The 72,089-nt window shown below is 35.5% G+C and overlaps 2 protein-coding genes across 8 annotated transcripts; both read right to left on the reverse strand.

The window, feature by feature from the left end:
* Nucleotides 1–26,730: 26,730 nt before the first annotated feature.
* LOC131155418 (pectin acetylesterase 8-like) lies at nt 26,731–36,582 on the reverse strand. The gene is made up of 13 exons (XM_058108540.1): nt 36,446–36,582; nt 35,534–35,664; nt 35,276–35,358; nt 34,201–34,327; nt 34,002–34,081; nt 33,817–33,903; nt 33,292–33,416; nt 33,069–33,129; nt 28,746–28,799; nt 28,588–28,665; nt 28,111–28,216; nt 27,717–27,865; nt 26,731–27,111 (listed from the first exon to the last, which is right to left on the reverse strand). Exons 2-13 carry the CDS (start codon nt 35,652–35,654, stop codon nt 26,959–26,961), a joined length of 1,224 nt encoding a protein of 407 aa, XP_057964523.1. The 5' UTR covers nt 35,655–35,664; nt 36,446–36,582; the 3' UTR covers nt 26,731–26,958.
* An 11,571-nt stretch (nt 36,583–48,153) lies between these two features.
* On the reverse strand, nt 48,154–53,127 carry LOC131154898 (pectin acetylesterase 8-like). 7 transcript variants are annotated; one of them, XR_009136688.1, is made up of 14 exons: nt 52,735–52,983; nt 51,835–51,959; nt 51,577–51,659; nt 51,142–51,271; nt 50,956–51,035; nt 50,777–50,863; nt 50,574–50,698; nt 50,407–50,467; nt 50,188–50,241; nt 50,030–50,107; nt 49,410–49,515; nt 48,978–49,123; nt 48,654–48,861; nt 48,154–48,459 (listed from the first exon to the last, which is right to left on the reverse strand). XR_009136688.1 is itself a non-coding variant. In XM_058107712.1 (13 exons), the coding sequence occupies exons 2-13, from the start codon at nt 51,956–51,958 to the stop codon at nt 48,724–48,726; spliced, it is 1,212 nt and encodes a 403-aa protein (XP_057963695.1). In that variant the 5' UTR covers nt 51,959; nt 52,735–53,127; the 3' UTR covers nt 48,154–48,723. The 7 variants fall into 7 exon arrangements, 3 of the variants coding, with proteins under 3 accessions (XP_057963695.1, XP_057963696.1, XP_057963693.1); XR_009136689.1 differs by having other exon boundaries at nt 48,154–48,471; XR_009136686.1 differs by having other exon boundaries at nt 51,835–51,967.
* Between the last annotated feature and the right edge of the window lie 18,962 nt (nt 53,128–72,089).

The following is a 72,089-nucleotide window of genomic DNA, read 5'->3' on the forward strand; positions in this document are numbered from 1 at the left end:
AAGGCGAGACCTCGTCAACGAATGTCGGGCTGCAAGATTCATTAAATGCAGCAGAACGACTAGTTTTGCTCTTGTTTTACATCAATAAATGCCCAATGGCTCTCCAGCACCCAGCTCGCCTATTTGGTGTTTAAATAAGGGTTTTGCATTTACTTCAAACCAAAAAAATCTTATTTAGTTATTGAAATCATTTATTGTGCGTTCACTCTCTCGGGTTTCTTTGTGCAACTCATTTGCCCTCTTGCTCTTGTTCTTGCTTTTGTTTTACTCCATTGAAAAGAGGATATAGTGTGAGGATTTTGTTGTGATACTTAGCTCAAGAGGAGCATTTGTGTATTGGCTTCTCCGCCCGAAGGAGGATTGTATAGTGATTTTGGGAATCCTTGAGTTGGTCTCAAGGCGTGGACGTAGGCGGGGTGCCGAACCACGTTAATACCGGTGTGTTAAGCTTCTATTCTCTCTTCTCTCTTTTATATTGCTCATTCATTGCCATTTGCTTCACTTTTATATTGTGATATAGTTCTTGGGAATATTTTTTTGTTTTACAGAAAATTTCCATATCTGTGAGAAACGTCTATTCACCCCCCCTTTAGACGCTAAACCGGGCCAACAAGTGGTATCAGAGCGCCAGTTGTTAGATATTCGGAGTAACTCCCAGGCGAAAAGATCAATATAGAGGATATGATTGCCCCAAGGTCAATCCGTGGACCGTCCCCCCAAATTTTGTGGAGCTAACTACTCGGCATGGAAAGATCAAATGTTAATTTCATCCAAGCCTATGACTACCGAATGTGGAACGTCATCACTAAAGGAGACTACACCTTCAAGAATGAAGAAGGCGATGACATACCTATTATAAAACTTCCCGAGGCGGATGCAAAGCTAGAACAACTGAACTTCAAGACCAAGAACTTCCTCTATTGCGCTATCAATAATGAAGAGTACAACCGAATATGTGGATGCAACATGACTAAGGAAATGTGGGAAAAGCTTCAGGTGACATACAAAGGTACAACCAGGTAAAAAGGTTAAAAATTTTATATGTTGGTGAAAGAATATGAGATGTTTAAAATGGAAGAAGAAAAGACAATTACTACCATGTTTACTTGTTTCACACACATCACAAATGGACTAAAAGCTCTCGGTAGAGAGTACTCTATGGAAGACAATGTGCAGAAAATCCTTCACTCATTACCGGCATCTTGGCACGCCAAGTCCACAACAATTGAAGAAGCAAAGGACCTTTCAAAGGCCACCTTTGATGAGTTGATCGGGTCTCTCATAACCTATGAGATCAAGAAGAAAAATGTTGCTGCAGAAGCTGAAGCACCCAAGAAGGCTACTGGAATTGCTCTAAAAACCGGAAGGCAAAAAGAGCTTGTAGAAGAGGAAGAAAATGATGATGATTATGATGAAGTCGCTCTCCTTACAAGAAGATTCAGGAATTTTTTTGATGAACAAACAAGGTGGCAAACAAAAGAAGAAAGGAGAATCGAGCATAAGATGCTACAATTGCAAAAAGATCGGGCACCGCATGGCTGACTATCCTCTCTTCAAAAACAAAGGCAACAATCAACAGGGAGACAAAAAGAAGTTCAAAGCAATGAACACTACCGAATGGGAGGAACTGGATGGAACCTCAACAGGCAAAGAAATTGAGGAAGAAGTTGCCAATTTCCGCCTTATGGAGGACGAACAAAGTGAGGTAAACTTTGATGATCAATATCTCCCTTCTTATGAAAAACTAGAAGAAAACTATAGAAAACTCTATATTGAATTAATAGAATCTAAAAAAAACACAAACTTTTAGTAGAAAATCATGCAAGATGCAAACAAAAACAAATTTTGCTCATGTGACACTTTGAAAGAAGAAAATGAAAAGCTCACTAAGGAATACATAAATTGCAAAGAGTCTTCTCAAAAAGAAGTTGGAAGCTTAAAAAAACAAATAATCAAAATTCTTCAAGAAAATTCTAAATTGAAAAAGAAGGTGGAAGATCAAAATAATACAATCTATAAATTTACAAATGGTAAAGAAAATTTGATACGCTACTTGGAGCTCAAAGATTTGGAATTTTCAAAGAAGGATTAGGATACAGCCTATCGTCATTATAATCAATAGGATTTGGAAATATTAATGCTAAAAGAAGCTCCGCATCAAGGAAAAACTCTGCACCTAAACCAAACCCCTCAGATGCTAATAAAGTTTGCCTATATTGTGAAAGAAAAGGTCATGTACGATTTACTTGCCCCTTCAGGGGAAATAGAGGAAAGAACATGAATTACAAATGGGTGATTAAGCACATTAACCCCATAGGACCCAAGAAAATGTGGGTACCAAAAAAAGTCACTTAATGTTGTGTGCAGGTATGCTTGAAGACCAACTCCACAAGAAACAAATGATTTCTCGATAGTGGATGCTCAAGACATGTGATGGGAGATGCAAGAAAATTCCTCTCTCTCACCTACAAAAAGGAAGGATTGGTCACATTTGAAGACAATGCCAAAGGAAGAATCATTGGTAAAGGTAAAATAGGTAATTCATCCTTGGCTATTGAAAATGTTGCTCTTGTAGATACTCTTAAACACAACTTGTTGAGTGCTAGTCAGTTATGTGATAAATGGTTAAACATTACCTTTCGATCCACCCAATGTTTAATAAATGATTTGAATGGAAAAAACATCCTCGTAGGAAAACGTGAATCCAACATATACACAATTGAATTTGATGACATTAAAACTTGTGACGTTAGATGTTTAGCAGTTACCAATGAAATTTGATGGTTATGACATAGAAAACTAGGTCATGTTAGCATGGATCTACTTCATAGACTATCATCTAAAGAACTAGTAAATGGCCTACCAAAAGATAATTATGTAAATTACAAAATTTGTGATGCATGTCAATATGGAAAACAAGTTAAAACTTCTTTTAAAACCAAGAAAATGATATCCACCGCAAGATATTTAGAGTTAATTCATCTAGATTTATTTGGTCCTAATGACATAGCTAGTATTAGTGGAAAGTTGTATGCCTTTGTTACAGTTGATGACTTCTCTAGGTTTTCATGGGTAATTTTTCTTGCAAACAAAAGTGACACTTGTAATGCATTCATCCATTTTTGTGGAAAAATCCAAAATGAAAAGGGAATGTCAATTGTTCACATTAGGAGTGATAGAGGAAGAGAATTTAGAAACAAAGAACTAGAAGACTTCTGTAATGAAAATGGCTATTCACACAACTTCTCCGCACAAAAAAATCTACAACAAAATGGAGTAGTTGAAAGAAAAAATTAAACACTCCAGCAAATGGCTAGGACAATGCTCAACGAACATAACTTGCCAAAATATTTCTAGGCAGAAGCCGTTAGCATAGCCTACTATGTTAGTAACCGTGTTATCATTAGATCCAAGTTAGGAAAAACCCTATACGAGATATGGAAGGGTAGGAAGCCTAACATTTCACACTTTAAGGTATTTGGATGTAAATGTTTCATATTGAATGATAGGGATCATTTAGATAAATTTGATTCAAAATTCGATGAGAGAATCTTTATAGGATATGCCATGAACAGAAAGGCATATAGGGTATTCAACAAAAGAACTCAAACTATTCAAGAATCAACCCATGTTGTGTTTGATGAAACAGACCCTCACACATCCAAAACACCTACTAAGATAGATGAAGATAGTTAAGTCACCACCTTTAGAATTGAAAAAGAGCTTGAGCAACTTAAGTTAAATAATGATCAAGATGAAAATTGTCAAAATACGAACATTGATCATCAAGAATCATCTTCTCAAAAGCCTAATGAACTAGAAGAAGAGAATTATGAACTACCTAGAGCTTGGAAATTTGTAAAAAAATCACCCAACTAATCTTATCATAGACAGTCCATCCCAAGGAGTTAGCACTAGATCTCACCTAAGAAGTGGATGTAATTATATTGCTTTCGTATCTCATCTAGAACCAAAAAACTTCGAGGAAGTTGAAAATGATGAAAACGGGATAAATGCCATGCTAGAAAAACTAGACCAATTTGAAAGAAACAAAGTATGACACTTAGTTCCTAAACTCAAAAATACTACAATAATTGGCACCAAAAGGGTGTTTAGGAATAAGAAAGATGAAGATGGGAACATTGTTAGAAACAAAGCTAGATTGGTGGCCCAAGGGTATAATCAACAGGAGGGTATTGACTACGATGAAACTTATGCCCCTGTGGCGAGACTAGAAGCTATTAGAATGCTACTTGCCTTTGCGTGCTACAAAAACTTTGAGTTATTTCAAATGGATGTAAAAAGTGTATTTTTAAATGAATACATAAATGAAGAAGTCTATGTCAAGCAACCTCTAGGATTTGAGAGCCACACTCATCCTGATTATGTATACAAACTCTCAAAAGCTCTTTACGGACTCAAGCAAGCACCAAGAGCATGGTATGAGCGTTTAAGTAAATTTATCCTAGATAATGGGTTCACAAGAGGTAAATTTGACACTACTCTATTCTTAAAACATAAAGAAAATGATATTCTAATTATACAGATTTACGTAGATGATATCATTTTCGGTGCCACTAATGAAAACTTTGTGTCAAGATTTTGCTCAAACCATGCAAGAAACATTTGAGATGAGTATGATGGGGGAACTAACCTTCTTCCTAGGATTACAAATTAAACAAATGAAACATGCAATCTTTATAAATCAAGCCAAATGCGTTAAGGACATGCTAAAGAAATTCGGTCTTGAAATGGGTAAGTCTAAAGTAACCCCTATGAGCATCACAACAAAGCATGACGCCGATGAAAAAGGGAAATATGTTGACCAAAAACTTTATCGTGGAATGATTGGTAGTTTATTGTACCTCACTTCTAGTAGGCCCAATATAATGTTCAGTGTTTGTCTATGTGCTAGATTCTAATCATGTCCCAAAGAATCTCATCTTCATGCAGTCAAATGAATCTTTAGATATGTAGGAGGCACACATGACTTTGGACTCTTTTACCCTAAGAATGCTCCCTTTGATCTAACCTACTACTCGGATGCCGACTACGGTGGTTGCAAAACCAATAGAAAAAGCACTAGTGGAACATGTCATTTCCTAGGACACTCACTTGTGTCCTGGTTTTGCAAAAAGCAAACTTCCGTAGCTCTCTCCACCACCGAGGTTGAATATATTGCAGCTAGTAGTTGTTGTGCTCAAGCCTTATATATGAAGCAACAGCTTGATGACTTCCAAATCTTAGTTAAGGGTACTCCAATCCATTGTGACAATACTAGTACCATCAACATTTCAAAAAATCCGTGCCTCCATTCTAGAACCAAGCATATTGAAATTAGGCACCACTTTATTCGAGACCATGTCCAAAAGGGAGACGTTGAGTTGGTTTATGTGCCTACTAAAGATCAACTAGCTGACATCTTGACTAAGCCTCTCAATGAAGAAAGATTCAATAAAATCCGGCATGCCCTAGGCATGTGTACTCCCTCAGATCTATCCTAGGATCTTCGTATTGTTTCTTCCTCCATTCTTTAGCTCATCCTAAACTTTACTTAATTTTTCTTCCTGCCCTCGTCGACTAACGCAGGGTATTCGTCGCCGAGAAATCTGTCAAATTCGTTGACGAACATAGGGGTCTCGTCGTCGAATTTGCCTTAATTTCATTGACGAAAACAAGGCCTCGTCAATGAAATATGTCGAGGTACTTCATATTTCCGCTCGCACATCCCCTTCTTTTTGCAAACCCTAGCCACCCTTTCTTGATTCCTTTCCTTCCTCTTGACCCTCTGTCTTTCTCTCTCAAATCCTTCTCCCTTACCTAGCCTAATCCCTTTTTTCCCTCCTTCTCTCGGCCCACACTGTTGCTTCAGCTCTGGAGTTCTGTGTCGGCAACGACCCCGCTGACCTTCCAGCCTCTTTCCCGCACCACCACTCGTTCCATCTTCATCTCCATCTTCATCTCCAAGTCTCCCATCTTCTTGCCCCACTTTTGGTCACTGCGGCTGCACCAGCCTTCACTCCCATCCCCAAGCCCTCTTCCCACTCCCACGCCTCCCTCAAACCCTCCATGGCTCAAAGACCTAAGCGTCGAAACCTTCAAACTGAGGCCGGCGAAGGCTCGTCCCACCATCCTCTCGCTGTTCCTCCTCAGCCAAACCCTGCCAACTCTGATCCCCATTTCATCTCTTCAGAGGATGCTTATCGTTACCAACACGACATTCTCAAACGACACATTGTTCACGGAAAAATTATACCCTCCGAATTCCTCCAGCTTCACTTTGCTACTCTACTCTCCAAGATTAAGGCAGTTGGATGGGATGCTCTCTTCGACCTAGGAGAGCTCGTCTATGAGGACTTGGTGCATGAATTCTACACTAATTTTGTTCCCTCACATCGTGGAATTGCCGCCTACTCCACTGTTCGCCGGACCATCATTCGACTCTCCAAGGATACATTCTCTACCGTGCTTGGTTATACTATCTATCCACTCTGAGGCCTCCCCAAAGCCTCCTGGCCCACTCGTTTTGAATGGTTCGACTCACACACTGCACTAAAGATCATTACTGGTAACCCTTGAATCCCTTCCATTGCCTGCCCCAAATCGAAGGACCTCAACGTTGAATTTAGGGTCCTCCACCACATGATCACATATAATCTCTGCCCTCGAACTGGTAGACTGGATTGGGTCACATTGGGTGATATTTTCAGTATGTACTATCTATGGGTTGGGTGTTCGATTTACTTGCCCTCTATCATCGTTCAAAATATGGAAGAGAGCCTCAAACGGCAGCGGGGTTGCCTTCCCTACGGTCGTCTTCTTACGACCTTTTTTGATCATTTCGAGCTTCTCCGTGCTAGCATGCCCTGCATTCGTCCTACGCCCCAAGATACATACACTGAGGCGACCCTTCGTTGCATGCATTTCGAAAAATACAATGCAACCAACACGTGGGTCAAAGCCCACGAGCAGGGTCAAGCTTCAGTCGATGAAGTTGAGGCCGCTATGGAAGGAGAAGAAGAAAAAGATGAGGATACCTCCTATGGCCATATCTTGGCGCACCTGGACAGCCTTCAACATGCCATGATGTAGTCAGAAATGCGTCACCGTGCACGTTTTGACTCTCTCAATGCGTCCCTTGCCCGTCAGGATAACACCAATCGAGCTCGTTTTGATACCCTTGACGCTTCCTTTGCTGCCCTCTTCGATCGCCTTGGTCGCTCACGAGAGTAACCCTTCGTCGCTACTTTCCCCCAATTTTGATAATGGCAAAGGGGGAGAGATACCTGATAGGAATTTTGTTCGGATGTAATAGCTTTGTAGTCCCTGAGATTAATGTACTAGTTTAGTATTTCCCTGAAATTATTGTACTTGGTAATATAGTAGTCTAGTATTTCATTGAAATTATTGTACTTGGAACCTATTGTAATTGTTGAACATGAATGAACTAACGTTGTATCGACATGCTTGAAAAATACAATGATTGATATACTGGACTGTTACATATTGGTTTTATACAGGATTACACAACTTGGAAAATGTCTTACTATTAGACGACATGCTGCCGAAAATTTAAATAAAATATCCATTCAAATAATGCAAATATTAAGGGGGAGGATTTATTTCTAAACATATACATTTAGTAAGGGGGAGCATATTTTTCAAAAAGAACACTAATGGACAACCATCATCAAAAAGGGGGAGAATGTTAGACCAAGTGGTTAAGGGTCTTTCATTCCAACTACGTTTTGATGACAACAACCCATTAGTAGTTCTTTAAGGCTACTAACCTCTTTCTCTAGTCCTGTTCAGTTGCACAGAATGACACCAAAGCAAGCAAGTTTCAAATCAGCCAAAAGCAACTCGTGACATGACCAAAAGCTCTGCCACTCAAAGCAAGAAATGGGCATAGTATGCAAGTGTTCTGAAGATTGAGTGTGAGAGTTAGATAAATTATCTTTGTAAATCCCTTGTATATAGAGTAACTCAAAGCAAGAAATGGGCATATCACACACACATTCCCACATACACACAACAAGACAAGTAAAACCACTTAAGATGTCTAAAAACCCTCAAACATGTTTTACTAAATTTAAGGCATCTTACAATGAATCAGGGATCATTCATCATGAATATATATATAAGGACCTTTTTACTTAGAACTTAAAAGGATTTTTTAAAAGTAGAAAGAGGAGCCTCATCGACGAACACAGGGCTTCGTCGATGAGTATAGCACATGTCCTTGTCAACGAACATAGGGTTCTCGTCGACGAGAATATACCAAGAGTGCCTAAAAGTTTAGAGCACCCCTTGTCGAAGAATATAGGGGACTCGGTGACAAGCTATGTGCAAACTTCATCGACGAACACAGGGTTCTCATCGACTAAAAGAAATCGAGACTTGTCTGAATTCGGAACCAGCAACTCGTCAACGAACACAGGGCTTCGTCGACGAATGTACTTAAGAGATCGTCGATGAAGGCGAGACCTCATCGATGAATGTTGGGCTACAAGCTTCATTAAATGTAGCAGAAAGTCTAGTTTTGCTCTTGTCTTACATCAATAAATGCCCAACGGCTCTCCAGCGCCCAACTTGTCCATTTGGTGTTTAAATAAGGGTTTTGCATTTACTTCAAACCAAGAAAGCTTATTTAGTTATTGAAATCATTTATTGTGCATTCACTCTCTAGGGTTTATTTGTGCAGCTCACTTGCCCTCTTGCTCTTGCTCTTGCTTTTGTTTTACTCCATTGAAAAGAGGATATAGTGTGAGGATTTTGTTGTGATACTCAACTCAAAAGGAGCATTTAACATTGTATCCACATCTCATCAACAACTTGTATAGAAAGGCCCTTTGTGAGCCATTGTAGGGTATCTCTAAGTGTGTACCTTGTTAAAGCTCTTTGCGAGCAGTTGTGTGTATTGGCTTCTCCACTCGAAGGAGGATCGTATATAGGAATCCTTGAGTTGGTCTCAAGGCGTGGACGTAGGCGGGGTGCGGAACCACGTTATTACCGTCGTGTTAAGCTTCTCTTCTCTTTTCTCTCTTTTATTTTGCTCATTCATTGTCATTCGTTTCACTTTTATATTATGATATAATACACTTGTTCTTGGCAAAATTTTTGTGTTTTATAGAAAATTTCCATATTTGCGAGAAATATCCATTCACCCCACCTCTAGACGCTTAACCGGGCCAACAAAGAACATAATAAGCTACCAACCCTAACACTATCTTAATATAAGTGTGTCAGACCACAGGTGAAAAGATTTCATCATAGTCTATTCCCTTCTTTAGTGAATACCTTTTTTTCCACTAATCGTGCCTTGAAATTTTCTCCTTCCTTTCTGAAATTGCTTCCTTCTTCCTATATACCCATTTGCAACCTATCAATCTCTTTCCATCTAGATGCTCCACCAAATCCCAAGTTTAATTCTTATATAGTGATTCCACCTCCTCAATCATTGTACCCATCCACCTACCTTTCTCCTAGTCATGCACTACCTCTTGAAATGTAGTTGGATCGTTGCAATTGGTAAGAAAAGCATAAGACACGAACTTTTCAAATCCATACCTTGGTAGTGGTCTGATAGTGCAGCTGGATCTCCGTATAGGAACATTGTTGACCTACTGGCTTTCCGAGCTAGAACTCCTTGCAACCAAAGGACTATGATCATTGTCGTTGCCTTGAGCTTCCAACTCTACCTACACAACATGTTCATCTCTGCCCCAATTTTTTGAATTATGCTTCTGTTCATCACAATTTTGAGTATGCTTCACCATAACCTTTTCATCAAAGACTACATTTCTACTGATCACCACCTTGTTTGCCTCTGGATCTCACAACTTGTACCCCTTCACACCCTTTTGATGTCCTAGAAAGAAGCAATGTCTATATTTTGGGTTAAGCTTCGATCTCTCCTTACTAGACACATGAACATAGGCTGGACACTTGAATGCCATCAATTTGGAGTAGTCTATTGCATTTCCTATCCACACCTCTTCTGCCGCTTTACCCTCTAGTGATGCCCTTAGTGATCGGTTTATCAGAAAACAAGCCATACAAACTGCCTCAACCCAGAAGTTCTTTGGTAGCCCTACATTAAACTTGAGACACCAAGCTTTTTTAGTCAGAGTTCTATTCATCCTTCCAGCCATACCATTTTGCTGAGGTGTTCAGAAAATAGTGAAGTGTCTCACAAAACTCCATGAACCTAGAATCAATGTATTCGGTCCCATTGTCTGACCTTAAACATTTGATTCACCTTCCCGTCTAGTTTTCCACTTTAGCTTTCCACAACTTGAACCTAGCAAATGTATCAAACTCATGTCGCATGAAGTATACCCAGACTTTCCATGAGTAGTCGTCAACAAAACTTACATGGTAAACATGTCCGCCTACTAATGCTACTCTGACCGAGCCCCAAACATCGGAATGCACATAATCAAGAATACCTTTTATCTTGTGAATAGCTGATTTGAATTTTGTCCTTTTTTATTTTCCAAGAACACAAATCTTGCAAAAATCCAGCTTACATGTTTTTATACCTTTCAAAAGTTTCCTTTTGTTTAGTTCTTTCATACCATGTTCCTTCATATGCCCGAGACGCATATGCCACAAAACAGTTTCATCAAATTCAGTATCTATGATTGCAGCTCCACCTACAATAGTAGTTCTCTACAGTGTGTAAATATTCCCATATAGCTTTTGCCCTTTCATCACCGTCAAATTACATTTCAATACTTTCATAACCCCACCTTCAGATTGGTAATTGAAACCATTACAATCCAAGGTGCCAAGTGAAATAAGACTCTTCCATAACTTCGGTATGTGTCTTACATTACTCAAGGTTCTCACAACACTATCAAACATTTTTATTTTAACATTTCCTATGCCAATGATCTTATAAGAAATATCATTACCCATAAGAACTAAAACTAAATTTACCAACCTGTAGATGCTGAACCACTCCTTGTTTGGAGTTATATGGTAAGAACATGCCGAGTCGAGTATCCATGAGTTCGTAAGGTGATCTGGCCCCGATAAAATGGAAAGAAAACCACCATCATTGCAAACTAAATCTCCTTCTTGAACCACATTCACATATTTTGAAGTCCCTTCATGCTTTTCAGTATTTCCTTTCTTCCAATCCGGATACTCCGGTTTAACATGCCCCTTTTTACCACATTTATAACACTAGATATCCTTTTTCTTCTTGGATTGAGAACGAGATTTTTGACTTGCCACGCTCATTGTTATCGTTCACAAGTCCTTCTCTTGCATCACATATTTTCAAATTTTGATGAAAATTTAGCAAGACACTTGTCACTTCTTCTAAATAAGAGTCTTTTTTCCCCATGTAAGGGTAGTAACTAAATTTTCATAAGTATGAGTTGCTAGCAAAAAAATTAGTAACATCAAAACCTTATGATCTCCATCAAACTTAAGATAAACCAGCATCAAATCACTTATGATTTGATTAAAGGAATTGATATGTTGATTTAAGTTCGAACCATCAACCATCTTAAGCCAATAAAGACACTGTTTAAGAAATAGTTTATTACAAAGTTATTTGGACATGTACTGACTTTCTAACTTTTGCCACACAGCCATTGGAGAGTCCTCCTTGTTGACCTTAGGGGTTATATCTTGTTTTGATTATGACAAATACTTTGGTATTTAATGTTTGCCAAATTTGTGTTTAGGATTATATTGGCGAAATCATATGGCGGCACATATTGACTTGAAGAAAAAGAAGACCCAAAGTGTTTAATTTCTTTGTATGTTTAATTCGGTTCTATAATATATTTAAATTCCAACAGCCTGTAATAATTAATGCATATCATGCATGTAGAAACCTATAAGCTCAAGACCATAGATGTACCTTAGGGATTGGTCAACCGATACTGAATTTTTGGGTCTAGGTAAAAAGAACTTAGAAAGACCCTAGGACCTTGCACATACACTTAGAATAAGTCTCCACTATCATCTATGTAATCAGGAGTCCAAATTTAACTAAGGTCCTAAAATGATAAAGGATTCGGGCGACTAAACCTTGGCATTGAAAACGCCTCGGTCGACCGAACTGTTGGAAAGTCAAAATATTGACTTGACTTTGGGCGACCGAACTAAAAAGAACGTAATGTTCTTGGTTGACCGAATAAATTATTTTGACTTTTCCAACAACTCGGGAACCTGAACTCCATGGTCATTTTGACCTCGGGTGACCGAACATGCAAGTTTGGGCGACTGAATCTCAGACATTTTGAAAATCGCCTAGTTCAGCCACTCGAACCATTTTTCAGTTACCCAAATTTCAAAAATTACTTTTCTTCATAATTATGTTCGGGCGACTGAACCTATGACTCGGTCGACCGAAACTCTCGGGTTAGCCAATGTTTATCGCTAATAGTAAGGATAAATTAGGGTTATTTTTCTTAAACATGTTTAAAACAATTTTAATGATTACCCTTGCATCCCAGCTGTAATATTTTTGAGTAAGCCTCTATATATATATATATATATATATATATATATATATATATATATATATATATATTCATTTGCACAAATTAAGCAATGATTAGGGATTTAATTAGCAAATTTTTCCCTAAATTTTTTTAGAACCATTCTTCATACTCCTAGCCAAAATACTCCTCCTTTACTTATTCCTTTGCAAAATCTTGTTGAGTGAGATTATCTTGAGAGTACCTACAATCACTTACACAAGCTATACTCTCTTTGTTTTAATTGAGTGTTGATTTTCTTGTGAGAGTAATTTATAAATTTTTCCCATTGATTTTAATTCATAAATTCATTTTTTGGGGAAAATTTTGAGAGCTTGTGAGTCTTTGCATTGTGTTCTTGTAGAAAACATTTTTGCAAGCTTGGACTGCTGATATGTAATGACCTGCTATTTAAATTGGTTTTTTTTATTTTATATATACTATAATATTTAACATGCTCTGATACCATACTGGATTAAACCCAACCATCAACCTAAGCATCAAGAAGCAGAAATCAAATAAACATAACCATAGGTAATTATATATAATACTAGTGTGCTAAATTGTTTTCCAATACATACATATATGACTGTTCCCCAAAATACCCATGACTGGCTAGGGTTATACAACAGTACTCCCAAAAATACTCACTCTAATATCAGGGCAAAACCGAGGCCCCTTTATCTGTGAGCCTGATCTGCTCACCTACTTGGATCACCTGAAAAATGTTAAAGTAATTTGGATGAGCCAACGCTCAGTAAGACGAAATATGCTATTACTAGTGTGTGGCAAATGAGTTACAATATTATGAAAATCTGTTGCTATATAATCATGTATAATTGAATCTGTAAATGCAGTACAAGTAATAGAAATCATCCCCTTTTACCATGTTGCTTAACATATTAGTAATTTAAGTTACTAGTCAAAATACTTTTAATGTACATAAGTATATTTTCTGTCTCTGTAAATTTGTACATACATAATAATAACTGAAAACTTTCCCTGTGGATAACTGTGTGTCATGGTTTAACCCCTCATAATAGGGTTGTGCGGCCCGTAGGCGGGATCTACCCTGGCTGACCGACCAGGGTAAACCACTATACTCCCTCGGTCTGATCTGACCTCCTCAACCCATATCTGATGGGGAGTCTGTCCACGTCTAGGGCACTATATGATCGACCTACTACCCAGTATTATCTGAATAGGTGGTTACACTCTGTAAACTGTATGTAGCTACGGTACCGTGCTCTGTAACTGTATGGTCCAATAGGGTCTGATACTATATAATACATCTCTATATACAATTATCTGATTTACCATGATTCTAAAATAACTGTAATAACCATAACACTGAAATGAACTGTAACTGTGTCAACTGTATTTCTGAACTGAATTGTAATCTATAAATCATGGTACTGGAAACTGTATAATCATGGTACTGTGAACTGTATAATCATGGTACTATAAAATGTATAATCATGGTACTAAAAACTGTATAATCATGGTACTATAATTACTATAAAACATAACCACTGATTGTATATTTTGTAAATCATATCCTGAAAATTCTGTAAAACACATTTCTTTACTATACCCATATTCTCAAGCCACACAAGGATTTTAAACATATTATACATAAATGATAAATTGTATAAATTTCTATTGTGAATAATCATCTGATAAAAATGTATAGTTTATACTGAAACATAATAAAATTGCCTAGCATAGCATATTTCCCTTACCTGATTCTTGCTAAAATCCTCCTATTAAGACGGGTCCTACACCCGCAAGGTTCTCCACTCAACACCCTGAGAACCATAAATCCCAGAACAAAACATCAATATTTCTTTGTTTACATCATTTCCTACAACTGTCAGAAGGCCAAAAACTGAATAAAAGACCTTACCCTGGATTTGGGATGATGTCCAACTTCGTTCCACCGACGATTCGCTCTGGCAGATTTGTAGAGAACTTCACCAGGAGCGTCGTGGTGGCCTCATATCGTCGATTCGACGACTGACAGGGCCAGAATCAAGGAGAGAAGAGGGAGAGGCCGTAGGAGAGAGAGAGGAGAGGATTTGCGGCCAAAATTCTGGGATTAAAATCAGTTTAGGGCTATTTATACTGTGGGATTCGTTGACAAGCCACATCATCTCGTCGACGAGTCCTTAAGTAATTTCATTGACAAACCTTACCCTTCGTCGACGAAATTCAGAGTAGCCCAAATTCTTCTCTCGGTATTTTCTCGTCGACGAACCCCTGTACTCGTCAACGAGGCTTGGAAATTCTTGGAATTATTATTATTACCTCTAAAATGCAATGTTGTCGCGTTCGTCGATGAAGTCTATTGCCTCCTTCTGTTCCTGTTTCTATTTTCCTCCCTCTTTATTATTAAAATATTATTATTCTTAGGGTCATTACATAATATCTCTTGTGGTTATATTTTGAGAATATCATTTTGAGATATTTAATCACATTATTCAAAACATTTGAAACCCTATCTTTAGTTGATATATATTGGTGTATTGTTTCAAGGATAGATTGACAATACACTCTTGCACTTGATTGCTTAGTGACATTACATTGAGTGGTATTGCACATATTTGCAATGAGCCTATAGTTCGTATCTAATTGATGTGCATTGATTATACTCTACTAAATCGGTATATAGTCTGCTTTGTTGAAAGACATTTGAATTGTACGTAACATTTCATATTCATTGATTGTATTCTAGGCGTGCCCTGAGGGGGTTTGATCTAGTCTGAAAGGATCAGTTGTTAGGGCTTTCTCCGCCTCGTAAGGAGATTGTGTAACGATTGAGGTCAACCCTGTGAATTTGACCCTGTTGTAAACAATGTCGTTCATTCCGTTAAGTGAGCAATAGTGGTAATCATCAGGCTTGTGAGCTGAGGCGGGCCAAACCCCAATAACATATCGTGTGTGCACTTTACATTTCAACACTTTATATTTACTGCACATGTGTGTTATTCTCACTTATCTGTGAATGATGTGCATGATTTAATTTCCACACCTTATATTTGTCTGCGCATTTTAAATTGCATAGACAAATCTTAGGTTGTGTATATACTGCTGCTGGATAGTTCAACCTAAGAGATAAATTTTTAAATTTCCAATTCACCCCCCTCTTGGATTACACCAAGTCCAACACTCCCTCATCACATGATAGAGAACTTCATCAACCAAACACAAACGTATTGTATAAACGGCCTATGCTTCCAATTCTCTCCAATTCGCCTCATTCATTCCATTTGGTTGAATACCATGTAGAGCCTTCACCATCCCTTGTTGTACAAGTATATCCTCTCATTACCACAAATTGAAATCTCTGGTTTCATTGAATTTGACAACATCAAATCTTGCAAAAGAAGATCCTGATGCCATGACAATAACACTCTAATACCAATTTGTTGTAGAAATCGAGTGTAAGATGTACAACAGAATATGTAAATTGCAGCAAATGATGAAGCACCAAGACATAATTGACGCACAACCAATTTATATGAAATCAAATAAAGAAAACAGCACAGGAATATACGTGGTTCGGTAAAGCCAACATCCAATAGAGCAATCGGCACAAAAATTTCACTATGAAAATGAAAATACACACTATACTTGATACAATGATCTCAAATTTGTCAAAATATGCCCAGAAAAACATATATAACAACCCCTCAGAGGCTTCCCTCCAAATACCCAACTGTCCCAACATTCCTATTCAAAATTTGAATTCTTTCTCACAGCCCACTCATCGGCAAGTAGGGAACTCGTCAACTAATGAGACTCACTCGTCGACGAGTCTTTTAATTTTTGATTTTTCTGCTTTTAGTATCTTAGAACTTCTGCTTTTTTCGGGCTCTCGGTATCTACTCGTCAACAAATGAGGCACATTCATCGACGAGTCACTGCTACATTGCACAAGACTTCAACACATATTCTTTTCATCTTTTGTCTATGAGCCCCACTAAGTATAAGAGCCACACATAAATACAACAACGTCTTTTTAAAAAAATATAATAATATAATATAATATATGATAATATAGTAGCATCCATATTATAGGATAAAATTCAAAAACACTTTTAAGTTCATTAGATATGATATTGTACATTCTTCGAGTTTCAAACCATTATGAATAAATCCCCCCACATTATTATTAACAAAAGCAATCTTTTATTAGCCAATGATAAAAATAGTTTGCATCATTATTAAATTACTTTTTACCCTTTCATTTAATTAGAAATATATATATATATATATATTATATCACATAATAAATTCTGTACCACAGTGCAACGATGAGCGTCAACAAATATTTTTAAAGAATATTACTCATAAAATAATTTGTTTTTTTTTTCTAAAGAAGAGTAATTATTGTCTAAAGATATTTTAATAGGTGAAAGCTACATATATAGAGAAATATAGAGGGTACATGTGTACCTCATAAAAGTATACTCTAAACATTACTTTTTTTTTTTTTGCTAGTTTATAAGAACAATTTGAATATGTTAGAGGTAAGTTTCTCACTTGATCTTCATTTTATAAAGTTTTTATTTCTAATTAATTTCAATTATTTTTATCGTAGGAATGAAGTTAAGATGATTTAGAAGTCCATCCTTAGTATAAATGAAGAAGACTAACCACTTAGATTGGAGGAAAGAATACTGGATATGATAGAATCCCACTTTGGAAGAGTCTCCACCCACGATTTAGTATTTTTATCATAATTATCTCATCCAATATTGGTTTTGGGCGATTCACATTGCGTTGAAAACCTTACATAATGGGCTACAGTTTATCCTGAAATAGTCTTTTTCTAATTCGGACTTTTATTAGATAAAAAATGTGTCACAATCCGGTCCCAAAATCCTGAAGTTATTTATTCTGAATTTTTTTATTATTTCGTTTTTAAGGTTTTGTAGGGAGGACTACATAGGGTCAACGGTCAGTTCGGTCAGATTCAGTTAATTAACCGAACTAATCGAAATTTTTGGTTAATGAGAACTGTTAACCGAACCGACCGAATAGAGGGGCCTCACCGAATCGAACCTGATTCGGGTAATTCGGTTAACCGAATTTAACCAAATTAACTTGAAATTAATTAATAAAAACATAATATAATTGTAGATTTTTTACCAAATACTAATTAAAATATTAGCAAATTAACATATACTAATTAACATATTAACAAATCAACATATGCTAATTTATATCTAAATTTTAATTAATTATTAGATCGATTATTTCAGTTAACTGAATTAACATTCCTCTAAACTGAATCGTTTGACCAATTAATCAAACTTTGTAAAACCATAACCAAACTGACCGATCCTTTGTTCTTAACCGAACCGAACCGACCAATTTCGTTCGGTTAATTTGATTATTTCGGGTTTTCCCGAATTATGTTCACCCCTAGAACTATATATATATATATATATATATATATATATATATATATATATATATATATATATAAACTCTTATTTTGAGTGGCCATCTTGGTTTTGTTAAGGTTTTCGTTAGAGTGTATTTTTCTTTCATTCTGTTATGAGGAACTAATTCCCTAGCCTTGGCTAGGGATGAACTTGATCAAACAAGGGTATTTCAATTTATTATTATTCCATATTGTTGTTCTTCAATGTTTTTATATTTTCTATTTATTGTTCATCAATTATTATTTGTTTTATTTCACGCTTGAATATTCATATATCTGAATCTCTTCATGGATTCGGTCATGCTTTTTCTATAGAAATGTAAGGATTCATAAATATGTTCAAGACAAACTATTAATTTTGTTACATTACTCCTCTGCTGCGATATTGTCTCTGTAAATATTGTCGTCATTAGATTTTGTTAACAAAGTTAATGACTTTTGAGTTTTTAATGAGATGCATAATATTTAGAAAATTTACTTTTGAATTTATCAAAAATTTGTAATTCTATATCTTCCGATAGGAAATTTGGGATGTGAAATCTCTAGATGAGAAAACCAATGGATTAAAAATAGATTGATTATCTCATTTGCGAGAGAGATTTCTGATGCCTTGGTTCTTGCAAACTTAATTTTTCATCCACAAAAATAATCTTAGTTTTACATCTTTCTAAAAAGAATTCAGATGTTTTTCTTTAAAAATCATTTACTATTATTTTTATTTTTATTTGCCCATTTGTGTTCCTTTTTCCATCTCTCTATGGAATTGACACCCCAAAGATGTGTTACAACTACCGCATTATTCTTTGGGCGTAATCAAATTTCAAAATAGTTCACTAAGACCACTAAGATTATATCCTAATCCCACTACTGATTAAGCGTTAAAGTTGCGTAATTAGATAATTAAAATCATGAATTAAAGATTGCAATTTCACTTAAATGTCTAATTATGTCCAATATTTCAATATTGACCTCAATTTATAATATTTGAATTTTTTATCCATTTTGCTTAAATATATGAATTTTTTTTTAATTTAAATATTGTAAGGTATTTTGAAAATTAAAGAAGTGAAGTGGGCCATGCAAAATGATACAAATGGACGCGTTAAGTGCAAAACGAAACTAGTTAGGCGATTAAGGACATTTTCAACATTGTTTCATAATATGAGCATAACTCTCTCATCCAAACTCTGATTGAGATGATTCAAGGTGTTGTGCAACGTCAAGAAAAAACTTTACAACTTTTATGTTTTACAATACTAGCTGCATCGATGCAGGTCGAAATTGGGCTTGAAGTCACTGCACTTGCTACACAAACCGTGCGCTGGAAGGAAGCCTAGGGCTGTGCTTGTGAGTGAGCTACGTGAGGCCCATGCACGCATTTAATAGAGAGCCCATGCAATGCTATAGGAGGCCGTGCACACATGGGAACTGGAATTAAAATAGAATGGGCCATGCACTCCAACAAAAGAATGGGCCATGCACTCCAACAAAATAGTGGGCCGTGCACTTTTTATAGGTGGGTAAGAATTCCAGATTGAAGAGGTCCATGCATTTGCTTGGGCCATGCAATTGAAGCGTGAGCTAAAGAGAAAAAAGAGAGGCCTGCCATGCATTTCAATAAAGAAGTGCAGCAGTAAAGTGGGCTTTATGAAGAGGCCGTGAGCTTAGGGAATTAAAGGGCAGCCGAAAGGGTGTTTGCATGGGAATAGGGTTTTGTTTTTCTTGGTTCTTTTGGGGAATAGCAGTTGTGAACCAAGAGGGGGAAGGTTGTGCGGTGCTGTTGGAGGATTGTGCTCTCTCACACACGACCTCATCTCTCTCTCTCTCTCTCTCTCTCTCTCTCTCTCTCTCTCCCCTACGCTATTTAGTTCTTCACTTTAATATTATTTTAATACTTTGTTTGAGTTTGTTTTTATTTAATTTTGAAGTTTAGTTGTTTTTATTGAAATCATTGTTGGAATTTATTTTTAATTAAGCCATTGTTTAAGTTTAGTTTATTTTTATTTAAGCATTTGTTTGAGTTTATTTTTAATTAAGCCATTGTTGGGATTTATTTTTATTCAAGTTATTATTGTGTTGAGTTAATTAATTATTTTTAAGTCATTGTTGAAGTTTAATTATTTTTGTTGAAACTATTGTTGGGATTTATTTTTATTTAAGTTATTATTGTGTTGAGTTAGTTTATTATTGAAGGATTTTCATTAGATTAATAAAGTCATCATTTTGATTCACTTTTGTTCGTTTACTTTTGTCATAGTTTATTTGCTCGTTTGAATGAGTTATTGAATGGATTATATTGGGTAGGCATAGTTGTTTGGTTTGTTTAATTTCTTGGTAGTTATTTTAATATTTAAGTATGTTATGTTTTTTTTTTAGTTTAGGTTCACTTTGTTTTAATTTTGTTACAAACTCTCAAAAACCCAAGAATTTGAATCTGCACTGTGTTCAGTAAATTTTTTATTTTCTCCTTTTTATTTTAATGAGAGTTTAAAATTAATATGCATTTCCTGAGAGAATGATTTGACATTTTGGGCTAATTATTATGCGACAAAACTTATATACTTGGGATAGCTTTTGCGCTGCTTATTTTTTAGTGAGTCAACTACCATGAGTAGTGAAATTAGAACCGTCATAAAACTGCAGGGTCATAACACAAAATAGGAAAGGGTGCATAGACAAAAAGTAAAATGAAACCATGCACATTTGCTTTCTTGAAGTCTTCCCTTAAACTACCTTTATGACTTAGGAATTGAAAGCCTTTTTTTCACAAAGCTCTTGTCTATGATCACCCCCTTTTGTTTTGTTTTATTTTGTTTTTCTTTCAACAACAAGTTCTACATAAATTAGCTAATATCTAAGAAGGCTATTGATATAAAATTTACATAAATAATTTAGTGTCATATGTGAGAATGTGACAATAAGCTATGCTACACTCGTGTTTTGGGCTTCTGACTAAGAATAAAAAGGGAGGAGTAGGTCAAGAGGATCATTACGGGCATTTATCAACATTCTCATATTTTAATGATCCCAATAGAGCACCCATGTCTCACTAGGACATGCCTTCTCACTCAACAACAATTCCAAACCATAATACAAGATAAGGTGAAGTTACTTAGCAAAAAATGTTCAAGTGCTACTAGAATGTATCCCCTAGGTCATGGTGTATTTGGATTGTAATAAGTACGTTTGTAGCCACACTAAAGAAAAAATGCCCTCAAGACATAGGAAATCTTAGCAGGCTCGAGTAACTAGAAATGATGAGTACACGAAAAGCAATGCTAGAGACCAGAATGATGCATTTTAGAGAATTCAATCGTTAGGTTGTAGTGGCAAAGAAGGAACTCATGGCAACTGTGACACCCCGAACCCACCAAGTGGGCCCCAGGTGCCACGTGTTCCAATCACCTGTATATGATACCATAATTAATATGCATATAAATAAATAACCTCAAATAAATACCAGAGTTCTATATAACAATCAAAAAACGAACACTATAACATCCAGATATCCATATCCACAACCAGCATTTAAAACATAATCTCGTACAAATATATATACTAGTATTTCACAATACCCCAAAAAGAAACCACCAAATACAATCCCAGCCTAGGCCTTCAAACCCGGTCTCCAGAGGAATCTGAAAAATTGTTAATTCACTAGGGTGAGACACTTCTCAGTAAGGGTGGAATAAATTATAACAGTGTGTGACAAATGAGTTTTAATATTTATATATCAAAATAAACTGCTTCTCACATAATATCAATAACAACTGAGAAAATGTACCATTAATAACATTCCCGACATCTAATGTCATACACACATCCAATATGCACAAGTACATAATTTTTATGCAAACGAAAGTTCCTAAGGATAGGGAAGATTACTCGCCCATACAAGTAGCTTCCCTCTGTTTTGGTACTAAAAACTACCTACCAGAGTACTCACTTTACTCAGTAAGCCCTCAGGTGAAGTATACCTCGCTGCCAGTACATACATCTTTATTATTTTAAAGGCGAAGGTTTCTGAGGACCGGGATGTCTACCCGCCCATACAAGTAGCATCCCTTTGCACTGATACCAAGAAGTTACCTAGTAGAGTGCTCACCTTTCTCAGCAAGCCCTCGATGGTATGTTTACCTCACCGCATGCACACACATGCATTCACAATATGCTATACAATTATTTTTATGCTATAATTAAATCTATAATTAAATTCACATGCGCACAACACATCCACATAGGAATCATGTATCTCATACTTCATCTTCCAAAGTCCTCAGTATGTGGCCCACACAGAGCAACTGCGTACATGTCAGTACGTGACCCACACAAGCATCTACGTACTTCTTATCTACACGTGGCCCATACAAGCACCACTACCCACACAAAGTACATAACATGGCCCATACAGGTACCACCATCCACACAGAATGCATAACATGACCCACACAGGCGCCATTATCCACACAGGCACCACTATCCACACAGGCACCACTACCCACACAGGGTACATAACATGACCCACACAAGCGCCATTATCCACACATAATATAACGTGGCCCACACAGGCACCACTCCAACTTCCGCAACACGTGGACCACACAGGCACCACTCCAGCTTCCGTAACACGTGACCCACATAGGCACCACTATTCACTAGTATCCAATCCCCATGACCTACCCGTCATACATCAATAGAACAAACTCCTCGACCTGCCAATGTCCTACCCCATATAAATGACCATATGACGAGCTTCTTAACTTGCCAATGTCATATCATGATTTATATTTAGGCAATATAACAACCTCCTCATGTCAACGTTATATTGAGATGCATATGAATAAACACACCAATTAATTCACATAGACGCATCAATGTATTTCCACATAGGAATCCAACAGATCAATTCATTTCCCACACAATATCCTAACAGATCAATACATTTCCACACAGGAGTCAAACATAACAATTCATTCATCATGGCATAATCATTCTAAACATCCTCACATGCAAACCTAAATACCACAGTAATTCATATTCAATTTATTAGGAAAAATTGTTCCCATGTCACACGAATTTAATATCATATACGATTATCCCAAATATAAACTTTAAACAAAATCATCATTTTCTAGTACTCAGATGGTTCTAAAAATCATATAGATAAATAATAAATTTCATACGCTCGTAAATAATAGGTTTACCTTAATAAAATATTGATATAATTTTATTCCCCCTTACCCGATTCCCTGAATCACGCCTGCAGGGCTCCCAAACGTATACCTGCGGTGCTCACCCGAACCCTGATTCAATCAAATCAACCCCAATAAAATATTATTTTAACATTTCCTAATTTACAATAATTAAAAAATAATTAATTTCTAAATAACCCATTTATCCTAATTTTGGGGCTATTTCTACAACGACCCCATGAGAAATCTGCTCCGCTAGACTTGTATAGAATCATCTCTAGATTCTCGTGGTGGTATTCGATCGTCAATTTGACTTAAAATTTAAGAAAAATTGAGGTAAGAATTAGAATTTGCCTTACCCCAAGAGCTATGCCCACGTTACTCCTACGACAAATCTACTTTGGTAGATATGTCAATGACGGATAATGGAGTCTAGTGGTATTTTCGGATTTTCAATTGAACGAGAATCCGCTGCGAAATCGTAAAGAGAAGAGGAGTGGAGAGCATAAGCTGAGAGAGTTTTTTTTTTCTTTCTCTTCTTTCTTTCTGCCGCGTGAAGCTTTTTTTTTTTTTCTTTCCTTTCGTGCTTTGTTCAAAACTTAACCATTAAGTTTCCTTTCCTTTTTTTTCTTTCTTTCCTTTATCCATACTTTAAACTTTTATATATACTTATATATAATTACTTATATATACTTATTTATATACTTTTATGTATATATATATATATATATATATTTATATATATATATATATATACCCAAAATCCTCAAATTTCTTAATTTAATTAATTTTCTTTGTAATAATTAATTAATTAATAATAATAATTTTTTTAATTATTTTTTTTTTTGGGGTCGTTACAGCAACCTTCCCCCTCCCCCCCAACTAAAAAAAAAAAAAACAAGGAGACCTTATTCACAAAGGAGATAATGGATGAATAATACAAATAGGGTTTTGAATGTTACTTATAGAGTCATATGATGTCATTTTGGATCCTATGAATAATTAGAGAAATTTTAGCCTCTAATGGGGTGGCATGGAATCCCAAATGTTGTCATGTGTCATTCCTTTGCGGCTACCCTTAAAAATCTCCTAGTATTCATCAAACTTGAAGTTGGTGTTTACTATAACATTCGTAGAGTATAGCACCTCATTCAAGGGACATTTCCTAAGTAGCTTGCGCAAGAGGAAAAAGTCACTGAGCCACATATAAATTTCCTAAAAATCTAGAGAATACTTGTGTGCCTACCTATATTTGGATTTGTATTTGATTTGGAGAAAATGTAATATAAAATTGTATTGAAAATTTTTAAACCCACCCAAATCCAAATGTAAGGTCTGAAATCTATACTCATAAACGTTATGTAAATGTTTTACTTTTGAGGTATTAGAGGTTTTCAAATTTGTAGGGGGCGGCGTTCACTACATTGATGTATATGTTGGCTGTAACACCTGTACGCACACATTTTATCACCATACTTCTATTTATCTATTCAATAAATTAATTTTAGGTATTTGTTACATTTATAACTGTTAGAAATATACTTTGAATTTATATAATTTAAAATAAAACAAAATTTTAAATTTAACTTACTACTTATAAACCTTTAACAAAATAAATAAATAGAACTAAACAAATAATAATAAAATATTAAGATACCTCATTAAAAATTAAAACTCATTTTCCTCCCGATTTTGAATTGTAAAAATGAATACTATTTTTAATCAAAAGTTGCTTAAATGAAAGCCTATTTCAAAATCATTGTCCATTTTGCCTCATTCGTGAAAACAAATTTATGTTTGTGTTTCCCAAAATTGAATTTCGTACCAAAATGCTTTTTTAACCTTAAAAGCCTTTTGGATTTTTCCAAATTGGATTTTTCTAAATTGTTGTGTTTCCTAAAACAAGATCGTCTCTCTTTTGAAAATTGGAAACTATTTCTTGATTTTCCAAAATCTATTTTTTGGAGACAACCACCCCAGCTCTTTTAAAACAAAATTGAAATCTCTTGCTTCCTTCTTTGAAACATCAACTCTTTCAAGGGAAATTAATTTTTTTTTAAACAAAGAAACCTAAACTAAAACTCTCCAAACTACGTCGACTTGATCCCAGGTTCCGGGTACACATGCAATGTACCCTGAAAGGATGTAGGTTGAGTCCAAAAACAAAAACTTTGTCCCCAAATGGATCCTAAACCATTTTTCAAAATGAAGGATAAGTAATGGAGCCTCCGTGGGGTTCAGACCCCTATATAGGCATCATGAAATGTCATTTCGATCTTTCATGAAGCTCGCGCGCGCACACACACACACACACACAAGTGCGGTAACTATTCCCTAAATGGGTGTTGATAGGAGTGCTAGGAGGACAACCATATAAACCTTCCCTACGCACAATTGAACTCCTGAGCCCTAACTCTCTCCCTGGGGTTTTTTCTATATTTTCACCCTTTTTCTTTAGAAAAGAAAAGAAAAGAAATAAAGTGGTGGCTCCTTGTTGTTTTATGGTGTCGACAATACCCTTGGTTGTAAATCAGAAAGGTATTTGAACAACTTGCCTTGTTCTAACATTTTCTTTATGTTCAACATTAAGAAATTGAATTTCTTGGCATAATCTCGCATGATTACAATCTACTTCAATCGTTTAAGGGCGTCCTTGCAATCAAAGCTTTGTTGTAAGGAAGGAATTGATATTTCAATTATTCCAATTCTTCAAAGTCTTCCACGTCTCAATTCGAGGTCCACTTGCATTTGCATCATCCTATGTCTATGTACGCCACCATAACTTAGCATCGTCTGATAGGTACATCAATGTTATGGCAATCTTCTCATTCTCTCGAATATGGGCAGCCTTGAAATACTACTCCATGTCCTATAGGAACATTTCGAAGTGCTTCGAACTACAAATTCCTTCAAAGGAATTAGGTTTAGAAATTCAAGTTTGTTTGCTATCTTTACAAGGAGAAAGTGCCAAGTAATTGCCCTGTCTGATCAACATGCCCACATTGCAAGCAGTTGACATCAACACTTTGTGACAAGCATGATTTCTCCTTAACCATGACTCATCCCATGTCCTGACAACACCATATGTCTATGAAACACTTGACAAAACTAAGATAATTGTCCAACCTTATCAACTGAACTAGCCACCGTAAGTAATCCTATCAAAGACCTTGACTCAAACCATCTCTATCACCATGTCGGGGTAGACAATTTAACATATCTATGCTCCCTCCTTTAGCAATATATATAGATTAACCAAGTATCAAGGCAACTCGTGTCAGGCCATCTTAAGTTACTGCCTTCGTACATGAGTTGCCTGCATCGTGTGCCTTGGTAATATCAAGCGACCCTAGGGTCTGACACATCACCACATAGGGTTGGATCAGAACATTTAGAAATTTTTCCATAATAATAATAATCTCAAATTAAATAAATCATTAAATAATGATGATAAAAGATTATATGATGGATAAGCCAAACAATTAATGACTTATATTGCAGTAGACCTGTTATCATGAGTGTTATTTTCCTAGTAAAAACATATTATAGTTTGAATAATTTTTTATAATAATAATAATAATAATGATAATAATAAAATGTTTATTGAAGATAATGCTAACAAAAGATTACACGATTGATGCATGACTCACACACTTAACTTAATATTGGAGTTGGGGACTTCTATACTTGGTAGATTACTCGATCAGCCATTAAAAAATTAATTTATTAATTTTATTTTTTTTTTGTTTATTTGAGTTTGCTGCCTGCACGTTTCACTTGCTTCGCAGACTCAGCAAGGAAACTTAAATAGCTAGGTATCTTCACTAAGTGGATAAGCATTGCTGGGTGCAGTTCTTTTGACATCAACACGGTTCTGGCAAGTTGGATTGCATGGATAAGCGCAATCTATCTCCCGGAATGCCCTCCTCTCCTTATACCAATCTCCAACTGCCGTTGCTATCGTCTGCACTCACAGTAGAATATAAATATTCACGCATTAAATAAATTAAAAAACACAACGATGAATATATATTAAAAATAATCATTTGTTTATAACTCGTATTTCAATACCCATGGTGTATTCGAGTCGAGTCGGCACAGCAAACTACTCGACTTGAACTCAATCGATTTTATAATTTTTAAACTCGAACTCTATTTATTTACAAGGTCATAAAAATCGAGCTTGATGTGGCTATAAATTAATATTAGATACATATAAATATAAAGGGCAGTTGGTGTACAAATACTCAAAGTAGTTCGAATTCAAGTAAAATTGAATCGAATCGAGTTAGAGAATGAGTAGAGTTTGAATAGCTTGCGAGTATGCTTCACTCACTTACAACCCTAAATGTTTATATGAAGTCCATGGTAATGTTATGGATCACAAGCACATGCCCATCTCAGGCTCATGTGAAAACACATAAGTCACAATAAAGGTTCACCATTTCTTTTTTCTTCTTAGTGTGACGTGAATTTGTGATGTCAGAGACGATCCATGTCAAAAAAAGTTGAATGAAACCTTATATGTGTATTTGAAGGAAGAAGAAAATTAATGAAGATATCCGGTACCGTGTTGTTGAGAAGTGGAGAGTCATCAGCAAACCATCTTTCCTGCATTTCGGACTGGCAGTGGTCGAAGCAACCATCTATAAACATTCCTGTAGATGAATCCTCGCCCAGCCCCTCCTCCAGTGCATCCAAAAATTCTCTCCTATAATCTGAAAAATATACCCCCAAAACCATCGTTGATCGATTCCTTCAACACCTCGTACAACAACGAAGGCTCTAGCTGCTCCTTCGTTTGTTTCAATAATTTTTTTCCTTCGTTTTTTAATTAATGGGATTCTCGAGAATGTGAGTTGGGAATCTTTGATTCTCGCGTTTAGTTCACTCTGAGAATCCCATGCACGTAATTTTTCTGAATTAAACGCCTAGCTAGTGAGAAAAGGGTTGTGATAGAGACCTTGAATGGTTTGAAGCTGAGAAGATGAGCACTTGGTAATATCAGCCTTGCATTGACGCCAGGTACCGCGGGGATCAGCTACACTAGGTGCCAAAATGTTCCTTATCTGATCATATATTAATAGCAAGATTAATAGGAGAACCACAAAAGAGGAAGCATCATGCATGAACTGCAAAGTTCTCTCAAAAAAAAAAATCTTAACAAAATTATATTGACCTTCTCTTAAATTAATGATCTATATGCACAAATCCAAATCCGTCCTTCAAAATCCATACTCTTGAATACTATCTTAGTCTTTGTATTGTATTTCCTTCTGTTATTTATTTATCAACTTTACTATTGCATTTGTCTGTAGATTTGTCATTTAGCATTGATTTGCCTACAAACATCTTATTCTTTTCATTTCAAATTTCGAGAGCATGGAAAGTATTTCATTTGCAAATGTTGCTTAGCACTTGGGACAAGAAATGAGCTAACCTGCCATGAATCAATGGCTGCGTTTAATATAAATAGTGGTGTTTTGATCTCTGCAGCCACGTTTTGTGGGAAAAAGCACTGCAATATGAATTTATGGTTATTGGTAGAATTCATCAATATGAAATGAAGTAGGAGATTTAATCCAAACTGCGACTCACCAACTCTGGTTTCAGTTTTGAAGTGCAATACGAGGGCAAATTTTTTGCTGATCCCTGCACCCAAGACAACCAAGAAATCAGAAACCTTAGATATGGATTTTATAATATTATTAAAACCAAAATCCAAACTTAAATGCTGCAAACAAATGCTACAACTTAAATACTCAATATATTTTCCAAACTCACATAAATTTATGAAGGCAATTGATTGCATGCTATAAATGAATATAATTAATTATTACTATTTTCTTTCATTATAATTTTCAATATTTGCGGCATAGATACAGGTGTCTAACATGATATAGCTCTTAACATGTTTACACGCCAAATCTTAAAAGTATGAGACACAACACAGTAAAGACACAATATATATAATACATTATTTTTAATTCAATTATGGTCTTTAAAAAATTTGATGTAAAGAGTCATTTAATTTGTAGATAATTTAAATAAATATGGTCTATTTGATTTTTGATTCTTTCATTAATTAATATTAATTTTTTTATTAATGTGATCAATACAAGTTAATATATGAAAAATCCCTCAAATTTTGATAATATTAATTTGCCATGTCAAATGCACGTCTAGAATATGTTTAGCTTATTTTATTTTAAATTCACTTGACAATTTTAGGTTAATTTTGATTAAAAGTATCTACACGTAACAACAAGAAACTATATAATTATATTTTTCAATCACTGTCACAACTAAAAAATTGAAGAATAGGAATTCAAAACTCATAATTAAGGCAAATAAATTTGTTCTTATTGAGAAATTTTTAAGTTAGGCAGTCAAATCACATTCCATATTTGAGATTTTTAACTCAAAATCTAAGAAATTGATTGATTATTTAAAATGTGAGGTGCATGGTTATATAGACGGCCTAATGTAATAAATTTTGGTTCTTGTCATCTAGTTATTTACTCGCTCCAATAAAGCAGCCTAACCTAATTAAGTAATAGTAAACAACCTTGTAAATTAAGTTTCCAGTTCATGCTAATTTGGCATCATCATCATCATCATCATGATTATTATTATTATTATTATTATTATTATTATTAACCCGTGGACTCTAGCCACCATCGCGCCACTTTGGACACTATGGTGCGGTACCAAATCCGTAGGGGTGAAAGCCGCCTACCCATTGACGCACTCGTAGTAATTCACCGACGTAATGCCTTAAGAGATAATCGAACACGTGATCTTGGGGTCACCAAATTAGTAATAGTGCTAATTTGACATTATCACTTGACAAAATGCAATACACAAACATTAAAATCATTTCCTAAAAAGAAAGGGAGCGTTGGTCCAAGTGCAACTATGATTCAAAATTTTGAACAATTTTGAAAGACAAATTGTTTTTAATGTAATGTTTATTTATGATTTCCTAAGTAAAAAAAAAAAAATAGCTAACTATATTTTTCTAATAAATTTGATTGCTATTTTTGAATATTATGATTTATTTTATTAACATTACAACCACTGATTTATTGTTTTCAGTTTTACTTGATTTAATATATTATTTATTTCTTTGGAAATAATTCAGCAACAATGACTATGAGATTGATTAGTTTGCTTTATTATTTTCTTATACCGACTAAGATTGGATTTAGTTCATAATCAATTGATTTAGTATGTAACATACCAAAAGGTATAAGCTATTGAATCTTGCAAACGGAATGCTGAGGGTAGCGGCGCAAATTTTGATTTTAAACAACAAATTGTTGTGTTCCAATATATGAATTCATGTGGCTCAGTTGGACTGACTCGAGTGGTAAGGATAACTTGTAACTTTGATGACTCCAAAGTTATGAATGATCACTAGGATAGAGGTGATGTGGATGTTCCCTTACAGGTTCAGGGAGATGTTGAGACTGATGAGTAGTTGACAGTGCCAGAGATTCCACTAGAGATTCCATCTAGGAGGTATGCCAAAGATCGAAATCTTTCCACTCGGTATTCAGCAGAATAGTATGTGTTATTGGCTAATAGGGAAGAGCCCCAGTGTTTTGCAAAAGCTATGGAAGATGAACACAAGACAGAGTGGGTTGAGGTCATGTAAGATGAGATGCAGTCATTGCATGATAACACACCTTTGAGTTAGTGAAGCTACCTAAAGGAAAAAGAACTTTAAAGAATAAGTGGATTTACAAGAAGAAGCCTAATGAGTTCTCTTCACGGCCACGGTATAAAGGTAGATTGGTTGTAAAAGGGTTCGATTAGAGAAAATGTATTAACTTTGATGAGATCTTCTCTCCAATTGTATAGATGTCATCGATCTGTATAGTACTCGACTTAATTAGCAGCTAGTCTTGACTTGAAAGTTGAGAAAATGGATGTGAAAACTGCCTTCCTTCATGGTGATTTGGAGGAAGATACTTATATGAAGCAGCTAGAGAGTTCTAGAGTGACGGGAAAGATGATTATATGTGCAAGCTGAAGAAAAGCCCATATGGCTTGAAACAAGCACCGAGACAGTGGTATAAAAAGTTTAAGTTTATTATGGGGGAGTAAGGCTACAAGAAGACAACTTCATATCATTATGTATTTGTTCAAAAATTCTATGATGATGATTTTATTTTTTTACTACTTTATGTGGATGACATGTTGATTGTTGGCAAGAATGCTTCAAGGTTTGACTAGTTGAAGAAGCAATGGAGTAAGTTATTTTCTATGAAGGATTTGGGGCTAGCAAAGAAAATTCTTAGCATAAGAATCAGTTGTGACAGAAGTGCCAAGAAGTTATATTTGTCACAGGAGGAGTACATTGAGAAAGTGCTTTAGAGGTTCAATATGGACAACGCTAAAGTGGTTAGCTCTCCTCTTGCTACCCACTTCAGATCGAGTACAAAGGAATGTCCTTCTATAGATAAAGAAAAGGAAGACATGGAAAGAGTTCCTTACGCCTTAGTAGTAGGAAGTTTGATGTATGCAATGGTGTGTGCAAGACCAGATATAGCCTATGCAGTTGGTGTAGTTACCCGATTCTTGTCAAATTCAGGAAGAGAGCATTAGAATGCAGTGAAGTAGATTATGAGGTATCTTCGAGGCACTTCTAGTTTGAGACTTGGTTTGGAAAACTGACAACCATTGTTAGTTGGCTACACAGATGCAGATATGGCAAGGGATGTGGATACTCGTAAGTCTACTTTGGGTTATTTGATCACTTTTGCAGGTGGGGCTGTAGCTTGGCAATCGAGACTTCAGAAGTGTATTGCTCTTTCTACGACAAAGGCAAAGTTCATTGTAGCAACGAAAGCGAGTAAAGAGTTGCTATGGGCAAAGAAGTTCTTAAGAGAACTTCGTTTTAAGCAGAAGAGATATGTGTTGTTTTGTGATAGCCAGAGTGCTATTCATCTTACTAAGAATTCCAACTTCCATGCAAGATCGAAGCATATTGATGTATGATACCATTGGATTAGAGATGCGTTGAACGATAAGTTACTAGAACTTGAGAAGGTTCATACTGATGATAATGATTTTGATATGTTGACAAAGAAACTACCAAAGGAGAAGCTTGAAGTTTGTTATTCGATCCTCGAGATGGAGATTCCATCCACATAGTCAGAAAGGAGGAGATTTGTTGGGTTATTTCCTTCCATGTGGAGGAAAGCCCAAGTGAGTTTTATTAAAGCCCAAAGCCTAACCCTTTAGTGTGATAACCTAAAGGGAGTCAGAAAAAGAGAAGAGAGGAGTGATTAGCCGCAACTTTCCCAAGAGAGAGAGAGAGAAGCGTAGTTTTTTTTCGTTATACTGCTCAGATTTCATTAAGACTCTGATCCCGCTTTATTCGTGGTCCGATGGAACTGAAATTTGGAGAAGAGGTTCAAGACTCAAGTAACTACAATCTGAATGGTGGAGATCAAATTTCGAGCTTGGGAGTTGGGATTTGTGCCCGTGAACAGTAACCACGATTTTGGTATATTGATCTCTCCAATTCTCTTTGTATTTGTTAAGAGTGATGATATTTTAATGAGATATATTTGTAACCTCTAATTGCGATTAGAGAAGACTTTGTGTACCAATTATTTGGTTGATAGTAGAAATTTCAACTTGATTAGGTACCGTGGTTTTTCTTCTTTACACTGGGAAAATTTTTCACATAAAAAATTACTTGTATTCTTGTAACTTGATATGATTGACTATTTTTCCTATTTTTTTCAACATGTATATATATTTGCTTGCATATAGGGAGAAAAATTATTTCGTTGTGGTTGTTTGTTGATATCTCTCCCAAAAATCAAATATGTATATTATATATACGAATTTATGTGGGTATGTGTGTATGAAAGAGAGAGAGAGAGAGAGAGAGAGAGAGAGTACATGTAATGTAACGACTTGATCATAGTATTCTTCAATATGTGGGGCTCCAGAGATGTCTTTCCTGTTATAGACAGAGCATACATATATAACAAATGCATAGTGAGAATGTATATATATATATATATATATATATATATATATATATATATTCTCATTATGCATTTGTTAACTAGGGTAGAAGTTCATCCCATATTCATATACTGGTGATGTTTATGAAACTTACGCATTGATAAAATAACCAGCGTCGGAAACGCATTTCACCTTGGCATCCCCGGGGAGTAAACTTTTGAAGCTATCGCAGTGCAGAATGGAAGCCAGCCCCCCCGCTGAACACCCAGACAGAAGTGCCTGCCAAAGCGTCAAAACCATACATGCCTCACCACTTACCAAAAGCAATTAGGAAAATGACCCAACAATAAATGAAGGAAAATAATTCAAAATCCTGGGATTGATTTCCCTACATACACAAGAGTGCACACCATATGTAGGCCTCACATCCATCCTGTATCGATATAAAAAATTATTGAGTAGATTGATTTTGTCGTAGGCTAACCAGATAAAATGGAGACAAATCATGAATTTTTTCGATTTATTTTGAAAAAGGATTCGTTATAATTTACTTGTTAGTCTATCGTATGGGTTGTCACTACTTTATTAGATTAGTTTGTGAGTGTCGTCCCACACATACTGCAAAAATGCAAAATATTAAATGGAGATCATGAATAAGAACAAAGTATAGGAGGCATACATTTTTAGCACTTTTCATTCCCTTGGCCAATAGATCCTCTATGACTGCAGGAAAAATCCTGGCTCCTCTGAAGTGAAGATCAGTGGCCTGCTCCAAATTGATATATATATATATTGCCAAAGTAAATAAATAAAATATAAAATTAATTGTGATTTTTAGTATTATAATTTAGTTGAGAAACTTACTGGGTCGACTTCTTCAACATCGCCAGTGAAAGATGAGCCATCGCAATACCTGATTTTAACTCTGTTCCAGTTATAGAAGTCTGGATGATATGTTTAATTAATTAGTAGAGAAGTTTTGACATTGTATATGGAAATTAATAAGCAATTAAGAATTTAGTGCGCCCACAAAAAATAAACAAGGAAGGAAGAATTAGTTAACCAGGATTAAATCTCTGCTCATTGCTTAGAATAGCAGAGAAAGGAATGGGCAGCATTTCTTTGGATGACCCCAAGCGTGTTGTTTTGCGTGCAAGGCAACTTGTAACATTGTTGCACCATCCTCCCCCCTTCACACAAAATACACATTTGTCAAATCTCCATCCATCCATCTAGAAAACGTCAGGGTCACATCAATCTATATTGTTCGATGTTTGCGGGTAATTTGTTTTGGTTTGTGTGTGTTTGTTTTGATTACATATTGGTGTGTTTAAATTGATTTAGTTGGAAAATGACACAGATTTTGATAGGCTTGTATTGGTTTTGATGTTGGACTAATTTTGATAGTTTATTTGTAAATTTCTTGTATCATATTTGTAACCACGGTATTTTTTCTGTTATAAGTGAGAGTTATCAATAAATTTAGAATTTTCGTAAAAAATAAAAAGAAAAAGTATGCGAGAATTTTTTCCAGAACTTGTAACTGGATTGATTTTGATATTGAGAAATATTTGAGGATATAACTTTTGAAAAGTCAAGTGTTCTTTATTTAAATAAAAAAAAATATAAAATTATATATACTAAATTTTAATTTAATATAGATGAATTCAAATCTAAGATTTTAAATTCTTTCTCTTTTATAGAAATAAGTTTAAAAGAGATTGGTAGTAATGACTTGACAAAGATATTTTAAGAATTTAAAATTGACATTGATTGTCTAATAAATGAAAATGCTCTTATTTTGAAAATGCTACTATTAAATGATAGTCTCAATCTCTCTATGTCTCTCTCTCAACCCTTAAGTTATATCATCTAGATCTTCTGCAAATTGAAAACGAAGCCAAAACAAATAATGAGAATGCAATCATTTACAGGGTTCGACGGTGTGCATGGCTTCCGGGGTTTGGGGAAGGGGCGGACCATTTATTAAAGTTTTCTAGCCTATTGGAGACATATAATTAATTAATTAATTAATTAAAAGTGCAGGCATGATTAAGAAGAAAGGGGGAATGTTGAGCTGCGCTCATGTGGGGCATTGCCTCTCTTGTAAAAAAAGAAAACAATGGAGAAAGACCAACCTCTAAGTGAACCAACCAGTTGTCAGCCCCTGCACCAAATCCCTTGTCTAGGTGGTATGCCGGTGGGCTCCCGTCCAGACAAACTGCCCCATTACCACAAAAACACAATTCATCATCTTCAAACCACTCCTCTTGAGTTCCAATTAATCTAAAATCCTTCATTTGTCACGTGAAAAAACATTATGGGAAAACAGGAAATGGAATTTTCTTCCAATAACAAATTGATAAGATTTGTCGTGCAATATTCAGAGTTCTCACCAGCTCCTTTCGCCGCCGCGGTTTCGACAAAGGTAAGGCTGATATTGGCACTTTCCACCGCCAGCAAGATTAACATGAACACTAGGAAACCGAGCCATCCGCTTAGTTTTGCATCCATCATTCTGCAAAATCTGTGTGTGTGTGTGTGTGTGTGAGAGAGAGAGAGAGAGAGAAAGAGATTATCATGGGAGACAATTGCAGATTATAAGCATGTTGAAGAACAAATAGGTTAACAATTGGCCACTCGAAAATACTCACATATTATTTGAAGTAAAATTTTAAAAACAAAAGTATATAAAGATAAATTATGCATGAATTTGATCTGCTTTTCTTTTTTCTTTCTTTTTTACAGAAAACAAAAACATTATTCTCGGTCCCTTAAGGGATCCCAGCCTCGACCTCAATATTCAAAGACAATTAATAACTTACAAATTAAGGAAGATACGCAAGTAAGTTATGATTGGATTTGCTCTGCTTTCTTTCTTCTGATCATTCACACGCACACCACCCAAAAAAGAAAATGTTTTCTGTGTCACACTTGCTGGTTATTCATCTAGCAAAACCAAAAACCAGTTTCGCTCAACCCCAAACGATCCCAGACTCGATTCCAATAGTAATTGCCTATAAGAACGCTGCTTATGATTCTCGCAATGAGCACGAAAATTTGACAAAGCAAAACAGAGTGAAACCATTTAAACACTCGGTAAAAGGTCATAAAGAACTATAAAAGGAATTTAACCATATATTATTTCCTTCCTGAAACGTTTGCCTGCATGCTCAAGGAAATATAGTAATGATAAAAGAACAGAAGCCCAGAAGAGCTCAAATCAATTAATGCAATATTTTTATTACGAAAATGGAAAAACGATGAGAAATTATATTTCCAGAGGCTTGGGGAAAGAGCCAAATTACCGGGTGGTTTTCAACAGAACCTGAGTCCAGCCTAGTCCTGTACTTTGTTTTCTGAAACACGAAAAACAAAAACAAAAATGAAAACAAAACAGTTTTGATTATAGAATGGAGGAATGTGAGGAAACGATGGGTACAGTACAGGATGGAAGCACAAACGTGCTTAAATATATAAAAGTCTCCGAGGATTGGGATTTCATGGGTCGGGTCTGGGTTCAACCTTTCCGACCCGAACAGATGTACGACGTTGCATGACATGACAGAGTGGCGAGCGGATGAGGATCATATCCATTTCGGCTCTCGAGCAAATGACTAAGAAACGGCGCCGCTTTGCTTTTAGATCCAATATCTTTTATAATCTAAAATTTTAATTTTTTTAAAAATACTAGAAAGAAAATAATTAAAATAGTCATTAATTAAAGAATTTTTTAATTTTTAATTTCATATTTATATTGAGAGTTTTAAAAAATTATAAGGGCTTTAAGGATAATTTTAAAATAATTTTGAGCAACAAATGAATTTGGTATGATTATAAGGGCATTTTAAGATTTCAAAATTAAAATTACTTTATTAATTACTTATATGTCTACTATTAATTTAGGGAAACCTTTTTAATTTTTTTTCTCATTCAATCAGTCTTCCCAAAATGTTCTTAATTTATAATTATTTTTTAATTAAAATATTAAAAATTGTGGTTGCAGAAATAATTTAATGAATAATATTTTATTAAAATGCAAAAGTCAAGTGACAGTTGGATTTTATTTTATCTCATCTTATCTCATTCTATTCTTAGATGCCAAACATGTATTTATAAGATTCCATAAAATTAATTTTTACCCATCTATATTAAAAAATATTTAAAATAAATTTCAATATATGTATATTTTACAGTTGTAATATGTGTGAGAGTGTGAGTTTGTGTGTATATAAAATTAAAATTTTAATTCCAAAACTAAATTATATAAAATTAATTCCATCATAAAAAAGTGTTGTAGTCACGTGTTAAAATATTGTATTTTCAAGAAAAAAAATATTGTAACACTCACGTAGCTATAAATGCATATGAAATATATATATTTTTTTATGTGATATAGAATTTTCTAGTTTACAGAATAATAAAATAATATTTCTTTCTTAGGTTGTAACCTGAAAAAGTCTTTGCTATCATGGTTGAAATCCAATCCATTCCATTGATTAAGAGGTAATTAGGACAAAGCAACTTGGCTAAAGGCAAGCAAGCATCTCTTTGAGGCCCAACTATCGCCCATTATGTATGCCACTTGTTGGAGTGTCAAGCTAAGAAAATGAATCCAAGCCACCCATATCAAGCAAAGATCCAATGGCTAGCTTTGTTTTATTTGTTATGGGGGGCATAGCTGTAATTTTACCTGTCAATTACTTGTAAATACAAAACATAGCAGTAGATGGGCGGGACTTTAGTTTTTTGTTTTTGCAGCTTGAGATACCACAGCGCAGAAGAGGTTTTCTTCTTCTTCTGTTTGCAGCTCCAGAATCGAGAGAGACGCCGCACTGTCTTCTTTCACAGCCAGCCGCGAGTTCTTCCTAGCAGCAGGAGACTTCCCAGCCGAGAGAGCACTTGCAGAACCGAGAGCCTTCAGCATTCGCGCGGGAGAGTGAGGCCGCACGCGAGAAGGAGCTGGTAGGAGGAGGTGCAGCGTTGGGTATCTCCAACCTCCAGCGGAGGTTCGCGCGCAGGTAAAGGAGGTAATGCACAGATCTAGTTTCTTGGAAGGAATTTCTTGTAGGGAAACTAGGAAGGAATATAGGGAGAAATCTAGGGTTCTTCGCGGGTGCGAAGAGGGCATTTCTTGGATTATTTTTGGGCTGATTTCTAGGGAAATTGGAAAACCAAGAAGGGGTAAATCTGTGTATGTATATTTATTCCCACCGGATTTAATATAGTATCTCTGGAGGTGAGTTTCTGCGGTGGATGTAGGCTAATTTTTGGGCCGAACCACGTAAATGTGCTCTTGTGGATTGTGATTGTGCATGTGACATGTTTGTGCTTTGCTGAATATGATTGGTGAACATATATAATTTTCTTGATCAAGCTTAGCATACACACACGCATCAAAAGAAACAGGTTTATGTTTAGGTGTTTATTGTGGCTGATTTGTAATTAAATAAAATCTGAAAATAGAATTAGCACTCAGCTGGAATTACACACAACAAGTGGTATCAGAGCCTCGCTATGTGATGGGGACCGCTAGGTTTGAAATAGAAAAATTCACCGAAAAGAATGACTTTGGTTTGTGGAGGATTAAGATGCGTGCCATCTTGGTACAGCAGGGGCTTGAGGAGGCTCTTCTTGGAGAAAAGAAGGGAGCATCCACTTCACAAGAGGGGAAACAAGATTTTCTCTCCACCGACAAAGTGAAGCCCGAAATCCTTTAAAAGGTACATAGTGCCATTATCTTATCCTTAAGAGACAAAGTGCTTAGGGAAGTTGCCAATGAGGATACGACAGCTGGAGCGTGGTCAAAACTAGAGAGTTTGTACATGACAAAATCCCTAGCAAATAGACTCCACAAGAAGACTAGACTCTACACCTTTAGAATGACCCCTGGAACATCGATTGATGAACATTTAGATGAATTTAATAAAATTCTTTTGGATCTTGCTAATATTGATATTAGTATAGATGAAGAAGACCAGACAATTCTTTTATTGAGTTCTCTTAATTCCACATATGACCATATTAAATAAACTATGACGTATGGGAGAGAGAGGCTGACTTTAGAAGATGTGCAAGCCATTTTGCACTCTAGGGAATTGTACACTAAGTTTGAGTCTAAATCAGGGTCAGGGGAAAGGTTAAATGTGAGAGGTAGGTTTGAAAAGAGGAACAAGAAAGGAAAAGACAAGAGGTCTAGATCAAAGTCTAAGAGTAAGGCACTAAAATATTTTACATGTCATAAGGAAGGACATTTTAGGAGGGACTGCCCTGAGAGGAAAAATGGTGCAAATGTCACCACCTTTGAATCAAAGGGTAAGGCAGCTGTAGTTTTAGATGGGTATGATAGTGCGGAAGTGTTAAATGTCTCGGATAGAGATTCGGGAAAAGAATGGATACTAGACTCAGGATGTTCCTTCCACATGTGTCCATTGAAAAACTGGTTTGAGTCCTTTACATGCTTAGAAGGAGGTCATGTTATCCTAGGAAATAATAAGTCATGTAAAATACAGGGTATTGGGACTGTGAGACTTCTAATGCATGATGGGATGGAAAGAGTGTTAAGAGATGTGAGGTACATACCTGAGCTGAAGAGAAACTTGATTTCTCTTGGTAGCTTAGATAAGATAGGGTACACGTTTAAGTCTGAAGGAGGTAGCCTAAGAGTTTGTAGAGGTTCATTGGTAGTGATGAAAGGGGTGCTAAAGAATGGGTTGTACACCTTGGTAGGAAAGACAGTGATTGGTGAAGCTTCACCTATCAATCACAAGGTAGAAAATCAGGTTTCCTTGTGGCATAGGAGGCTAGGACATGTTAGCCAACTGGGCCTAAAGGAGTTGGAGAAACAGGGGCTCCTTGGAGATAGGAAACTTGAGGAATTATCATTCTGTGAGGAGTGTGTCTTAGGAAAGTCTACTAGGGTTAGTTTTAAGAAGTCCACTCACACCACGAAACAGACTCTTGATTACATACATTCAGACTTGTGGGGGCCTGCTATGGTTAGTTCTCATGGTGGTTCTAGGTATTTTCTGTCAATTATAGATGACTTTTCTAGGAAAGTATGGGTTTATATTCTAAAACATAAAAGTGATACTTTTGAAAAGTTTAAAGAATGGAAAACCTTAGTAGAAAATCAAGTTGGCAGAAAAGTTAAAACACAGAGAACAGACAATGGATTAGAGTACTTGTCAAATGAATTTTCTGAATTTTGTAAAGCTGGGGGCATAGCTAGACATAGGACTGTTAGGGATACTCCCCAACAGAATGGATTAGTTGAAAGGATGAATAGGACTATTTTGGAAAGGGTAAGATGCATGTTAGCCACTTCAGGTCTGCCCAAGACCTTTTGGGCAGAGGCGATGACCATTGCTGTATACCTTATTAATAGGTGTCTTTCCACAGCCTTACATTATAAAACCCCTCAAGAAATTTGGTCCGGTAAGCCTGCTGATTATCAGGGTTTAAAAGTTTTTAGGTGCGTAGCCTATGCCCACATTAGAACTGATAATTAGAGTGTAGGGCTATTAAATGCATTTTTGTGGGATACCCAAAGGGGGTTAAAGGCTATAAGCTCTGGGTTGTTCAACTTGGAAAACAAAAATGTATTATTAGTAGAGATGTAGTTTTTAATGAAACTACAATGGGGGGAAAACCAAAAAATTCATATGAAAGTGTTAGGCACTCTGATACCAGTGACCCGCAGCTTGAGGTGGAGCAACCCTCCTCTTCACTTAGCCATTTAGAAACATATGCTGCAGTTTTTAAGGAGCAAAACTCAAAAACGGAAACCTCTGAATTAAGTAAAACTAACCCTCTAGCACGGGATAGGGAGAGGAGGGTCATAAGACCTCCTCAAAGGTATGGGAAAGCTGATGTGATAGCATTTGCTCTTTTTGTTACTGAAACAGAAATTGAGGTGGAGCCTAGGACTTTTAGAGAGGCCATGGATAGTAAAGAGGCTGAAAAATGTATTCTTGCAATGCAAGGAGAAATTGAGTCTCTAAACAAGAATAAGACATGGGTGATGGTACCTAGACCAGAAAAACAAAAACTCATAGGATCCAAGTGGATCTTTAAGAGGAAAGAGGGAATCCCTGGAGTTGAACCACCTAGGTATAAAGCTAGGTTAGTGGCTAAGAGATTTACACAAAGGGAAGGCGTAGACTATAATGAAATATTTTCCCCTGTTGTGAGGCATAATTCTATTAGAATTCTATTATCCTTTGTTGCTGTACATGACTTGCATTTGGAACAACTTGATGTTAAAATTGCTTTCTTGCATGGTACTTTGGAAGAAATAATTTATATGCAACCTCCCGAGGGCTTTGATATGGAAATGAATAAAAATCATGTATGTTTATTAAAGAAATCTTTATATGGGTTGAAACAATCACCTAGACAATGGTATAAACGATTTGATTCTTACATGCTTCAAAATGATTTCTGTAGAAGCAATTATGATGGTTGTGTTTATTTTAAACCATGTGATAAATGTCATATATATTTGCTATTATATGTTGATGACATGTTGGTTGCTTGTCAAGACATGGTTATGTTAAATCAAGTTAAGTGCATGCTCAAATCTGAATTTGAAATGAAAGACTTAGGACCTGTTAAAAGAAACTTGGTATGGAAATAACTAGAGAAAGGAATAAAAAGCTTCTCTACTTGTCCCAAAAGTCTTATATTTCAAAAGTGTTGAAAAGATTTGGAATGAGTTATGTTAAATCTACTTCTATTCCTGTTGCCCAGTATGTTAAGTTGTCTAGCAAACAGTGTCTTGAAACTGAAGATGAGCCACTCTTTATGAATAGAATACTTTATGCTAGTATGGTTGGTAGTGTAATGTATGCTATGGTATGTTCTAGACCTGATCTATCTTATGCTGTAAGTCAAGTGAGTAGATTTATGAATAAACTTGGAAAACCACATTGGCGTGCTTTGAAACAAATTTTTCAATACTTGTCTGGAACAAAACAGTAAGGATTAATATTTGGTAAAAAGGATATGCATTGTGAAATAGGGTTAAAAGGATATGTAGATTATGACTATGCTGGAAATCTAGATACTAGGAAATCTTTGTCTAGTATGGTCTTTTATTTTTTAGGTAGTGCTATTAGTTGGAAATCTCACATGCAGTCGGTGGTAGCCTTGTCTACCACGGAGGCTAAATATATTGCCATGACTGAAGCCTTTAAGGAGGCTATATGGATAAAAGGACTATGCCTAGAATTAGGAATGTATAGTGGAGCCGTTACAATTTATTGTGACAATCAAAGCACTATTCATTTGGCTAGGAATCATGTTTATCATGATAGGTCCAAACATATAGATGTTAGGCTGCATTTTGTGAGAGATATTATTTCTAGTGGAGAAATAGAAGTAAGAAAAATTCCAACGAAAGATAATCCTTTGGATATGATGACTAAAGTAGTACCTAAATCCAAGTTTGAACATTGTTCGAACTTGGTTAACCTTGGAAGTTTCTAGTGTCCGTTTTGCAGGAACCGCCATAGGAGATGCTAAGGAGGTGCAAGGGTTACAAGCTTGCCAAGGTGGATAATTGTTAGAGTGTCAAGCTAAGAAAATGAATCCAAGCCGTCCATATCAAGTAGAGATCCAGTGGCTAGTTTTGTTTTATTTGTTATGGGGGGCATAGTTGTAGTTTTACCTGTCAATTACTTGTAAATACAAAACATAGCAGCAGATGGGCGGGACTTTAGTTTTTCTATTTTTGCAGCTTGAGATACCGCAGCGCAAAAGAGGTTTTCTTCTTCTTTTGTTTGCAGCTCCAGAACCGAGAGAGACGCCGCACCGTCTTCTTCCACAGCCAGCCATGAGTTCTTCCTAGCAGCACGAGACTTCCCAGCCGAGAGAGCACTTGCAGAACCGAGAGCCTTCAGCAGTCGCGCGGGAGAGTGAGGCTGCACCCGAGAAGGAGCCGGCAGGAGGAGGTGCGGTGCTGGGTATCTCCAACCTCCAGCGGAGGTTCGCGCGCAGGTAAAGGAGGTAATGCACAGATCTAGTTTCTTGGAAGGAATTTCTTGTAGGAAAATTAGGAAGGAATATAGGGAGAAATCTAGAGTTCTTCGCAGGTGCGAAGAGGGGATTTCTTGGATTATTCTTGGGCTGATTTCTAGGGAAATTGGAAAGCCAAGAAGGGGTAAATCTGTATATATATATTTATTCCCACCGGATTTAATATAGTATCTCTGGAAGTGAGTTTCTGCCGTGGATGTAGGCCAATTTTTGGGCCGAACCACGTAAATGTATTCTTGTGGATTGTGATTGTGCTTGTGACATGTTTGTGCTTTGCTAAATATGATTGGTGAACATATATATTTTTCTTGACCAGGTTTAACAGCATACACACACACATCAAAATAAACAAGTTTATGTTTAGGTGTTTATTGTGGCTGGTTTGTAATTAAATAAAATCTGAAAATAGAATTAGCACTCAGCTGGGATTACACACAACACCACTAAAAGCCAAGAAAAGGAGTTAGTTGAGATACAATTGGAAGCGAGCAAGCTTAAGCACAAAGAGATTTGATGAGAGAATTTATTACAGCACAAGAATGTAACTCTCAAAGAGTGCTCAAGAAGATGACACAAGTATTCTTGGTGAATTCTCTCAAATTGAGCATGTGATGCCCTAATTTTCTACTTTTTTTTTTTTCAACAATAATAAACAATCAACTAGCTCTGATACCATATATCACACATAACTCGATTCTAAGTGAGGTAGCGGGTATTCGGTCCATCCAAGTATACTATCCATATAGTGGAATACATACAATGTCTGAGCCCAATATATAATACCATCTAAAATACTATAAAATATTAGAGTGCTAAGACCTCTACACACATATATACACATTCCCAGAAATCCATAAAATAGTCTAGGGGTTACACAAAACACATCCCATACTCAACCACTTACCCTGAATACTAGGGTACTACGGTCTCCTCTACCTCAGAGCTCTCTCTGCTTGTCTGTCCTAATTTCTTGAAATGTTTAGATTCAGGGTGAGTGTTGACCTTATTGGTCATATCTCGTTTTGATTATGACAAATACTATGATATTTAATGGTTAATGAGTTTGTGTGCAAGACCAATCGAAAGTATCATATGGTGCACGCACACGGCACATGAAGTGAAGACCTAAAGACCTTGTTTATGTTGTATTGTAATTTAATCATTTATTTGGGTCTATAATAGTAATTAGAACATAGTCTGTAATAATTAATGTCTTACCTGCATGGTAGGATGGATAAGCTCAAGACCATAGATGGATTTTAGAGAACGGTCGACTGACACCGGATTTTTTTGGTGTCTTCAAAAACACTTAAAAATGACCCTAGGACACTCACACATGCATATATATAAATGCTCATTTCAATAGGGTATTTGTATGCTTAAAAAGAACCGAAATGCACTTAAATGGCATGTTCGGTCGACCAAACTTCTCAAGTACAAATGCCCCCAGTCGACCGAACCGGTGCCAGGTCAACAGTTTGACCATGGTTCGGTTGACCGAACTTCACAGTTCATTACCTGTCGGTCGACCGAACCTTGACCAGGTCAACAGATTGACCATAGCCCGGTCGACCGAACTTATATAGTTCATTTATACCCGGTCGACCAAACCCTCTAGTGAGTCAACGTTTTGACCATCTAGTCGACCGAGCTCAAAATGTACTCCAACGCTCTAGTTGACTGAGGGTCCTCGGTAGTTGTCCCAACATTTGGTCATACGAACTATTCAATTCAAATCTTCCTGATCGACCAAATCACGCTAAATTAGAAAAATCGCCTTGGACCTCGATGTCCGGTCGACCGACTGTGTAGTTCATATTAGTCCCAGTCGATCGAACCTCGAAAAATTGCCACGGACATACTTGTTCAGTCGACCGACCCTGCAGTTCATTTTTGGTCCGATCGATCGAACCTCAAGAACTTCGATCGACCGAACTTGTCCTGGTCGATTAGTGCTCTCGGGTTGTCCCATATTTTTTACCACGGTTAACTTTTTTAAACAGGGTTAATTAGGGTTTAATTGGTTTAAAATAATATTAACAATACCCTACATGTCCTAAAAGTTATAATTTTTCCTATCTCTATATATAAGGCTTCATTTGCAAAAATTAGTAACAAGATTAAGAAAATAATTAGAAAATATCCTTTGATTTTCCAAATCTCTATTTCTCACATCCAAGCTTTATTTCTTCATTCTTACTCATCCTCATTGCAAATCTTCCTAAGTAAGAGTGCTATTGTAAATATCTAGTAAAGCTTACACTCGTTAGTTCTAGATTGATTGATATATATTTTTATCCGATAATAAGCTTGAAGTTTTTCTAGGAGACTTCATTAATAAGTCTTCTGAAGGAAAACTTCGTAGAGCTTGTGAGTTTTACATCATCATTGCAATACTCAAGAATTCGTATTGCTTTTTTGTGAAATAAATTTTTACGAACCATTTTCAAATATCCCATGTGCTTATTTTTGAGAAAAATATTTTTGGGATATTTTACTTGTGAAGATCTTTGTTATTGTACCTTTTGATTGATAATATTATCTTGACACAAAGATCAAATATTTTACAAACCAATTTCAAATATCTCTTGTGATTTATTTTGTGAAAATTTTTTTGAGATATTTGTTAACATATTGAAGATCTTTGTTGCTATATCTTTTTATCTTGATACAAAGATCAAATAAATTTGGCAAACCATTTTTGAATATCTCTTGTGGTTTATATTGACAAATATTGGTTGAGATATTTGAAGTGTGCTTGTGATATTTGCTTGTGCATTGTAATTGAATATATTATGTGTTACAAAGATCATATCATTTGCACTCTCATGCACTTATTATATCGCTCATATAATTATTTGAGAGTAGACACTTGGACTACATTGAACTTATCAAATCCTATCTTTCGATAGTGTATTGATTATACTATGTGTATTGGATACACATCTGCTTTTCATGAACGTACAATCACTGTACCAATTTATTTATTGAGAAATCTGTTGTATTTTCAAGCGTGGCCTGAGGGGGCAGTAATCCAACCCGGAAGGATTATGTAGATTGAGGTCAAACATGTGTTAATTGACCTGGTTGTAAAGATTGAGACTAAGTTATTTAATAGAAACTAAAATTGAAAACTCAGGCGTAGAAGTGATTAATGAGGAAAATGGTAAAAATATTAAATTTATTTGTAAAATTAGAGTCATTGAAGTTAAGATGGTTTTAGAAAATATAAAAAGTAGGAAATCTATAGAACTAAATAACATAGAGATTTTTTAGAAATTTCTAAGGGACAATGGAAGTGCACAGCTAACTAATTTTTTCAATACAATTATAAAAACTAAGAAAATAGTAGACAAATGGAGGAAAAGTACATTAAGACTTTTATACAAATACAAAGATGACATTCAAGATTGTAATAATTATCACTAAATTAAACTTTTGAATCACAACAAAAATGTGAGAAAAGGTATTTGAACAAAGAATAAAATTACAAATGAGGGTCTCAGATAATTAATTTGGTTAGTACCAGATCAACTACAAAAGTTATTTATCTTTTAAGATTAATGGAAAAGTTTAAGAAAAAGAAAAGAGACTTGCACATGGTTTTGATTGACCTAAAGAAAGCCTATGAGAGGATATTAGGAAAGTTCTTTGATAGTTTTTTTTTTTTTTTTAAAAAAACAAAACAAAAGAGTATGTAGTAGGTACACTAATGTCATTAAGGTATTATAGAGTAATGACTAGGGGTAGGATTCTAGGTGGAGAGTCTACAAAATTTCTAATCATAATAGGTGTACATCAATATCTAATGTAATAAGTTGTACATTAAATATCTAACGTAAGCCCCAATCTTTTTTGCTTTAGTTATTGATAAACTCATGAGTAACTAAAATAAGATCCCATAGTATTTTTTATTTTTAAATATTATGTTGATTGATGAAAGTAGGAGCCGAGTAGAATCTATGTTAGACCTATAAAGAAAAACTTTAGAGTCTAGAGATTTTAAGATAAGCATAAATGAGTCAAAATATATGAGATGTAGTTCAGCCATGGTAGGAGTATTAGAGAAAAATTAGAAATTAATAACACTAATAGGTTTCGATGTCTTAAATCTATTATGTAAGTAGAAGGAGAAATGAAAGAACATGTATACATAGAGTCGGAGCGATTAGGAAAAATAGAGGATTGTCTCAAGCATGTTATGTGATCATAAAATACTCTCAAAATTGAAAGAAAAGTTCTATAAGACAACTCTAGGACCAATCTACTATATGGATCAACAAAGAATAGATCCAACAAAAGTTGTCAAAATGCGAATACAAAAGTGGATGAGTGATATAGCATTAAATAGTAAATTGATAAACGAACATCTTTGCAATAAATAAAGCATAGCATTAGTAGAAGATAAGATAGGGGAGACAATGAATGATTTAGGTATATGAAATACAGACTAAACAATGAACTAGTAAGGAGTGCACTAATCACTATTTTTAGTAGTAAAAGCAATAGGGACAAACCTAAAATAACATTGAATGAACTAATGACAAAGATTTAATAGCTTTCAAGTTGTCCAAAATAAGTGCCCATAATCATATGATTTTGTAAATTATCGGTTTATGCAATCGATCTCACTTAGGACTTGAATTTTTTGTATTGGTGCAAGATTTTCCTAAATCTAAACTTGACTTGGGAGTGAGGACAAAACTTGCACAACCTATTAGATTATATTTGACTCACTAAAAATCTATTTTTAGGAATAAATTATTTTTAATAAGTTAATTACAATTAGTTATATAAGAAATTATATTATTACTATAAATTATATTATTACTATAAAATACATAACAATGTAAAATTTTTTATGAGTTTATAATAATTAATAGATAAAAAATAACTATCCCCCAATTTATGTTTATTTCTTCCTTTCACGTATTGAATGAAATAAATACGAATATATAAGGAATTACTACTCCCTTAATTTGCAAATTTTAAACTATATTTCATCTTAACCAAACAAAGGAGCTGTTAGGATTTGAGAGGAATTTCAATTACAGCACAAAGCCCATTCCCAGCCCATAACAGAAGAAAATCCTTCTCCATGGCTTGCTGTCTAAATCAAGCAACTCCCACCAAACACAAGCTAAGGCCCAATTTGAATTCAAGCGGTCCAAGCTCCAGTGGCCCAATTCAGAGGATCCTAGCCCTTCATTTTCATTTCAACAGCTGGTTTATCACTTTATCAGAGGATCTATTCCTCTCACATGAACACAGTAGTACACCTTTGCTGCACATTCCACTTTTGAACATTTCATTATATAATTGATAATAATAAGCTTAAATATATAGATTACAATGAAAAGATTGATAGAATACAGCATGATCAATGACTCAAGACACCCTATACACCAGTTTGGTGCAATTGGGGGTCTTTTAACTTATTTGGCGGACTTGATTAATCAATAAGTTTTCATTTCTTACGTGAGCTCGTGGTCGTGTCATCACATACTATAATTAAGACACAGAAAAATGTGTCCTAATTCAACCTGACTCAATCGAGAAACATTGTTGGGTGTTCTTTCGGATCGAAAATACGATTGTGGCAAGTGGGGTTGCAAGGATAACGGCAGTCTATCTTCTGGAATGGCATCCTGTCAAAATACCAGTCTCCTACTGCTTTTGAAATTGTCTGCAGAGTATAATACATGACGGTAATGTTAAAAGAATTTTTGGGGGGGGGGGAGAGGGAAAGGTGGGGCGCGGAAGAAAGAAATGCAGGAAGGATATGATGAAGCAATCTCTTACCGTCTTGTTCAGAACTGGAGAGTCCGCTCTTAACCATGTCTCCTGCATTTCTGATTGGCAATGGGCATAGCATGCGTCAACAAACATTCCTCTAGGGAAAGACTTACCTAGCCCTGCCAAGGCACTTACAAACTGTGTCCTAAAATCTGGAAATGAACAACAAAATCATCAATAAATTCTCCAACAGCCAGGACAGCTTCATTCAATGTTGTAAATTCTAAAATATGACTTCCTAACCAATCTTTCTACAGATATATTTAGGATGGAATCATAATTGTAACTATAGATTACTTTTTAGCGACTTTTGACAATTATATGAAAGCCTAAGATCTAATGAAAATCTTGAAAAAGACATATATCCATAACACAAGAATTAGCTCAACTACTCAAGTTGCCTGTTACGGTATGAATAAGAAGGCTTGCAGTTGTGACCTTGCATGGTTTGAAGCTGAGTGGGTGAGCAGTTCTTAATATCAAGCTTGCAGGAATGCCAAAGACCATGGGGATCAGCTACGCCAGGGGCCAAAATGTTCTTTATCTGAACATGTATGATACATTGCAGAGTTAGGAATATGGTAGGAAGCATAATGAATTAGAGGGTAAAAAATAAATTGTTATATTTGTAATGTGTATATTGTTCAGGTAATCACTGGTGATATTATGTCAATTATGAAAATGATTGGATTACAGTCGATCTCGAAGTATATACCAGGGAATACTAAATGTCCTTGGTTATTCACTTCTAAGAGGAAAATATAACATGAACTGCTTTCAGAAGCAAATAAAGAAACTGAAAGGAAATAGAGAAACCAGAAAACAAGTAATACAGAACATTCATCCAAAAAAACAGGTAACCAATTTCTACAAAAGAAATTGAGCCCATGCATCTTCTTTAACGTCATCTTCATTTTCGGTTCTTCAACATTTTGAAAGCAGAAACACATCCAGACATCATGTTAGTATTTTTATGCATGCACATGTTATTTGCATATTGAACTGCAACATTTTACTCATTAACATAAGCTGTTTAACAAGAATCAGACTGAGCTAACCTGCCATGAATCATAGGCCGCACTTATTATAAATAGTGGCGTTCGGATTTTTCCTGCCATGTTTTCTGGGAAAAAACACTGCAATATGAAATCAATATTTATCAGTAAGGATACAGAAATTGAAAACAATGAGAAATTATTAGAATCGGCCAACTTACCAAACCTGCCCTCATTTGTGAAGTGCAGTATGAAGGCAAATTTTTTGTTGAACCCTGCATAAAAGAAACAAAGAAATCAGAAACTTAAACTAGCACCTGTAAGTGCAATTTTTTTCTCATCTGTGCATACTTGTCTGATTATAAACACAATAAGATCATCACCCAATATCAAAATCTGTTTGTGTGCGTGAGCACATGAGAGAGAGAGAGAGAGAGTACATGTGTTGCAACGACTTCATCATAGAATTTTTCAATGTGTTGAGCTCCAGAGACATCCCTCCTATAATAGCCCACACGATGCTTAGTTTCCGTGGAAAATATAAGTGAAAAACCTTCCACAGAGTTTTGGATGCAAGATTAGTGATAAGGTCCTATAACAAGCTTACGAGTTGATAAAATAACCAGCATCTGAAAGGCATTTTACTTTAGCACCCGCAGGTACGAGAGCTTTGAAGCTATCACAATGCAAAATGGAAGTCAATCCACCAGCTGAACAGCCAGAAAGAATGGCCTGTCATAAAAGTCTTACAGGTTACTAGAAAGTAATGAGGAAAAAGAAGAAATGGATGGATCATTATATGAAACATACATGTTCAGCATTTTTCATTCCCTTGGCTAATAAATCATCTATGACAGCATGAATAACTCTTGCTCCTCTAAAGTGAAGATTGGTAACCTGATCAAAATTGACATTTAAAAAAAACAGCATGAAGATATTTAAATAATATTGTAACTATGGATCTTCATTCTGTAATTCAAACAACTTACTGGATCGACTTTTTCCACATCACCGGTGAAAGATGCCCCATCACAGTACCTAACCTTGATTTTGTTCCAATCATAAAAATCTGGGTATTGAAATGAAGCTTAAGATTCTATTATAAAGCAAGGATTTAGGGGATTCATAGGTCCAATGCAAGAAAGAGATAAAATCAACAAGCTACCAAGCAGTACCTGGATTAAATTTTTGCTTGTTGCTCAAAATCCCAGAGAAAGCAACTACCTTTGACATCAATTTTGATGAACCAAGGCGAGTCCTCGTACGGGCAAGGCAAGTAGTAACATTGTTGCACCATCCTCCTCCCTGAGAGAGAGAGAGAGAGAGAGAGATCGATGAATACATCTAAATTTTGGGACAGTTATTGAATTTCACAAACACAACCTTCCAGGCCTTCTAAAACTGCATGAATAAGAATTCAGGGATGATTTTTATCGAACTTGGGTAAGAACTATGACATTCGAGGATGATTTTTATCGAAATTGGATTAAGAAATTCTACTTCATTTATTGATAAACTAAAAACTAATGTGCCCTGTTTGGTTTGCTAGAAAATTAAGCATATAGAACGAAGGAATTGCAAATGAACAATGGGGTATCAAAGAGACTGACCTCTATGTGAACCAACCACTTGTTGATCCCCGCACCAAATCCCTTAGCAAAGTGGTAAGCTGGTGGACTCCCATCCAAACATACTGCACAATACATCAAACTCTATACTTGAATGTTTAAACTAACACAACATAAAAAAATAAAAATAAAAATAAAAATAAAAATAAAAATTTAAAAATTCATTGATCAAGAATAGAGTGACAAAATTTAGAAAAGCAAAAAAGCTAATCCGATTTTTAATGCAATCAGAATTCCCACCAGCTCCTTTTGCCACAGCGTTCTCCACATATGTAATTCCAACATTGAAAGCTTCTGTTTTCAGCAAGATAAGCACAAACACTAGAAAACTTAACCATCGGCTAGAAAATGTAGCATCCACCATCCTGCACATCTCCAAAAAATGAAAAAAAATGTAAGGGAAGTCCATAGAAATAGCGTGAAGAATTACAGTAGATAGGGATTGAAAAACAAATAAAATAAGTTGATATTCTAGGGGAAAATCCCAATATTATAAGAGTAGGTCATTACCATTACAGATAAAAAACGTAGAGGAAGAAACTGAAACAGAGTATGAAACAGATAAAAACGTATAATGTTCTTTCCTCTCTTTTTTTTTTTAATTCTCGTTTATCCCAAAAAGAATTATTTTCTTTATTTAATCAGAAAAAGTGTTCAACAGCTATAATCATCTCCACTGTGTCTTTTCCCAGAATCAATTTTCAATATCACCCATCACAGATCTATCATTTCCCAAAACCCAGCTGAGCTTAGCAAAAAAGATCCAAACCCTTCACGCTGCCTATAAGGACATTGCTACGATTAATGAAAAAATACATATAGAATGCAAAATAAGAATGAAAACTTAACGTCCAAACACATAAGTGAAGGCATAATATGCTCCAATCATTAAATCAAATAATCAAAACCTATTTTTCTCATGTAGAAAGCTTCTACATGCTGTAATCAGAATGCAAATCCCTTCAGATATGCCTGCATGCGCACGGAAAAACAGTGACCACAAAAGACTATACTAATCCCTGTTCGTTCCGTTCACTTTCTTAGAACAATCTCTTCACTGTTATGTTATCCATCAAAACAATGGTAAAAACAAAAGAGCAAACGCCGAAAGGAGCTTGGATGAATGCGACATTCTTATACCTGAAATGGAAGAAAGAAAAATCCGACGCAGGGGGAAAGCCAAAGCAGAAGGGTTCGACGGAATGGGAAAACCCAGTTAAGACTTTTGTTCTCTCGAATAGGAAAACCAAGTTGGGAGGTTTAGTTTCAAGAAAAGCGAGGAAAGAATGGCGGATGATGCGAAGCACAAATTCTTAAATACACCACTGAAGGCTTTTGTGAAACACGGTAAGACAGCTGCGGAGCAGAGAACCCGAGAACCGACCGACACTCCCATCACTCCTAAAGCGCCGAAATAAATAATAATTGTTCTTTGTTTTGTCATTTAGAAAATTGTGTTTTCAGAAACAAAATTGTTTCCAAAAGAAATAATTGCGTCGGTGCTTTCTTGCGCCGGGTTTCGGGTCGCATTCCCGACCCGAATAGCGACACACGACGTTGCGACCCCATCGAGGAGCTTTCTATCACTTTACGCGCTTGACAAATGGATGACCGCGGAAAAAGAGGAGCCTCCTTCGAAATCAAATCCACACCGGCTCGACCCGTTTTTTTGCCAAATTTCTCTTGGTTCGGCCCCTTTTTTTTATAAATCCGGGCGCGCGTGTTCTACGGCTTTCTATTTTTTAAAATTTTTAAAAATTAAATAATTGAAATAATTATAAGTAATTATAAGGACAAATTTACAGACATAAAACCCTATCCCCTAATTCCCAATCCCCGTTCGCGTATATCTTGCCGCCTCCAGAGTGCAGATCTAGGACCACTACCATACTTCCAGTCGCCGACTCGCCTGCACGGCTGCACTCCACTGCCGCCGGCGCCTGCGCCCTTGCCCTTGCCCGTCTCCGTCTGGCCGTCTGACCAGCGGTCAGCACACTGTCGTCGGCGAGGTCCCTTCACGGCCCTTTCTTGCTCGTCTGCGGTCGCAGTTCTTCGAGACTGCAGTCTGCAGTTCTTCTTCTTCTTCTTCTTACTGATACAGTGATACTGATTTTGAATTTTTGATTTTGATTTTGATTTAGATTTAGATTTAAACCCTTGCTTCTTCTTCTTCAGACTGATACAGTGATACTGATTTTGATTTAGATTTAGACTTAGACTTAGATTTAGATTTAAACCCTTTGCTTCTTCTTCCTCTTCCTCAACCCGTGAGGTCAACCTTGGTTCTTATTTTGGATTTAAAATTTTAAAATAATTAAATTATATTTTTTAAATAGAGTAAATAGGCGGGTTAACATGCGTGTAACCCATTTTACATTGACCCGTTTATGATTCAATTCTTTGCTGACCCGCTTGCCCGTTTATTTTGCCAACCCTAAGGAAAAGTAACATCATATTATTAATAATAATATTATTATTATAATATACGTGATGGAGAATATTGGGTACCAGTTTCATCCTTGATTTATCTATTAACCACAAAATGTAATTAATATTTTCAATTTGAAAAATATATACATGTGTGTAGCATATTTATACATAATTAAAAAGGGTACTCCTACACTAATTTGTTAATAAATAATACCTCAAAGTTTAGTTTGAGTATTCCCTAGAAGTGTAGTTGGAGCACATAAAAGGGGATTCTAATCTAAAGGCAGATAAGCTAACCTACTTCAAAGTTTATGTTTCATCAACTATACTTGGAACAGTATGACACATGTTAAAGATTCCCTATTGTCTTGAATGAATGTAGTTTAGTAAGAGTGGTGGAATGGCATTATAGAGCATCTAAAGAAATCCAATTGTGTTCTTGTCTTGCATGAGTGAATTACTAGATCTAAGTAAAATTATATGCAATCACAAGGGAAACAACATCAGAGCAAATGCCATACATTGTAACGAGGTCTAGAAAAGTGAGCATCGTATATCCAAACGTAAAAAAATGTTCACACTCTAACCTCGAAAGATATTGTTAGCTCAAGCCCATTATGAATTGTTATATGGATGTATTGATTCAAATAAAGTCATGTATAATCATGGTGTTTGACTATCCAACATGACCATATCTAGTGTCACGGACTGAACATTGCACACCATATAAAAGGTTGTGTGACACTAGTTGTAGCACACAAGCTTAACTAATCAGACATAAGTAAACTATATATAAAAGCTTGTGTGGGTTGTGTGACACCATAAAAAAGGTTGTGTGACACTAGTTGTGACACTATATATGGTAGGTTAGTAATAAAGTTAATAAGAAACTCCCTCACAATCTTGTTCCCAACTCTAGGCAAGTTAGTGATACTCAAGTAAGAAACTCTCTCACAATCTTGTTGGTACTTGAAGAGGATCAAACAACCCACCCTACAATTTTCTTTTGTTTGACTTTGTCTTGCTAGAGGGTGACATAAATGCAAGTATACTAACCACCTTATCACATATGTGTGGCCAATAGTAATCCTACTTCAAAAATATTAAGTTTGGTGCCCTCTTGGGTACCTATTCACATGTTATGAAACTACCATAATAGCGTTCTTCTCAAGTCACTAGCTCGATCAACAAAAAATTAATTACCTTGTGTCAACAATAAGCAATCCTCTAATCAAAACAAGTATGTTTTTCCCTCTTCTATCAACTTTATAAGATGTTGAGCAACTAGATCTTTAACAAGGTTGTTATAATATGCTTCCACTTTATCATGATAACCTTACATACCATCAAGTGCGTTACCACTTGTAAAGGGCTACAAGCTCGACCTTCTTGTCCAATGCATCAATAACTTGGTTCCTCTAACATACCTTGTGCTCGAAGAAAAAAAATCAAAATTTGCAAGGAATTACTGCCAAAAAACCTACTTAAGGTATAACTTAGGTTGTGTAAAGAAATAGTCAATAGCCTAGTTATTCATCTTCACCATGAATTTAGAACCAAATAGATAATGTCACCACACTCATAGACATTGAATCATTGCTAACATCTCCAAACCTCCTTTTCTTTAGTTGTGTACTTTCTCTTAACTTCACTAAGCTTACGACTCTCATATGCAATAGGATGTTCCTCCTATAACAAAAATCCACTGATAACATAGTTTATATATAAAAGGACTTCATGATGTTTGAAAGTCGAGTACGGGATCACACATCATGGCTTCTTTCAAGTTGTCAAAAACTCCTTGGCACACCTATGTCCAGTTCAACCCATGACCCTTTTTTAACAATTTAATCAGCGAGATAGTCCTCAAGTACCACTAATGAACTTGTCATAGTAATTTGTGAGCCCAACAAAAGGATTGTAGTTTTTGACTATTTTTGGGATCTTTCAATTTTGAATCACTTTGACCTTGTCCATATCCATAACTTGTTTAACCACATTACCTTTAAGCAAAATATCTCCTCTTTATTCACACACACACACACACACACACACACACACACACACACACACACACACATATATATATATATATATATTCTCGTTTAGTCTGTCAAACACATTCCATTTATGCTTTTAATGTTCTTCCAAATTATAACTATCCATAACAATATCTAAGGTATACCATGAAAAACTTGTAAAGGTAGTCATGAAATAGGGGGTTAATTAGCATGCAAAAAGTCACTAGTGCATTCGTTAACTCAACGAGCATCACCAAGAATTCATAGGCCCTATACCACAGTACATAAGTACTCTTTAGCTCATCAACTTCTACTATCCAATCCAAATCGCAAGTTAAGTTTGGTGAAGTACTTGGCTTGACCTAACTGATCACACAAATCAATGGAATGTGATGCATGTCGCATAAAGCCACTTTATTGAGCACATGGTAATCTATACACTTTCACATCCTCCCATCTTATTCCTAAAAACAACAACAATGCTCCAGAATATGCTTTAAATGGTTATATATAACCCACTTCATATAACTCATCAAGTTGCTTCCATAATTTTACTAACTCTAAATGCGTCACCTGATAGAACCCTTTAGCAAGGGATCACCCCCCCTAACAACAATTTGATCACATTCTCCATGTCGACATTGGTTTTGAAGACTCATTTGGGTTACCAACATTTTGGTGATTGTTTACAAACTAAACAAGTATAGATAACTAAATCATTGGTTCCCTGACTTATCCTCCTTATTTTAGAAAATGAAGTCGCCATGTTATTTTAATTTTTGAAAAGGAAAACCTTTTAAAAAGACATTAGGTTCGGGAGTATATTCATTAATAGGGAAAGTAATGCTTTAAATTCCTTTTAATTATTTAAATTCTTTTTATTTGGAATTCAAAACTTGAGTGTGACGACCTGTTTATCTTATCATATAGTAAAACATAATAAATAAAATAGTCAACCCAAAACTCGTGGGTAACGGAGACACCTGTCATACACAGCAGAACCTAAGTAGCAATAAATGTAAATCATCATTCTCATAACCACAAAATATTTAATACCAGAGTTGACTACAATTCACAGTAATACTGTATTCATATACAATCTCAAAATATCAAAAATACAACTAGGATCCCGTAACAACAGTCTCTTGACCCTAGCCCAAACTTACCCTCCTAGTAAGGTAGTACTATCGACTCAACGGTGGTCATGCTCCGCCGATCTTTCTGGGTTTCCTGAAAATCATTTAATGTTTGGGGGTGAGACACTTCTAAGTAAGGGAAAATAAACTAAATACAACTGTGTGGCAACATGAATATTTAATGCAATTATACATAGACAATACTTTCATATACCTGAAACATTCATCATAACATACTGAATAATTATATACTTTCGTATTTTTTGATAAATCATATAGTTCATAAAATGTCTAGTATAATTGATAATACTGAAAACATACCCAGGATGAATAGCTACCTGGTGTCATGTATTACCCCCCATGACGGGTTGTGCAGCCCGAAGGCGAGACTTGACAATGGCTGGCCAACCACTGCCGAGTCAAAAATGTCTGTAAGTACGATGGGTCCACCACACCCTAGTCCGAACTGCTAGGTAGACATCTACAACTCTACATTGAAAGCCACATTGACTATCCATCTCCCACCCCCTTATGGGGTGGTTAGTACAAGTCTGAACATAGATATCTAATTTATATAACTACGGTACCGTGCTCTGGAAACTGAACTAAACTAACATCCGGGTTCTAATAACATATAATACATGATATTATAGCATTTAACAGAAATGGATTGATAGCATTTCTATACATTCATAAATACAACCTTGCGCCGAACATTTCGTAAATACGGCCTTGTACCGAAAATTTCATAAACACGGCCTTGCACCGGAAACATATAACATACACGGCCTTGTGCCGGCTATCAATCACATCCTTGCACCAAATATCTCACACATATCATTCTAAATAAATAAATCATTTATCATGTACTTCAAAATTATAACGTACTGTATTATTGCATAATTCCTGAAAACATGTTTTACTCATAAAATTTGCCATAACATAATACTTATCACGTAAAATAATATTCATGTCACACAATGCTGTGTAAAATCATACATTTCATTCTAAAATTACATTTCCTGTATAACAGTAGTATTTTCCCAAATATGCATTTTCTCAATAATATTCAAATATAACATATGCTTTTCTGAAAATTAATTTGCTGATAAATAATACTAATTTGTATGGAAAAATAACTGCTTTAGTTTATTCCCTTACCTGACACTGGAAAGAAACCCCCCAAAAATTCCACTCGTCTTGCACCCGCAGGGTTCCCCGTTCAACAGCCTGAATTCCACAACTCCTAGAACTAAATTTTAGTATTTTCACGTGAATATCATTTCCTATAACTATGAAAAGACCAAATTTTGCTTAAAAAGTCTTAGCTCAACTCAGGGATGAATTTCAACTTGTTTCTACCAACGATCCACTCCGCTAGATACGAAGAGAACTTCCTTAGGAGCGTTGTGGTGGCCTTATATCGTCGATCCGACGAACGACAGAGCCGAAATCGAAGAGAGAGGGGAGAGAAACCGTAGGGAGGAGAGAGAGAGAGAGAGTGAATTCCTTGACTTTTCTGCATTTAAAACCGAGTTTCACACTATTTATACTAGGGGCTTCGTCGACGAGGTCAATAGGCAAATCATCAACGAACTCTCCCCTTCGTCGACGAAATTAAAGTAGCCCAAAAATCCTCTCGGTATCTTCTCGTCGACGAAATTCACCTTCGTCGACGAGCTCATCATGCAACGTCATCACGTTCGTCGACGAAGCCTGTTGTGCCCCCTTTTCCCTGTTTCCATTTTTCCACTCTCTTAATTATTATTTAAATACCATTATTCTTCGGGTCATTACATTTAGCATCCTAAAAACCCCATTCCATGAATGATTATCATGCTTACCTTGTGCATGTGTGTGTGTATCTCTTATTTTTTGAAAATAAGTTTCTAAAAGAAAAGATTTAAACTTTGGAAAATATCTAAAATCATTTTTTAAAACTAGGTGGTCGACCGTCTACAGAGGTCAGTTAACCACCCTCTGCAATTTTCCATTTCATTGATTACTAATTTCAAAAAACTTTCTGCCTTTAACTCCTTCGAAGAGGCTTTCATAGGATCTATACAAATGGCTTAACCTTATGAAAATCCCACCACTTGCCTATTTAAAACAAACACACAAACTTACAAATAAGCATAAATGAAGAAGAGAAGAAATAGGGACTTTTACGTTTTTGTTTGGTATGACTGGATCTACAAAGTATACTGCCTACATATCCTCAAAAGAGGAATCAAGTCATCTATAATTCCCTAAAACATTTTTAATTTCAAAGTTAAAACAACTTTTGTGTAATTTATTGAAATCTCATATTTTATCTTTTGGAGAAGAGGCTTTTTAATTCATTTAACAATCACATCATGAATTGAAATTAAAAGTTGAATTCTCCAAAATACATTTTAGGTTTCTTTGGAAGGAAAATCTTAAAAAAAACATTTATTAAAATATAGATTTTTGGAGGAAGAACCACAAACCCCTCTTAGCATAGATGGAAAAGAGTAGTAAGCATCCAAATGCCGCTTCATGGATGTATGACTCCACTATGTTTTGAAAAATTTGTGAAAACATGAAATTTTTTGTGAAAACTCATGCAAATTCATTTGCTTTGAATGAAAAGTTGATTTTTTTTTTTCTAGAGAATTCATGAAAAACTCTAACAATGGTTAATCAAACTTAACCAAAAATGCTCTACCAAGTTTAAAGACTTCAAATCACTTGAAATCCCTAAGAGAAAATGGACAAAGTGCAAAAAAATAGCATTCTCGGTATTTGGTGGTCAACCATGTGTAGGTCAGTCAACCACCTACAACCAATTACTACATTTTCAAATAAGAAAGGGACAAAGTCCACCACCTGCATGGATTGGTTGATCTTATGAACTTGCATTTCCATATAAACATTAAAATTTAGCAATCAAACGTGATTTTTCCTCTACACTCAAGATAAAAACATGTTAACTACTCCTCACATACATTTTCATCAAAGATCAATGGAGAAATCATGTATTATCCATAGTGTTTAAAAACACAACAATATGCTTCAACATACCAAAATTGATCAAACATGTGGAAATGAATAAAGTAAATGGTTATGCACTGACCTCTTGGAAGATTTAACCTCTGTAGATTAAGGCGAAGGCACACTCTCTTTGAATCACGCCCTTAAAGTCTCTTTGCAAAAAGAAAAGACGTGTGGTTTCCCTCTTCTTTCTTCTCCAATAGATATCCATTTTTTATCCCACAAAATGCTCTAAAATCCTCACCTTGCCCACAATTTAATGTTCCCTAAACTCTCCCATAAGAAGTCCTTTTATAGACCTCCCATGGAATGGAGGAAAACCCCATTTTTGAATTTAAATTTTGTGAATTCAAATTTAAAAATAACTACCAAAAGCTACCAACTATCAACTATCGTTGTCAGAATTTGAAAGGTGGCATCAAAAAGGCACATGGCAAGCCCAAAATTCTTGGTCAATCAAAGGAGAACAACTCAATAATTCCATATTGACTGGGTCGATCAACTACCTAAAGGAGCCGGTCGACTACCCGTGGGTAGTGCCAATTATTGGAATTGCAGGGAAGGTCGATCGATTGCCTAGTGAAAATTTTTTACTTCAATCTTTATTTTCCTTGATTTTTGATGCCTTCATTTGGGTTCAAAGTTATTTGGTCAAAAAATGGCTATCAACACTCTACACTTGTTCTAAAGGAAAATTGTGTTCTAGCTTATTTGGAATTACAACTTAATAGTCCTCCAACACACCTCGGATGGAAGTAGGCACCAACTCTTACCTTGCATCTTCATCCACCATTAACAAGATGAGATTAGTTCACCCTTTCTCAATCCCTTCTTAAGTTGCATGGACTTTTTAGTTTCTCCTTTCTCGACCATAGCTTGATCCATGTAATGATAATATCTAATTAGGAAAAGGGAACAAGTGAACAAGATTGAGGTCGCCCTAGCTAGTCTCCAACAAGAATTTCATTCCAGGTATCACTTGGAAATTATCTATCAAAATACAATGAAATTTGCATGTCTTGCCCATTCACCAAGCTTCACAATAACTTAGCTACTCCTAATGTAGGTTAGGCTATAGAGTTAACAATTTTCATGTTTCCTAAGTCCTTATCAAACTTTAAGTTCACACTTCACTTATAAGACAAAGTTGTGGGTAGCCCCAACATCCACCATAGCATAGGTGCTCATCCCATTAGTTTGTAGATCCACAACCCTTTAGCTTGGGCAACCTTGGCTTCTTTCATTTGCCTCTCCAACACATCAAGTATCCGCATTGTACCCATCTGTTGATCCTACGGATCATACCCTATTTTGATTATGACAAATACTCAGGTATTTAATGTCTGCCAAGTTAATGTGCAAGTTTACGTTGACTATATCATATGATGGCACTCGGAGACTCGAAGAAATATGAAGACCCTTATTGCTTTTAAGTGTTGTATTTTTTTCATTCAATTGGGTCTGTAATAATCATTTATTCCAAGGTCTGTAATAATCTACATATCATGCATGTAGGAACTGATAAGCTCAAAACCTTAGAAAGACCTTAGGGATTACCCTTCGGTTGACCTTTGGTCGATCGACGCTAGGTTTTCTAGGCTAAGTTAAAATGCCTAAAACCTTAGAATGACCCTAGGTCCTTGCACTTACATGTAAGATTATCCCCAAAATCACATATATTATCAGGGGAATTCATTGACGTAAAGCGGACTTATAGGGCAAATTTGTGAGATTTCGGGTCACCGAACCCCTAGTATTCAAAACACTTCGAGCGACCAAACCTTTGACCAGTCAGAGTGTTGACTTGGTTTCAGGCAACTGAATCATTTTGACCCTAGCGTCCACGGGCGACCGAACCATTACTCTGACTTTTCCCACCAACTCGGCAGCCCAAACTTCACCTTCAAATTTGCCTCGAGCTATCGAACACATGAGTTCGACAGACCGAACTCAAGACCGGGCGATCGAACCACGGTCTTTTGAAATCGCCTTCGGTTCAGTAGACCGAATCCTTTCTCAGGCAACCGAACTTCAAAAATTAACTTTTTTCATTGTGTCTATTTGGGCGACCGAACCTCAGGTCGGGCACCCAAAACTCTCGGGTTGGCTCATTTTTTAACCGAGGTAAATGGGGTTAATCAGGGGTTATTTCTTTAAACTCATTTAAAACAAATTTAAAATTCCCTTTAAATCCCCAACGGTCATAATTTGTCCCCTCTCTATATATATGCTTTCATTTGTCAAAATTAGTGGGGATTAACATTGTGATTAAGAAAAATACTCTCTCAAATTTTTCCAAGCCTATTTTTCATATACTACTTCCATACACTCTATTACTCCAAATTTCTTGAATAACCAAGCTTTGTGAGAGTGCCTAGAGTGTTTATACTCAATCCAATATCACTCAAACACTCGTATTGTATTTCTTGTTGATTGATTTTGTTGATTGAGTGTTTGGGTTAAAGTTCTCCACTGATTTAATTTAATAAATCCAGTGTGTGGAAAACTTTGTGGCTTATGGGTTTTTGCATCAATATTGCTAGATACCCTAGCCTATAATTTTTGTGTGTGCAAAGTTATTATTTTTACAAGTGTACATTCAAACATCTCTTGTGATAAGTATATTGAGAAAAAAATTTTTAAACTGTTTGATTATTTTTGCTTGCATCTTTGAAACCCTAACTTGATATTGAGATTTTCTTTAAAGTTTCAAAGATAGGCTTGTTGAACACTCTTGTGCATATTTGAGAAATATACATTATACTAAGTGTTGATAGCACACATTCACATCACTGAGCTTACTATTCCTATGTTGTTGATGTGCATTGATTATACTGGGTTGTATTGTAGTACATACCTACTTGTGTAAAAAGCATTTCCATGTACGTAAATTTATATTAATATGTTGTATTTCAGGCGTGGGCTTGAAGAGGGAGACTAACCCTATTGAATAATCCCGGATTGGCTTAGACCCAGTTAGGAAAACTAGGTGCACCATCCTGGTAAGGTGTAGGTTGAGGTTAGTCCCGTGAATTGACCTGATTGTAATCGGTGATGTTCCACCCATTAAGTGAGCAATAGTGGTAATCCTCGGGCTTTCGAGCTGATGAGGGGACATAGGCACTTTGGCCGAATTTCGATAACATTTCTTGTGCGTGCTTTTAATTTCTACATTTTAAATTCTAGCACATGAATGTTTGTATTTTACTATTGTGAATGATTGAGTTTATAATTGCATAGACAGGCCTTAGGTTAAGTAATACTATTGCTAGATTAGTTGATCCTAGGAGAGAAATTTTTAAATACCCAATTCACCCCTCCTTCTTGGGAATACACCAAAGCTAACACCATCTTCAAGGTTTCCTATTCATCCTTATATTATCCTTACGTCCCCTTCATAATGGAAGTATGCATAGCATTGAGCGATAACTTGTAAGGGCAATCTACTTACTCAATAAAAGTCTTAACATAAGAAGCACATAATCTTATCTTTAGCACCAAATATGTTTCAAGCATAAGGATAAGGATGCTTCTTTTGAAGTTGATGTCTTGGTATCGATTTCCCAACTTTTGGGTTTGTCCTTCTTAAAAGACTTTTTACTTTTTGACCCTATAAGCCACTCTCTTCAGGTTTGGGTCAATTCTCTCCAACATAGTGTCAAACATTCTACACCAACCTGTGCCATAGACAAGTCTTGATCTCTTTGTAGATGAACTTCAGTCCTTGCCTATGACTTCAATCCTTTAGAGGTCATTTGTTTCATGACATCTTGTAAGATTATCAAGAATGTGATGTCCATGGTATCTCACTTCCATGCTTGTTTGAGCATGGGAATCTAAGGTAGTGGCATATTTACATTCTTGGGAATATAAGAATTCCCATTAAATATGAGCATCCTACTCCCACTCCTCTTATGAGTAAGTTTCATGGGAATCCTATTCTCATGGGAATCTTACTTTTTGGACCAAACTACCCTCACTATTTTGTCTTTTAGACATTAATGTCTCAATAATATAATATAATCACACTATATTATTAGATTTAAAATAATAAATTACTAATAAAATAAAAGTAAAATTTTTAGATTAGCATAAATATTAAATATTTTAATTACAAAATTTATATGAAATGTTAATTAAAAATATTAATTACAATTTTTAATTAAAAATTAATTAACTATTAATTAGGAAATGATTAAAACTTTAATGAGAAAATATTAAAATGACAATTAAAAACATTACTTAACATAAAGAAATATTTAAAATTTTAATTATAAATATTATTAAAAAAATTAAATAATTTTTTAATTAGATAATATTAAAATATCTGTTAAAATTGTTAATATATATGTTAATTAACATTTTCATTGGAATTTGTAATTTATTAAATATAAGTAATATTATTATTGTTCTATAAGCAATATAATAGTCAATATTTAGGCACTATATTGTCCTCAATTACTCCGACATTCGATTATTAATTGTTAAATACTTTAAATTTATAATTGTAGATAATCTTAAATTTAATAAGTACATATTATTAGCAGATTTATGAGTTAAAAAATATAATTATTCTTCATATATTTGTCACATATATTAAGGGCATAATGGTCATCTTCTTAAAATACATACTAGGATTCTCATGTTGTATCAAACATCAACATGAGAATCATATGTACATTTCTCATAATATTACAATACCAACCAAACAAAAATATTCCTATGAGATAGACATTCTATTCCTAAGAATGAGACTCTCGAGAATGTCATTTCATGTAAATATTTTTAATGTCGCAAATCAAATGACCCCTTAAAGAAATAAAATAACTTATCTTTCTCCAACATGTCCCAAATATCCAAACTTCATTCCCCAACCTTCGCACATATTAGTTCTTTTACTCATTCATCCTATACTCTCGTTGTTGAGTGTAAGAGAAAACTCCTAGAGATCACTGAAACCTCCAAATATTCAAACTTCATCTCATTTTTTGTAGAACATGGAGCTAATCAAGTGGCATAATAACTTTTTGTAACAATAATCTCAATTATAAGATAAAGCAACACGATTTTAAATTTTTTAAATATTTTAAAATAAAATATCAACATTCTTAATGGACAAAGTCATGAATTGAAATTTTTTTACAAAATTAAAAATATAATATATATATATATATATGCACTAATAATATTTTTTACATATAAATTATATAAAACAGTAAAATTTAACTTTCAAATGTAATATTTTTTTAATATAATATTGTATAATTTAGCTAGAGTATTCACATCTTATATCCCATATTTTTATATTTGTTTTCCTGTGTATTATGTCCTAACAAATATTCTCATATATATACGCGCGCGCACATGGTGCCTATATTTTATATTTACAAATAAAATTTAGTTTTTATCACTAAATTTAAATATGAATCCCTTAATTTATATATGTTGTGCAAAAATACTAATGTGCAGCAGAAACACAAATTGATCAGATCATGCAATGCAACTACCAACAATGAATAATACGGAAACACAATCACACACGAGTAATTATCAAAGCAATAAAACACACGACACAAGAATTTACGTGGTTCGGCAATGTTTCTACGTCCACAAGAGTAAGCAACTAAATTTTCACTATCAATCATCAAACCAAGATTACAATATTGTTTATATACTAATCCTACACATACAAAGGACTTAGGAAGTTCCTAAAATACCCTTGTAGGAATCCCCATAGGTTTTTCCTTCGAATGCCCAGCCTACTGATCTTCCCAATTCAAAATTTGAAATTAGCGCCAAATAAGACCGTCGACGGTTTCAGCAAACAGTTGACAATTTAATACCGAGACTAAAATACTAAAATTGAAACCATAGACGATTTCAGGAAAATCGTCGATAGTTTTCTCTCGAGAGTAAACCGTCGACCAAATTGTTGACGGTTTCTTCCTGCAACTTAGCTTCCATGTTCTTACTTACCAAGCTTTCCTTGTGCATGTGTTTCACTCAATATGAGTCACATACTATACTTAATTATGGCAACATATTTTAATTTATCTAAAATATTTAAATTATATTAAAATTAATATAATTGGGCTACTCATATTATTCATTTGTTCTAAAAAAATATTAGTATCAGTCTATCTATATTTTTTAATACTTAAAATTATGTTTGGTTCACAAAACAACTATTCTCAGGCATAGAATGAAATACAATAAAAATGTAATGAAAATTGAATGGGAGTGTAATAATCTAAAAAGAAACTACTCATGAAAAAAGTTTATTATCAGAATTGGTGTGATCCCAAAAGGAGGGTGAATTGGGTTTTAAAACATGTTGGCTAAATTAAGCATTTCTCCGACTCACGACAAATCATATCCCATCAAATATACACGCGTGTATGTAAAATAATAAAACAATAAATGAAGACAGACATGTATGCAGTATATCTTATTTAAATCAAATGTGTGTATGCAAATAATTATGACATCAAATAAACATTCATACACATGCTGAAATTAAAGTGCAGGAATTGAAATAAGATAGAGAGAGAGAGAGAGAAAGAGAGAGAGAGAGAGAGAGAGAGAGAGAGAGAGAGAGAGAGAGAGAGAGAGAGAGAGAGAGTGACATGCAAATTTTTTATCGAGGTTCGGCCAAACCAGCCTACGTCCCTACCTTAGCCAGAACCTCCAAGGATTCCACTATCTCTACTCACTTAAACGAGTGGAACAGAAGTCGTTCATATCCTCTCCTTACGGGGCGAGGAAAACCTCAGTTTAATTTCCGAGCTGAACTGAACCGGTCCCACTTACAGGGCTGAGACTCCCCAATTTAATTCCGAGCTGAACTGAATCGGTCTCACTTATGAGGCTGAGACTCCCTAGTTCAATTATGGACTGAACCCAACCGATACAATAAAAATATTTTTGTACATGATAAAATGCTTCTAAATACAAGCAGAAATGTACAACGTTTAAGTTCTAAATATATGCACTCTAATATGATATGCAATAATACTCAGTGGAGATAGGGTGTTTTTCTCAAAGTGATATTTTCAATCTTTCAAAAGATGTATATGATAAACACTTAAAGATTTAAACTCTATAAAACATTTTCTCCAAAAAATATTTATCAACCAAATAAACGGGAGAAATTCAAAGATTTACTCTCAAAATGATTTTCTAAAAATGTGAGTTTAAGTGAGAGCAAATGCACTTTGATAAAATAAAAACTCAATCAAAATGAATACACTCTTTCAAATGATTTTCAAAAATAACAAAGAGTGTTGGGAAAGTATAAGATTTACCCCATAAAAGATTTTTGCAATAAAAACATGTTTTGGGGGAACTTTGATTAGGATAAAATTAGAGAGAAAAATTAGCTAATCAAAGTTGCTAATTTTGACAAATGAATGGGTATTTATAATTTTTCTAAAAAATATGACCGTTAGGGACCTAATGGGAATTTTGTAAATGTTTTAATTAAGTTTAACCCAAATAACCCCATTTTACCGCAGTTAAAAATTGAGCAACTCGAGCGTTTCAGTCACCCGAACCACAGGGTCGGTCGCCCGAACACTCACATAATGAAAAAGTGCATTTTATGCATTCGAGTGCTCAGTGAAAATTTTGGGTGGCTGAACTAAGGCGATTTTTGAAGTGTTCGAGGTTCGGTCACCCAGTTCTAAGTTCGATCTCCTGAACTTCAACATTCGGTTGTCGAAGTCAAAATAAACGTGAAGTTCGAGTGCCCGGGGAAGGTGGAAAAGTCAGTAATAAAAGTTCGGTCGACAGAGAACGTTCAGTTCATTTATGTTTGGTCGCCTGACCTTTAGTCATCATTTTGACTTTTCACACGTTTGGTCGACCGAGGCGTTTTGAATGCATAAGTTCAGTCGCTCGAACCCATTTCATTTTAGAACATAAGTCATATTTTTTACCCCTTATTGCATAGATGATGACTTATAGAATAGAGCGGATTTTCCTAAGTGATTATGTAGGGACCTAGGGTCTCTCTAAGGTCTTTGAGCTAACCCTAAAAATCTTGTGTTAGTCAACCTGCCTTACGGTCATTTGGTTTCCTATGGTCAATTTATGGTCCTGCCTGAGCATTCAAAACATGTCATGCAGGATGCATGCAGTTATTACAAATCAAAATATAAAAACCTAAATGCATATATAAATAAAATCAAAATGTCTTCTTCTTGATCTTCTTTGCTCTTTAATCTTCATGGAAAAACCTTGATCATATGAGCTTTATACGTCTTTGGCTTCCATTCTCAATCCCCTTATGTGTGTGTTGAATTATAACCTGTTCAATCATTTGATACACACATAAGTAACTTGCGGTTTGTCATTATCGAAACTAGGGATCGGACTTAAAAATCCAACATTTATTTTATTCATTCTATACGACATGAAATAAGAAAGTAATAGTCATTCCCATGTTTAATTTGGGAGTAGTTATATCTTGTCTATACCTTGTTATCGATGTGATATGGATCAAAAATGAAGATGCACGGCGCAATAAACGACAAGTAAATACAAACAACCATAACAACAACAACACGATTTATGTGGTTCGGCAAAGCCTACATCCATGGAAGGAAAGGCACAGAAATTTCATTAAAAAATTCACAATGTACACAATACACTTCTCAAATAATCACTCCCTACTTCAATAAATGCCCAGAATAACATATATAGAAGTTCCACGGAAGGCTTCCCTCCGTTTACCCAACCACCCAACGTTTAAAATTCAAATTTCAGAAAAATTGCCGCAGCCTAGGCGCCTTTCGTCGACGAGTATAGGGCTTCATCAACAATCCATAGAAGACACTTTTTCGATGATAATTGTATTTCATCGACCAATCCAAAACCCTGAGTTTTCCTGCTCTCAATATTTTCTAGTCAATAATTTCAGAATGTTTGTCAACGATCTCCGGTATTCGTCGACGATTGCCTCTTGTGCTGCCCCTTCATCTCTCTCTCTCTCTCTCTCTCTATCTCTCTCTCTCTCTCTCTCTCTCTCTCTCTCTCTCTCTCTCTCTCTCTCTCTCTCTCTCTTCCTTCTTTGCTTACTTAAACTGAAGTATAAGAGCCATAAACAACAATCTCCACCTTAGCGATTATACGCCCCTTAGGAGAATCCCGAAAAACATGAACTGCTCCACCTTGAACTTGAAAATGCTTGGTTGGGTATGTCTCCCTTCTATCACTTGGAGACATAGAGTAAGTCCAAACAATGTTGCTTGAACCACCCGATGGTAGCTTCAGCTTCTACCATCAACCTCGATACAGTTGTAGATTCAACACCCGAAGGCTTTGCCTTAGGCTTCCAATAAGACCTTCCCATAATAGTAAACACAAAAGTTGTTGCAAGTCTTATATCACCAAAGCCCCCTGTAAAGTCTTCAACAATACTAACAACTATCGGTCCACTTTGTTGCCTGCTGAAACACTCCATTACATAATCATGGAGGACCTTTGACATATCCCAGACATCACAGCCCGTCCTTGGGTATCGAACGGTAGACATTTCACAACGATTCTCCATAGAACCTCCCTGAGACGGCAAAAAAATTCTCCCTACAGTTTGTCCACAAAACCACCCTGGCATAACACCAATCTCCCTATAGCTCTATTCATTCGAATTAGCAAACCAAGACCCATCTTGACCATATCCAATACATTCATGTCAAAAAATTTTAATAAATTTCCCAACTGATTAGCCTCAATCAAAGCATTTCTAGCCAATAACATGTTACTCACACACAACAGATACATCACTCCCAACATCCTATCACCCTATTCCAAATTGGAAGCCTCACCAACTCACACACCTGAGTAGTGGTCTGATAATACAAATAAGCCCACTGTGATCTTGCTAGTCTCCCAAGCTAAAAACTCCCTACAATATGAACTATGTCATCTCTACCCGGAGTTTGTTGCTCCATTTGCATCACATGTTCATTCATACCGTGATACTGTTGACCCAAGATGGAAGTCCCCACATTTCTGCCTTAAGCCTCTAACTCCACCTGAATAACATGATTGCTGCTACCGTAATTTTCTAGCATTTGTTTCTCTTTCTTTACCTGAGTATGCTGCCCCATGACTTTAACAACAAAAGTCATGTCCTCAATCACCCCTTTGTTTGCCACAGGATCACCCAGCTTGCACCCACCTTTCTTATAACCCAGAAAGATGTACTGTCCAAACATAATACCAAGCCTAGATCCTCCATCAATAGAATAGTGCACCAATGAACATCCACTCACAACTGAGTTGTCTACCGCAAAACCTGCCCACAATTCACTTGCAACTTTCCCATCTAGTGATATTTTTTGCGATTGATCACACGAGAAATGCGCCATATTCACTAACTTCATCAAGAAGTACCCTACAAGCCCTGCATATAATCTACTCTCCTTACAAAACTCCTTGAACAAAATCAGTGTACTCAGTCCCAAAGGCTAATATAAGGATTTCTCTCTTTGTCTGGTACTCCACCTCAACCACAACACCTCAACATTAGGCTTGCACCACATTAGATCAACCAAAACCTTCCGTGATACATTTATGAAAAACATATGTCTATCCTTTGATTCTATCATCATTGGCCCCTTAACATCTAAATATATGTAGTCATCCATATGCTTCAACTGCATATGCCACAAAGTATCTAATTCAGATTCAACAGTTGTAACTCCACTTATAACGGTAACACCCTGCAGTATATAGATATTTCCTGCTATCTTTTCTCCTTTCATCACAATTGAGTCATCTTCACACACTTTCATTTCTCCACTTTCAGACTTATAACTAAATCCATTATAGTCTAAGTACCCAATGAAATAACATTCTTTCCTAGACCTTCAACATGCCTTACTTCACATATGGTTCTTACAACACCATCATGCATTTGGATTTTGACATTTCCAATACCAAGTATTTTGCATGAAATATTATTTCCCATCAAAACACAACCAATATTGACTGACCTGTAGGTGTCAAACCATTTTCTATTGGTTGTCATGTGATAAGAACATTTGGTATCGAGGATCCAAGAATTATCCGTGAGACACTCCGAACCTGATGAAATACATAGCATATCCCCATCGTTGCGCTCTAAATCTTCTTCCACTACATTTGCAGATTCTGACGAACCTTGCTGATCTTCAAAATTCCCTTTCTTCCATTCTGGACATTCCGATCTTATGTGCCTTAATTTTACCGCACTCAAAACATTTCACGTCCTTCTTTTTCTTGGATTGATTTTGGAATTTTTGACTAAATCCATTCTTAAACTTTCCTGTGCCTCGCTCATTACTACCCTTTACCACAAGTCCTTCTCTTTCATCACATATGTAATACCTCGGAAAAAAAAAAAAGAGTTATTAAATAAAAAAATATTATTAATTAATTAAAATTATTAATCAATTAATTAGTTAAACATTATTAAATTAATGTATTAAATAAACAAATAAAGGGAATAGTAAAAAAAAGAATTAAATTAAATTAAATTATTTATTAGTAATTAATTAGTTAAACATTATTAACTTGAATTAATTAAGTTAAGTAAAATGGTGATTATGTATATATATAAAAGTATATGATGTTAAGTTAAAGTAAGTAAAAAGAAAAAAGAAAAAAAAAAAGAAAAGGATAAGGAAGCCTGAGGCTTCCTTCGAATTGCAGAGAGAGAGAGAGCGCTTCAGCGCTCTCTCTCAGTCAATCACTCCTCCGTCTCCGTCGCTCGCCTCTCCATCTCCGCCTCTCTCTCTCTCTCTTTCCTCAATTTCTTCGGCCTAACGAGCGTCGATCGGGAAACAGAAGGTATCATTGGATTCCTAACTCCGCCACTAACATTTCTACTTGAGCGGATTTGTCATGA

This window comes from Malania oleifera, chromosome 5 (genome assembly GCF_029873635.1).
Source record: "Malania oleifera isolate guangnan ecotype guangnan chromosome 5, ASM2987363v1, whole genome shotgun sequence".
Classification (NCBI taxonomy): domain Eukaryota; kingdom Viridiplantae; phylum Streptophyta; class Magnoliopsida; order Santalales; family Ximeniaceae; genus Malania; species Malania oleifera.

Coding starts and splice junctions, on each gene's coding strand:
- LOC131154898 (XM_058107713.1), bottom strand. CDS start 51,967: ATGTGCAGGATGGTGGATGCTACATTTTCTAGCCGATGGTTAAGTTTT. Junction 50,242..50,406: donor ATGAAGTCGTTGCAACACAT/GTACTCTCTCTC, acceptor TCTTTTATGCAG/GGTTCAACAAAAAATTTGCC. Junction 49,516..50,029: donor CGGCCTATGATTCATGGCAG/GTTAGCTCAGTC, acceptor ATACATGTTCAG/ATAAAGAACATTTTGGCCCC.
- LOC131155418 (XM_058108540.1), bottom strand. CDS start 35,654: ATGATGGATGCAAAACTAAGCGGATGGCTCGGTTTCCTAGTGTTCATG. Junction 35,359..35,533: donor CGCGGCGGCGAAAGGAGCTG/GTGAGAACTCTG, acceptor GTAATGGGGCAG/TTTGTCTGGACGGGAGCCCA. Junction 28,217..28,587: donor CAGCCATTGATTCATGGCAG/GTTAGCTCATTT, acceptor ATATATGATCAG/ATAAGGAACATTTTGGCACC.